Source organism: Onychomys torridus, chromosome 22 (assembly GCF_903995425.1).
Source record: "Onychomys torridus chromosome 22, mOncTor1.1, whole genome shotgun sequence".
NCBI classification, from domain to species: domain Eukaryota; kingdom Metazoa; phylum Chordata; class Mammalia; order Rodentia; family Cricetidae; genus Onychomys; species Onychomys torridus.
The window spans coordinates 8,326,064-8,398,152 of NC_050464.1; the positions used below are offsets into that span (position 1 = coordinate 8,326,064).

Consider the following 72,089-nt stretch of genomic DNA (forward strand, 5'->3'; position numbering starts at 1 on the left):
CATCAGTCTTGAGTGAACATAGTACTTTACTTCCTTCGAGGCTATGATGAAAAATAAATGAAACATGATTTCTTTTCCCTTGAAGCTGAAAACAATTGTGATGTCTAAAGTCTTTACTAAGTCATTTATGTGAACAGGGTTTTTCTGTTGTATGAGTTTGTCCCTATTTCCTGACTTCAAAATAATACAAATAGGCTTTAAAATATTTACAGCACTAGAGACATGGCTTGGCAGTTAAGAAATGTTCACTCCCAGGACCTAGGTTCAATTTTTGACAACTTCCTGTAATTCCTGCTACAAGAAGATCCAAGGATCTAATGTTCACAGGAACGAGCATGCATATTCACATAACCACACAAATACACACTAATATCATATAATTAGAATTAGAATAATTCTTTAAACAAACAGTCTTTCATTTGTGAAAGATTTTCTCTTGTAAGCATTCATTCCTATAACACAGGTGTTGAGGCATCTAATGGCTTAGAGTTTTTCCTTCACCATTAAGCAAGCACTTAGTCATGAAGTCTGAGAAATCAATTCTTCTAAGTTGGTGGTTTCATTTGGGAATATTTAGGAGATGCTGCCCTGCTGGAGGAATATGTCACTGGGGGTAGGCTTAGAAAATTTACATCTACAGACTATTTCCAGTTCCCACTCCCTGCTTCACGCTGCAGGTTAAGGATGTGGCTTCTTAGCTTCCTGCTTTAGCTGGCATGTCTGACACTTGTTACCATGCTACTTTCATGGTGACCTTGTATCCCTCTGGAAACAAGGGCCAAATTAAACTCATTTATAAGTTGACTTAGACATTATTATATCCCAACAATGGAAAAGGAACTAATACAAATCCATAAAGTTTTACACCTGAATTAGTTATCTTGTGTAATTGAAGAGAAGTATAAAATCTAAAAGGGTTACATTATCGTTTAAATTCATAGTGCATGTATTAAAGCTCTGGAGGGAAAGGTACTCTGACTGTCGGAATCAGGCTATACCTACAGCTATGAAAGGAGGCTATGCTGGATACCTACAGCTCTGAAAAGAATGGTACCCTGATGGTGGAAGTCAGGCTATACCTACTGCCATGAAGGGAAGATATTCTGAAACCAACAGCTGTGAGGAGAAAGATACCCTGACTGCTGGGAAGTCAGGATATACCTGAAGCTGTCTGTGTTCCAGTGGGGAATGGCCTCCCCACAGATGTAGTAATCCCACTCCTCTCCAAAAGAGAGGCATTACAGCTATGCTCCACTCCACTCTGCTAAGAGAGTTTCCCAGCAAGAGACGTCCATTGCTGCTCTTCTCCACTCCAATAAGGAAGTTTCTCAGCAGAGTTGTCAATTTCTTATCTGCTCTGCTCTACTAGGAAGTTTCCCATCAGAGATGTCAATTTCGTCTCAGCTCCAACCCTAATTATTACTTCTCTGCTTCACTCAAGTAAGGGGAAACTGCTGCAGAAATGTAGCAGTCCCCAGTGAAAAAGTGTTACTTCAGCTCCACTTCTTTAAAGGAGTTTGCCAACAGAAGTGTCTGCTGCTTCTCTGCTCTAATCCAATAGTGAGTTTCTGGTCTGCTTCATTGAAGAGTCTTCACCCAAAACTCATTCAAGAGATTTATTTGGGAGGAAAGAATCCAGGAGTAGATGCCTCTGCCAGGGTAGAGAAAGGCAGTTACCAACTGAACAGGGACAGAGCTTGAACAAGCACAAAGACTGGTTGAATTTCACGCTCAGGGACTGGCTTGTTTCAAGCTCAGGGACTGGTTGGTTTTGTACTTAGTTGGTCAAGGGTAGAGTTTTGGCTCTGATTTCAGAGCCAAAGTGTGTTGTTTTCACTGGCAGCTTTTAAACTTTGGGGTCTTTTTTTCAGGTTCAGTGTGTTTATTTCACTAGCTCTGGATGCAGGGACAAAGTGTGTTTGACTCTGGTTTCAGAATCAGGGTGTGCTTTCTGGCTCCGATTTCAGGGGCAAAGGGTGTGTGTGTGTCTTTCAATCTCTCTGGTTTCATGGTCAGGGTATGTTTCTTTGGCTGGACATTTTATCCTACACATAGGGCTTCATAAATTCATGAATTCATTTTTCCATGAGTTTTCTGGTTGCAAACAATATAAAAATGGACATCATAATGCTTGAACACATTGTTGACACTGTCAAATATTTTTCTATAGAATACATACTTTTATGTATCTGATTGCAAGTGTGTTGGCTAAAGATCTTACAAAATAATGTATAATAAGAAACCCTCATTATCTGTTTCAGATAGTCAAAGACTGCTGTAATATGGACAGACTTTAACAGATTGATTGCACACAAAAAGTTACGCTCTTGTACAAAGTGCAAAACTTTACCACACTGCCTATATTTATGGGGTTTCTCTGCAACATGATTTTTTCACATGGTTTTGAAGATAACTGTGCCATGCAAAGGCTTTACCACACTGATTGCATTCATAGGGTTTCTCTCCAGTATGTATTCTTTCATGCTTCTGAAGATAACTGTGCCATGCAAAGGCTTTACCACACTGATTACATTCATAGGGTTTCTCTCCAGTATGTGTTCTTTTATGCCTCCGAAAACCTTTGGGACATGCAAAGGCTTTACCACACTGATCACATTCATAGGGTTTCTCTCCTGTATGTGTTCTTTTATGCTTTTGAAGATAACTATGCCATGCAAAGGTTTTACCGCACTGATTACATTCATAGGGTTTCTCTCCAGTATGTGTTCTTTTATGCTTTATAAGCTTACTGTGCCATGTAAAGGCTTTACCACATTGGTTACATTCATAGGCTTTCTCTCCAGTATGAGTTTTATTGTGTATTAGAAGATGACCTTGTTGTGCAAAGTCTTTACCACATTGACTGCATTCATAGGGTTTCTCTCCAGTATGTGTTCTTTTATGCATTTGAAGACTTTTGTGATGTGCAAAGGCTTTACCACACTGATTACATTCATAGGGTTTCTCTCCAGTATGTGTTCTTTTATGTATTTGAAGATTACCATGCCATGCAAAGGCTTTACCACACTGATCACATTCATAGGGTTTCTCTCCAGTATGTGTTATTTTATGCCTTTGAAGATGACTGTCACATCCAAAGCCTTTACCACACTGATTACATTCATAGGGTTTCTCTCCAGTATGTGTTCTTTTATGCTTTTGAAGATAACTGTGCCATGCAAAAGCTTTACCACACTGATTACATTCATAAGGTTTCTCTCCTGTGTGTGTTATTTTATGCCTTTGAAGATGACTGTCACATCCAAAGCCTTTACCACACTGATTACATTCATAGGGTTTCTCTCCTGTATGTGTTCTTTTATGCTTTTGAAGATAATTGTGACATGCAAAGGCTTTACCACACTGATTACATTCATAGGGTTTCTCTCCAGTATGTGTTCTTCTATGTATTTGAAGATTTCTGTGATATGCAATGGCTTTACCATTTTGATTACATTCATAGGGTTTCTCTCTTGTATGTGCTCTTTCATGCATTTGAAGAGTACTGGAATACGCAAAGGCTTTAACCCATTGAGTATTTACTGAAGTTTTCTTTCCAATTTGACTTCTTTCATGCCTGCAGGGATAATGGCACATGAAAAGGGATTAGAATATTCAATATATTGTTGAATCTTTATATCTATATGAATTAATTTTACAATTTTGTCAAATTGTAATGAGAAATTAGATCTTAATGTTTTATCACTGTGTTTACACTTATGTTGTTCCCCTTCATTAAGGGTTGTTTTGCATATGTGAAGATATCCATAATGGTAAGATCCTTTATTACATGGTTCTGATTTTACAGAATCCTTTTTTTGGGGAGGTGGGGGGTTTGAGACAGGGTTTCTTCTGTGTAGCTTTGTGTCTTTCCTGGAACTCACTTGGTAGCCCAGGCTAGCCTCGAACTCACATAGATCCGCCTGGCTCTGCCTCCCGAGTGCTGGGATTAACAAAATCCTTTTTCTACATGGGATTATTCACATATTTGAAGAGAACTGGAAAAAAAGCAGAGCTTTAACACCCTTATTGTATTCACAAATATATCTGCATTGTGAGTTGTGCTACGTTTTCTAAAGTAACTATGACAAACAGAAGTTCTTACACAGTTCTAGAACTCAGGAATTTTTGGCAATGTGAGTTTGTTGATGTATTAACAATGAAACAGGAGAATTGATTACTTGTATACATGAATCAAATTCAACAAGTATACAATGTGGAGACTGTCACATATCTTCTAATTGTTCTGAGAGAGGAATGTTATATTTTTCCATAGCTCATATGACTTCTATCCATAGCGTATATGGATATACACTAGTAAAGGAAGAATAACCAATAGAAGGTTTCCACAGTTTGACTTTCTGTCCTCATAGATCTGTGGTATGGGGATTAAGGCTTCTCCACAAGAACTGTTCCATGACTCTTGACTCTTTCTACCCCCTTACTAAACAGCATAGTCACAATATATGAGTTACACTAGCTTTACTATGAATTATTTGTTCATTAGAAAGACTTGAAGATATACTTATCACCTCTTCACTGTGTTAACCTTTTGTAATGTGAGTGGTATCAAACTAAAGGGATTGGCCATTCTACAGCATAGCTCCCATGGAGCTATGATTCAAACTGTAATATCTGTTAAGGCATTGTTTCCTTGATTTATTTCTTAAAAGAATGCTTTGTAAATATAATTCACCTACCTGAAATTGAAGTATATGGCTTTGTGAGAACTTAATAGTTATTGATACACTTTAAGCTGTGCTTATTTACACTGTTGCTTTTGTTTAAAACTCTAGGACACATTACAATTTCCTTGGTGGCACATCTGTATCAACTTTCACATGGAAATTACCTTTTATGTCTCCTAGAACTTTGACAATGTTCTTCAATATTATGGTCTTCCCAACTGTATCCTAAAATATAGTACCATAAAATGTATGTTATATTATTGAAAACTGTGCAAAATTTTAGTTACTATCTTCAGTGAACCTTAGAAGCAAGCCTAGTTTGTTACCTCATTCTTGTTCTTTCTTAGTAAATTATAAAAGAGCATCAATAAGCCAAGGAACAGTTGTCCTCTTATTTTAAAACACAAAGAAAAATTCAGTGTTACCTATACTAGTGAGATTCCTGTAGGTCTCTAGCATCACATCTTTGTAGAGATTCTTCTGGGAAGGATCCAGCAATGTCCACTCTTCCCAAGTGAAGCTGATATGCACATCATCATAGGTCACTGCATTCTAAAATATTCCATATATATGTACAACATTATAAGTGTATACTTCTTTGACAACATAGTCATATAATTCTGGTGCTCCTTACTCTTATTCCATGACGTAGACATTATAATATAATCTCCAAGTCACTTTAGAAGGAAACTGAATATGAGAGTCACCTCTGTCATTTCTGTACCCTTTGAATGGGATATGACCTTGCAAGTGAAATGCCTATTAACAAACATAGAAAAACACATAAACAGATCAACAGCACAGAGTATACATGAGAGAAATTGTATAGACAATTACTAACCAAAAAAAAAGAAAGAAAGAAAAACAAAAGAAAGAAAAATAAGATGGACAAATTGGGTATATTCGCTTATGCATTTAACCCCAGCATTCAGAAGGCAGAGGTAGGTATGTCTGCCTCTGAGTTGAATACCAGCCTAGTCTATGTAATCAGGTCCAGGACAGCCAGAAGTACATATTAAGACCCTATCTCCCATGCAAAAATCCATCAAACAAATAAAATGATAGAAAGAACTCGGAGGTTTAAACTGAAGTTCCTCCAAAGACTTATGCATTTATACAGTTCTTTATTCACCTTCCAGAAACCTGAAGTGCCCCAATTTAAATGTTAACATCAATAAGGTTTTACTAAAAGGCCCTGTGTGTTTAAACAGTTATAAAAGGACAGATGAAAGCATTAGCAATATAAATGTTGATCACTGCAAGGACCAGGTACCCATGTGGTGTACCTCAATGCATATATGTAAAATATTCATATTCATTTAAAATTTCAAAACAAACACAACAGGCAGAAAGAAGGTCATGCACCTGCAATCCAATGCCTCAGAAGGCTCATGCACTATTAATGCCATAAATACATGCTATCCTGGGAAACAGAGAGATAATCTGCCAAATTTTAAAATTCAAAATATGGGTGAAGCTCAATACAACAGCATATGCTTGACATATGCTACATTGTCAAAAACTTATATTCCAGGCCCATCACCTAATAATATAAAAACAAAAAATCTAGGAATGTTGGCCCACCATTAATCCCAGGACTTGGGAACCAGAGTTAAGGGAATCTCTGAGTTCAAGGCCAACCTAGTGTACAGAAGTATACTTTCAGGACAGCCAAGGCTACACAGACAAACCTTGTCTTCAAAATCAAAGAAGCAAAATACTTAAAACAGCAGGCTAACAAACTGCTTTAGCACTGAAAAGCAATTGCTTCTACTGTATCTTATGTAATTTAGAGATAGTCTATAATGGTGGCGAACGCCTGACAGCACAAGAAGGAAGCTGGCTGATTAGTTTCAAATACAACACAGTATACACAAAGAACAGGAAATGGGTTGAGGCTATAGAGACTCATATCACACCCTGAATGAGAAATTTCATCCAGAAAGGCTCCCCCTACTAAAGGTTATACAAACAACCAACAGAAAGTCACCAAGGAAAAGATACAAGTTCAAATACATCATCCTATCAGGGAGGTTTATCAATCAGCTACATTCTAACCCAGGTCACTATAGGCTCATGGTCATTTATGAAGAAAATAAATTTATTCAGTCACTTCAAAGATCCTCATAGTCTTCAACAGACCTTACAGTGCTCAAGTGTCCAAAGTCTCTTCTGACACTCAGGACAATATCTTGACAGCGATATCTTGTAAAATCAGAAAACAAGTTACAAGTCTGTAGGTCATTAAAAGTTAAAACTGTCACTTTTCCCCTCTGCTGCCAGTTTCCTGCCAGAGGGGGACAGGGGAAGAGTACTGACAGCTAGTCAATCTGCGTCACAGCTTGAAACACCTGGTAAGAGGAAAGCCCTCTTTGATCTAAGAGGTTCTCCGGTGCTGTGGGATGTTTTGTTTGCTGTGAATGTGTTGCTTTAATTGGTCAACAAATAAAACGCTGATTGGCTAGTATCCAGGCAGGAAGTATAGGTGGGATAAACAAAGAAGGAGAATTCTGGGAAGTGGAAGGCTGAATCAGGAGATGCCAGCCTGTCGTCCAGAAAGCATCATGTAATGGCACACAGGTAAAGCTACGGAACATGTGGTGACATACAGATTAACAGAAATGGGCTGAGTTTAAGTGTAAGAGCCACTCAGTAGTAGGCCTGAGCTAATGGCTGAGCAGTTTTAATTAATATAAGTTTCTGAATGATTATTTTTATAAGTGGCTGCAGGGTCTGCAGGGCTGGGCAGGACCACAGAAAACTTTCCTTACACTGTCCTCTCTCCATCCCTCCACAAATTCTTCCCTTATAATTTCTTCCATGTTAAACACATGTATATATGTATGCACAAACATGTAAATGAAACCTTTTAAGTCCATTTGTGTTGGTTATGTGTATATGGTCAAGGTTGAACATATTGTATTGGATATGCAATTGGGGAGCTCATCCTTGCCTGAGGCTAATTCCCCTACCTACAGGAAAATTCCACTCTTTAAAAAGCAACAAGAATCTGATCCCAAAGTAAACTAGGCTGCCTTGGACAGGGAACATTATCAAGAATAGAAAATATTATCAAGAATAGAAAACTTGAGGTGGTAAATACCTCAGCTAACAATTGCAGGTGCCATGGCCATGAAGTTCTGGAGCTAGAGTAAAGACTATGAACACTGTCCTGAACCAATCATAGTCTCCCTTGGTTCTGTGGTCCTCTCACCATACCCCATTGACCATTCTCCTCTTGGATGATTCTGAAACCCTTAAATTCCTACATCTACTTATTAAGTACTATGTTCACAGGCCTGTGCCACCATGCCTGACTTAGGTGGCTTCAACTTCATTTAGTGAGGCATTAGATTGGTAAAATAAGTAACATAAGGAGTTATAATCAGCTATATTCAAAGACTATCTCTGTGAGCCTGGCTTTCACCATCTGCCAAATAAGAACAGAACTCTTCTCAGGTCCTTTGATGAATTATAAAAGACTCAATGATAAGGAAACATAATATTGCTCATAGTTGTAAGATAGTGGACTTTAAGGCAGAAAGGCTGCATTGGATGGGAGCCTTCTTCTGTTACTGGAGTTAGAACCAATGCCTGTGCACTGGCTACCCTACCACCCAAGCTCAACCACTCATCCTCTGTAAGCCAATTAAATGAACCAAGTTATCCGGTGAGTGACATGCCACCTATATTGCAGGCACTCTGGAGGCACTGAAGACAAATCTCTCTGATGTCGTAAAACAGCCTAGTCTATTAGTGGGTGTTCCAGGCCAGACAGGAATTCATAAAAGTAATATTCTTTAAAAAATAAGAAAAGAAAAAATAAATGAATAGAAAATGAAAAAAGCAAAATTACTAGTGAAAATTGAAAACATGATAATTATTCAGTTTGACTAATTTGGAACAGTCATGAAAATATAAGGTAAATAATCCATCCTAAGGGTCCTAACAGGTTTAGACAGAAAGCAAATATATGCAAAACTAAGTAATCTAATGAAGGAATATACTCAATTTTCCCGTCTCTAACCCCCCCCCCCATTCTCAGATCCTGTCTCCCCTGCAAGGCGGTCAGATAAGGAATGTTTTCAGCAGAGACTTTCTCATCTGGAGTACTCAGTCTTTTCTCTCAGGGAAATTTCATGGGGTCCACTGTTTCACTAGTTGTTAGCCAAAGGGAGAGATATAAACGTCTCTTTAGAACATCCCCATTCCTACCAGGAAGGCAGGTTACAGGGATTGACAGGGTGGGGACTGAGGAACTTTAAGGTCTAATTTGGGACCACAGAGTGAGGGCCCACAGGGAATTGTCACTGACAGCTACATGGAGTTGTCAAAAACAGGAAAGAGTGGGAGACCTGCATGGCAGTGATCCACCACAGCTGACTGGATACAGAGAACTCAATTAGGTGACAGCTTGTCCTCAGGTTCACCCCAAGCCTTGCTTTCTGGTCATGTGATCCTGGGTTTTCACAACCAAAGCTCCCTCCCTAACAATTCTTTCATACTCTACAGATCCTGATTGCCCTAGCCTTAGAGTGACTTGTGGATCTCCTGACATGTCATCTGGGGTCACCACAATTCTGGGCCCCAACTGAAAGTTTTACAGGTATCCCGGAAGCAGAATATGATCCCATTCAGAGAAATCAGTCTTATTCCTGCAAGATCCTCTTCTCTCCTTTCAAGAGGTAGAAACTCCAACATGGGTACACCTCACATATGCCCTTGTGGGTCTGCTGCTCATTTATGACATTGGAGATAAACTACTCAGTCTTGTGGCTTTGGTCCAGCGGTCAGACACTTTTGAAGACTTGTATTGTCAGTTACACTCGTGATCATTTTTTTTTTAACTCTTCCCACATTTTGTGGAGATTGGGCTTGTAAATTTCTTTAAGAACCATGTCTAAGTTAGTTTTGGATGCTATCAAACTTGTATTTCTTTTGAGTAATCAGGGCTGATGTAAAGATGGAATCAGAATCATTTATCCACACATCACTGCTTTAATGGCATGTTCATGGACCTGTTCAATACCTGAGAGCACTGGCTGATCATTCACAGGGCCTGACTTGGATTCCCAGCACAAAGAAGACAGCTCACAACTGTCTCTAACTACAGGCACTGAGGAACAGACTCTCTCTTATGACCTTCACTGGTACTTGGCAACCTCCTGATATACACATTGGCGAAACTTATACATCGAAATTAAACTTCATTCCTTTTGAAAATAACATCTACATGAAGAAAATGTTTTTAAATATGGAATCACACACACACACACACACACACACACACACACACACACACACACACACACATAAGCAAGAATCTTAAATGGTCTTATTAATAAAATCAAACCTGAGGCCAGTTATTGGGGTGAATGCTGGAAGATCAGAGAAGCAGAAGAAGCCACAGCTTCCTCAGTTCAGCAGTTCCTCAGCTGATCCTGTTTCCTCTGACTGGAAGCTTCTGAGTCCTCATCCAAATGGATCTTAGCTGAACTGTGCTGCTCCAAAGCCTAAAAGCTTAACCAGCCAAATGCTTCTAGTTTCTGGTCCTCATGCCTTATATATCTTTCTGCTTTCTGCTTTCTACCATCACTCCCTGGGATTAAAGGTGTGTCGCCATGCTTGGCTGTATCCTTGAACAGATAGATTTCTGCCTCTGGAATGCTAGGATTAAAGGCGTGTGCTACCACTGCCTAACCTCTATGTTTAATATTATGACTGTTCTGTCTCTGACCCCAGATAAGTTTATTAGGGTGTACAATATTTCGGGGAACACAATACCACCACATTTCCCCTTTTTTGTCTAAAATTTTAAAAAGCTTATAACTAATACAAGAAAAACTACCCAGTAAGTATATACAATATATATAGTCATGAATTACATTAACAATGTCTACTCCATTAACATTTTACAGATTCAGATAAAAACTCCATTATATATATTAACAATGTCCAGTCCAGTAACATTTGATAAACTCAGACAAAAAAAATTTCATTATTTATCCTATTTAAAACAAGTAGTTCCTTTTTAAAGGTATTTTTTCTTTTCATAATAGATTCAGTAATCTACCTTTTGTCATTTTATATCTTCCCCTTTTTCTTTTTAGAGTAGATTCAATTATCTATCCTTTTATCTTATTTCTTTATCTTTTTTCTCAGAATAGATTCAGTGATCTACCTCATATCTATATTTTTTTTTCTTTTTCTTTTTTTTAAACAAAAACTCTGAGGGCTGGGGAGATGGCTCAGAGGTTAAGCATACTGACTGGTCTTCCAGAGGTCCTGAGTTCAATTCCCAGCAACCACATGGTGGCTCACAACCATCTGTAATGAGATCTGGCGCCCTCTTCTGGCCTGCAGGGATACATGCAGGCAGAACACTGTATACATAATAAATAAATAAAACCTTTTAAAAAACACTGAATCTAATCTCCTTGTTCAGCTTTCTTCCTGACCATTAACAATTAACAGCTTGTAACCAACCATCATAAACAATAACAATTATCCATAAGCCATTATGTGTTTAATCTGCAGAATCAACTAACACAATCCAAACAAAAGGAAAAAGAAAACAAGAGATAGCAGAATATCATTTCCATTTGCAAATAGGATCTATTAATTCAAATTGTCCTGTTTTCCTCTATCATTAGATGACAATATATTTACAATCTGAAGAGAAGAAAAGGTATACGACACTGGTTTGGTCAGGTGGTGGCAGAAGAGTCACGAGCAGAAGAGTCATGAGCCATGGTTACCAGAGTTAGAATGCGCTTTACTAGAGAGAAGAGAGGATAGGAGAGTCAGAGAGGGACAGAGACAGAGACAGAGTGACAGAGAGAGACAGAGAGACAGAGACAGACCAAGAGCAGAGAGAGCATGAAGAGAGAGAGCGCAGAGAGGAAGCATGGGGGTGCATGTCCAGCTTTTAGGCTGGGATGCAGTCGCCTGCTGATGATGTAATAAGGCACCAGACAAGACCACCAAGCTGCATGTATACAGAATGCTTACAGATAATATTTTATTAATGTAATTTTCAACTAGTTTAATTGGTGGACCAGTGAGACAGCTAAGAAATGTCTGTGCAAGGCTGGGACCTGACCTTGATCACCATATGAAGAGGGGCAAAAGTAGACCCCACAAAGTTGTCTTCCAGTTTCCACAAACCCATAATCACATTACACACACGCACACACACACACACACACACACACACACACACACACACATACACACACACACCAGAAATGTTTTTGTTTGTTTTCTTTTGTTTTTAATAAATATCATTGCCATTACATTACCTGGCATCTCCAGATAATCCCCTGGAAGGCAGTACTTCAAGATGAATTGCCAAATGGAAATTAATGGGGACATGAAGAAGCATAGAACTTCAAATAATACATACTTATCCACAGCACAACAAGCTATGTTGTGAAGTATTGATGTGAATCAGAATCACATGGCAAACACTGATACTTGACAAATTTCCAGAATTTCAATAGCGTAGACTAAGCACACCTTTCCAGCAACTTTTTCATTTTATTTTTAGTGATTCTCACTATTACTGCCTTTCCCCTTGGGAAATTTTATGCAGGTTTTTGTAAAGAATAAAAATGTGTACAATGGTAAACTCTCTAAACAAAATAATTCTTTGGGAAAAAAAAAATCCCTGTCACCGTGGAACCAGGAATCCCATTGTGTCCTCCTAATTGCACCAAGAACAGGAAAGTTAGAGATTTACAAGACACATCTCATCCCAAGGATGAAATGCCAACTATTCAGATCCAGAGACTAACTCATTTAAGAGCAAGAGTTCACTTAATAAATATAGAGAAGTTAGAAGGGTGTGGTATAATGGGAAAAGAGTAAGACATAAGGACCTGCCCTTTGGGGAGCATTATGAGAGGAAGAGGCCCATATGGTAAAAATAAGGAATTGTAGTACAGAGTCTGCTCCCCAGAAGTCCTTTTCCCAAAGTCAGGCATTTGGATAATTATTCCATTATTCCCTCAAGGGCTTCAAGAAAGTTCCCAGTTGCTAAAGTACTCATTCTCCTTATCTGTGGCAGGAGGAACTTGTGGTGCTTTCATTAACATATGGCTGGTGCCTGTTATCAAGGTCAAGGGTAGGTTCCTTAACCCATAATTTCAAGCCAAACACCACTCACAAGCCCTGTTTTCTCCTGTTCAATCATATATGAATCTATAGAGCATAAAAGGGGTCTCTTTTCAATTAAACACTGCTGGTAGCCATTCAGTTCTCCCTCATATCATGTCAGTCTCTTTCTTTCTCACCCTGCTGACTCCACACATCTTTGTAACATAAGCCCCCTCCCAAGCAGATCTCCAGCAAAATATACAATTTATTACTGGTCATCCTACATTATTATATTTCTGCCAAATAGATGAAAATGATACTTTGGGTACACACATGGAGTATTTAATGTGTCTTATACTTTCTTCTATTAAGCATTTTAACACTAACATTGTTGAAACATGTTGACAAAACATGTTGACAAAACAAGGAACAATCTTTCACAGACATAGCAGTTTTTGGCTATTATGAATAAAGCCACTATGAATATAGTTGAGCAAGTATTCTTGTGGCAGGATGGAGGAGCATCTTTTGGGCATATGTCCAAGAGTGGTATAGCTGGACCTTGAGATAGATCAAATCCCAGTTCTCTGAGGAACAACCATATTGATTTCAAAGCTGTACAAGTTTGCACTCCCACAAGCAATGGAAGAGTGTTCCCCTTACTCCATATCCATGCCAGCATGAAATGTTTCTTGTGTTATTGATCTTCACTATTATACAGGTGTTAGATAAATCTCAAAATAGTTTTTATTCACACATCCTTGATGACTAAGGATGTTGAACATTTCTTTAAGTGTTTCTCAGTCATTTTTGATTTCTCTGTTAAGAATTCTGTGTTGATCAGCTAACTGCCTGTAACTCCAGGTCCAGGGGATCCAGTGCCCTCTTCCAGCCACCAAGGACACCTCACACACATGGCATACATACATACAGACACTCCCCCCACCACACACACATACATAAATTTAAAATAGAGTAACAAATTAAGGACAGCAGAGAGGGCTTAGGCGTTGAGAGAGTGTACTACTCTTACAGAGGACTTGAGGTAGGTTCTCAGAATACACCGAAAAAGGCTCACAACAGCCTGTATCTGACCCTCCAGTCTCCTCGGGTACAGGCACTCACATGTGCTCACGTGCGTGCATGCACACACACACACAAATTTAAAATATCTAAATTATGAAAAGCATTCTTTTAGAGCAAAAAATAAAGAAAAAAGACTGTCTGTCAAAAAAAATTCTGTGTTGAGATATGTACCTCATTTTATTGGATTATTTAATTTGTTCATCTCTAGTTTCCTGAATTCTTTATTTTCCTGAGTGAGGCAACTGAGAACCACATAGACAAACATGATATGTACTTAATTATAAGTGGATATTAGCTGTTAAGTATAGCCTATCACAGCACAATCCACAAACCCACAGGGGCTAAGTAACAAGGACAGCTATAGGGAGGGATGCACAGAGAAGAGGAAATATAATAGATTTTGTGGCTCTATTGTGGGCAGGACCAGGAGTCATCAGATGAGGAAGGAAAGAACAGAGGGAGAGTATACAGGGAAAGCTGGTTGGAATAGGGGAGATTTTACGGGGCAATATGGAAAACCAGTGTAGTGTCAACTTCCTGGAAGGTATGAGTGTGACCAAAGTGAGGACTCCAAGTAAGTAAGAGTACAGAACCTGAACTGGCCATCTTCTGTAACCACACAAGGATCCCAGTGGTGGGGATGGGACACCAACCCAGCCACAATATATTTGATCTTCACTGGTCCTGTCTGCAAGGTATGCTTGGGCAATGGCAGCTCAGAGCTTGTGTAATAGCCAACCAATAACTGGTGTACCTTGAGGCCCAGGCCACAAGAGGGAGCCCATGCCCAACACTGCCTGGATGAACAGGACCGGACGTTGAAAGGCTCTGAGAATTAGGGTAGATCCAAATACAATTGACCAAAAAGAAGGAAGTCTATGAAATAATTCCTAACTCTATTCTACTATAATCAGAGAACGGTGCCTAGACCAATTGTCATCAGAGGGGCTTCTTCCTGCAGCTCATTGGAGCATATGCAGAGGTCCTCATAAAACACTAGCTGGAGCTCTGGAAATCCTGCTGAAGATGGAAGGAGGAGGGATTGTAGGAGCCAAAAGGGTGAAGGACACAAGGGGAACATAGCCCACAGAATCAACCAAACAGGGATCATAGTGGCGCACAGAGCCTGAAGCAGCAATCATGGTGACACCATGGATCTGTTGCAGGTCCTATGCATATATGTTATGGTTATGTAGCTTGGTGTTTTTGTCGGACTCCTAACAGTGTGTGAGGGGGTGTCTCTGACTCTTGTCCTGATCTTGGTACACTTTTCCTCCTACTGCATTGCCTCATGCTGCCTTGATCATGAGGGTCTGGGACTAGACTTATTGTAAGTTGTTATGTTGTGTTTGGCTGATAGTACTGGAAGATCTGCACTTTTCTGAAGGGAAATAGAGAAGGAGTGGATCTGGTGGAGAGGGGATCCGTACAGGAAACTTGGGGGAGTAGAGGGAGGAGAAAATTTACTGTATGAAAGGATATATTGCATGAAAAAATAATAAATTTTAAGAAAGAAAAAGAAGAATGTGGAGACAAGAAGGGAAAATTGGTCCTAGGCAAGGAAAAACAAAAAACAAAAAAACAAGTCCTACAGCTCTGTCTCAGATACATGAGGTTTCATTTTCAAAAGCCTTAAAGAGCTCTATTCTTTCAAATTTTCATACATGTCTCTCCTTTGCTGCTTCCACTCCCTGTATCCAGCTGCCCATGGTGGATATCTCATAGCTTGTGTAACTCAGTATCAAATGGTCTCAAATAGCACAGTCCTCATCTTCACAGCTTCGTGCAGTGGACTCTCAGAGTCCATTTGACCCATGCCAAAGAACAGTGCTGAACTGAAACCACAGAGGAAGAACCCATGATCTTTACATTTTGCATCTTTCTTGTTTCCAGAATCAGTACAACATGAGTAATCTCCCTAAACTCCCTAAATTTGGATTCTAAGTTGTAATGGACCTTACCATACTTGAACCAGAGTTGCAGCAGGTTCTACAATGAGGTTCCTTTCTGAGAACAGGAGTCATTTTGCTTACTCCTTCTATAAATTGAAAGTTTACCTTAATGGAGTCTTACCCTTCAGATTCCTTTATAGGCTTCTACTGTAGAGCAAGTGCCTTCATTTTAATGGCTACAATCTCCTTAGAAGTTCCTGTTTCACCACTGGACTGCTATCTGAAACTACCTAATGTTTTTCTCTACAAAACACAAATTTTTCATTTCTTTGTTTGTTTGTTTGTTTGTTTCCTTTTCACTGGAGACCTTAATAAGTCACCATACTAACCATCCAACAAAATCAGCATGTTGTTGAAGAAATCAACCCATTACTTTATAATTCTGGTTTACTCAATTTATCTAGGAATGGAGAAAGTAAGAGTAATTTGAGGCCAAAATATTATACTGATGACTTCTGGCTAAGTTTTTCATGGAGTCTATTTCCCACTGAAATCCTACGACCTCAATCTTCACTGTCTGAATTGCTCTCAATATTCCCATCTTCTCAGTCCTACAAGAATAGCCAATTAATCTCTGTTTACAGCTTTCTATGGCTTTTGCCATCTAATGTCCTGATATCTTCAACATTCCTCCAAAAGTCATCAGTCCTGGGCCCTATGCAGCAACAAAATTACTTTCTGTGTCCCATGTCTTATTCTAACTTGTTTGTTTCTTGCTGTTATTAAATTTTTCAATGAAAAGCATCTTATGTAATGAACAGTTTTATCTGGCTGAAATTGCCAGATCACAACCCATCATTGTGGGAGCTTAGGATAGAAACTCAAGCTAGCAACTGCAGGCAAAATCCATGGGGAAACTTTTCTACCAGCTCTCTCTCATGTTTGGTCATTGTCTTGTGCTCAGCTTGCTCTCTTATCCATCCCAGGACCACTTATTATGTATATTGCCATGCTCAGTGGAAGAGTCTTCTGATATTAACTGTTAATCAACACAAATCTCTCACAGACATAGTAACTAGCGATTCTGTTCTGGACATACTCTCAATTAACGCTCCCTCAAATGAAACTAGGCCCCATCATATTGACAGCTGAACCTAATCAAGACAAAAAGACAATAACATCTCAGAAGGATTTTGAAACTGAAAACCAATGTTTTAACCATATCAATCATTTAATCAGAAAAAATAACCAAGTATAAAAATAGCAACAACGAGGAAACATAGATATGGCTAGAAATGAGGATAGGCAAGCCTCTAAGATAAAAAAAAAAAAACTAAAACTGTCTCTCCATAGAAAATTCACATACCAAAATAATAATGATAATAATAATAATAACTTAAGGAACTCATAACATAATACAGAAATTTTCCTGGATACAAAAATTGGTGAATGTCCATCATTTCCCAGAGAAAGAACAATATAATTAGATGGCAATAAAACTAACAATGTTGATGGAACCACTGAAAAAAACAAGACACAAAGACATACCTACAAATACATACCATGGTCCTTTAACAAGAACTACAAGATTATAATCTAAATCAAACTATAAGAAGTCTCTGGCCATCACTCATCCTGTGCACCCCAGTTCTCTCCTTTGCTAATAACAGAAAATGGGTTGGGTGCGGAGGGCGGTTCCACCAAAATTAGAGAGAGTCGCTTGAAGCCTTCTGATATTTTAACTTTGTAGAAAATAGTTTTGACTACTAAAAAGATCTCATTCTATTATGATAAAGAAAAGAATATTTGCTAGGAGACACCAATTTGTTTCCTATGATTGGATGAAAGTCTGAATCAGTGAGAAAATAAAAACAACTAAATAAATGCCTGTGTGCACACTGGACACATATATTACAAACATAATGCACTTCCATAGCCAGGGTGACAGAGTCCCCTCCTCCCTGGGGAATCCACATCTTGGGAGGCTCGGAAGAGGAGGGTCACTGCCTAGGTCACCAAATGAACCAAGAGAACCATAGTCTGGTTCAGGGTACATCCCAGTCACAGCATCTCTGGCAGCTCAGCAGAAGTGCTCCTCCAGATTTGCGGTCAGTGGCCCACACATTTCCCCGTGACATGGCTTATAGTCTCCCCCACTGCTCCCTACATCAGAACCAGAAGAGAATCCTGGAAAGAACCTGCAACCTCCCTCCCTCCCTCCTGATTTCTAAGCCTTCCCAGAACTCCACATTAGCTAAACTCACCCAGCTGGGCCTTAGGACATTAGCGGCTCCCCTACTGGGTGATCAACTGACCCAGACAGCACAGGCCTTCCCAGCTCTGCCCTTCCACCCTAGGGGAAGACAGGACTCTAATGGGGGAATTTACATTTTTAGGAGAAATTGTTCTAGTCTTCCAGAGAACTTTCTGTTCCTCTCCCAAGGAACAGGGTCTTTGGGTGAACACCCCATTACACACTCAATGTCCAGTGCAGCCTCACAGCTAGGAAGTCCTGCAGCCAAATATAGGTCACATTCAAACAGTAACTGTTGTTAAGGCAAAAAGAGGCCATCAATTAGAAAACAATTTGGGATCAAAAGAGGGTTTGCAGGCAGGAAAGAGACTGTGGACATGATGTAGTTATAATCTCAAAGAATCCTTTTGAAAAGTTGAAGCAGGCTTTGTGGCCATGTGCTCCATAGACTAGGGATTTGTATGAGAGCACACCAAGGATTACTCACACCTTTTCCCTCAGGCTGGACATCTGAAACCAGAAAAATCACAGTCCTGTTAGTCAGGGCCACATCTTACCCAGACCTTCTATTTTGGTTGAACTAGTGTAAGGGCAGTAATTTGATTTCATGATGAGGTCAATCCTTTATCCATATTCTTTATTGCCCTGGTCTATAGATCCCAACACATGACCAGGCAGGACAATTATGGATCACCTAACATTGATGACCTGACTCTACATGGCTAATCTCAACTGCTGTCGTATCAGGAACGCCCTCACCCTCTGGCCTACCCTCCCTGTCTGCACTGTCCCTGCCCCAGCTTCAGAGTTGGTGAGGGAACTCAATCCTTGCACAGGTCCCCCCTTCATCTGTAAGTGCCCAATAAAGGCCAGAGATATTGGAGGACACTCATCCACTGATCTAATTTTCCTTCTCACTGACTACTCAAGGACCAGCAGTAAAGCTTCTTTGGTGTTCTTTTCTGCCTCTCCACTTCTGCACTGTCAAACTACACCACATTCAAAGCTGTTCAATGAGCTGAATTTTTGAAAAGGACCCTCTCCTTTTGTATGTCCCCAGTAAAAGCCAGAGAGGTTGGAGGACACCCATTAACTTGTCTATTTTTCCTTCTCACAGCCAGTTAAAACCCTGCCTGGAACGAGATGCAGGACTGTCTTCCCAGCATTTGGCAGCAGAGGCAGGACTAGGTGTCCAAAGTATAAGTTTGTTTCTACACCATAATTTATTAGACTGTGAAATTGGGGTGGGACCCACCTAAGGCCCCATGAAGTATTCAGCTTCCATTTAGCCCAATGTGGAAATAATGACAAGGTTGCTCCTTGTCATCAAATTGGACACAAAGGCTAGTGAGGCACTTTATTATCAGGTGTAATTTTTGAAATGCCTGTTTTAAAAACTTTGCTTCCAATAACTTTTACAGGTTAAGCTTTTATTTTTCCTATTTTTCGGGTGCCTAATAAAAAGCCATATTATTATTAATTCCAAGGCTTCTTGGTATATTATTTGTTATTCGTGGTAAAATGTATAAGTGAATCAGAAGCCTAATTGTTATGAGCATAGTAAAAAATGTCTTGCCGGGTGGTGGTGGCGCACACCTTTAATCCCAGCACTCGGGAGGCAGAGGCAGGAGGATTTCTGTGAGTTCGAGGCCAGCCTGGTCTACAAAGTGAGATCCAGGAAAGGCTCCAAAGCTACACAGAGAAACCTTGTCTCAAAAAAGAAAAAAAAATTATCTTTTTTACTTTTATACATGAAAAATAGCTTAGTCAGTAACCCCACTACACCCAAGGCTGCACCTGATAAGCTGAAGCCAGCAACATCACTCACTCAAGCAGACACAGTTCTAGAACCCCATGACACCCACTGGACAGTATATAAACAGAAATCAAGAGGAATACACTGCTCTGTATATATGAAGAGACACTGCCTTGCTCTACCCTGCATCTGGAAAGTTTCCCCCAGGATCCTGACCCTTGAAACAAATTTCTGTTAGAGGCTGCATCTGATCTTCAGCTGACACACTTGGCACAGGTGAGCAGCCTTGGGGACCAAATCTTGTGACCTTAGTTAGGAATCGAGAGTGTGAGCCTTGTGGATAACGATCAGCATGATAAAATATAACCTTTGTCACACCAAATCCGCAGATCTACCCTCCAGCCCACTCTTCTCCGCCACTCCCTCTCCAGATGTTGTCAGCTGTTTGCCCATTCTTTGTCATTCTGACTGCAATTACCACAACCCTTTCCAGCAGGCCAAAACCACAATCTATAGAAACAGCAACAATTCATAAGAACAACAACAGTTCTGTGATAAAGCAAGGCACGGGGTGTCCCTACAAAGAGCACAACCTGTTCTCTGTGGCCTAGAAGAACATATTCTGGAACCGCAGGGAAACGTATTCCTTAATTTGTATTTGTTCGGACCTTCCTGGTACATTGTTACTGCTATAGAAAAGTAGAAAGAGCTTCACTGAAACACACATAATATCTCCATACTTCCATAGGCCTGAAAATGTATCCTGAATTTAAGTAATCTAAAGTAGAAAATCCTAACTTCCAACTAAAGAACAGGGAACATGCAGACCAATGATTGTCTATCTGTAAGAGCAACATTTGTTAGCGGATTTCATATTTGCTGCAATGCACAATCATTAATTTAGACATATATTGGGGTAGAAAATAACTGGGAGATAAATATTTTACTGGGCACACACCTGTAATCCCAGCTCTTCTGGTCCTTTAGAGGTATTTGCTGACCAGTGGTTTTTGAACTGACCAGAAGATGAACCTATGGGAAAGATAAGTATTTTTCTTTCTTACACCTAGTCTCAATACTATCCACAAGAAAAGAATGAGTCTTTGTTCAAAGATTGAATACATGAAACAAAAGATGCCTTAAAAATTTAGTCATCTAACAGCACAATTATCCTACTGTGAGAAAACCCACAGATGAAATAAAAACTAATATAAAAGATTTATTAGGTCTATTTATATACCTAGGAAAAAATATTTTCAAATATCAAACAACTGTCTAAGGAAAGACGCAGCTGGATAGTAGAGCAACTAACTGCCTAGAATGAACCCTGCCTGGGTTTCATTCCAAGATGAAAATTACTTAGAATAATGGGGAATATAAGATATGCAAAAAATCCTGATTTTAAAAGAAAATAAGCTTTTTAAAAGGAAAGCTGAGTAATAATGATGATTTAGAACTAATTTGTGTATACATGGGCCAAAAAGGGGAAAAAAAAAAAAAACAGAAATCACACAGATCTGAATGAAAAACAAGTTTATTCTTCAACTCTGAACCAAAACCTATGCAGTATGAAAAAAGGAGGAACATATTCCCAGTTTATATGTTTAAATCATAAGCTGGGCACTGACTTGTGTAGGGCTAAGAGCATCAAGACATGATCATCCTCAGGTGAATATGGAATTAAAAGCCACCTTAGCCTACTAAAGACCAGGTCATGAAATAAGTAAGTCTGGATCAAAATTTTTAGCCCACATGTATTATTCTACTTTCTCAAAGTACAACCAACATTGACATTTAGTGGTTGTATAAAAAAGATCTCAACCAGGTATGGCAGCATGTACTTTAATCCCCAGGCTCTGGAGTCAAAGACAAGCAGATCTCTGAGCTTGCAGCCAGCCTGCTCTACTCAACAATACCAGGCCCACCAACAATACATATTGAGACTATTTCAAAGAACCTAAAACAAGGGTAGGCATGCTGGTGTAAGTTTTCATCCCCAGCACTTGGGAGTCAAGGTCAGCCTGGTCTATGAAAGGGAGAAATTAGTAGCCTTCTTGAGAGCTGTTCCTTCCCCTTCCCCCTCTTCCTCTAGAGGTATTTGCTGACCAGTGGTTTTTGAACTGACCAGAAGTTGAACCTGTGGGAAAGATAAGGCTGGGGCAATAAATCTATGTATCCTCAACTTGGCAGAACAAGATATGAGGAGTAATGGGCTCAACTGATCAGAAGCTGAACTCAAGAGTAGGACTGCAAAAATAAATCTGAATGTGTCAACAACAGCAGGACATAGGGAGTAAAAATTTGTCTCTGTAGATATCCTGAATCCTGTTAGCCATTAGTAACCTTATGCTTACCTTACCCTAACCCCCTCTGCCCAATCCCGAAATATGTAACATTCTGCATGTGAACCTTTCCTATATAAACCCTTAAAGTGAGTGCTCAGGACCTCCCCTCTTTTCACCTACTGTAAAATGGTGTAGGGGTAACCAAATTTGGCTGCTTCTCAGGAATGCAAAAAGAGCTTATTCCAGCTTACTCAACGCCATGAGTTACTCTGAATTATAGCAGTTAGGAGATGTTGCCTAGAAAATGGAATTTTAAATAAAAATGATTTAATGTTGCTGTTTGTAATTTGTAGCTCTAGAGTTTCACCAAAGGAGGAAGTCTTCACACTAGAGGGGTTATTCGCTAGTACATGTGTTCTGTATTTTTTTAAAGTTCAAGGATTTCCCCATCACCTGCCTATCCTAATTGATGGTATTATAATTTGTATACATCTCAAATTGCCAACTATGTCCTGTGGCAACAGCATCTAGCTAATGCTTTTAAACTAGAGAAGTTTAAAACCGGTGTTAGCCACTGCATAGACTGGGGGATATAGTGAATTGGGTAATTGTAGCCACTATTTCTTTAGATAAAATTATTTTAAGCACTAAAATCTCCCCACTCATGAAGTTGACCTAAGATGTTTCAATAGTAAACCTGAGTCACTTCTTCTATGTTTGAAAAAATAATCACACACAACAGTACATCCACACTGACTGTACGTGTCAGCAATTACTTTATTAAGCTTATGTATATGTATTTGTAAGATCTTGAGGTGACCCCTCAAACCAAAGCACTTTGTTGTGCAAGTGCAATAAGACTGTTCCTGAGAACCCATGGTAGAGAGAACCAAGTCCTGAATACTGTTCATTGGCAACTACATATGAGGCCTAGCATGTATGTATACTCGCACATCAGATACCCACATCACACACCTCTCTCTCTCTCTCTTTTACACACACAAATATACACACAACATACGCATGTAACACACACACCACATATACACACTACTCACATACAAACACACAGACACAATAAAACCAATTACATGTACATACAAATATATGCAAAAACATAAAGACACAAACACACTCACAAAAACAAATAAACATACATCACCTAAACCACACACAAATATGCAAACATACACACACACACACACACACACACACTAAACTTTCAAGAACAGTACTAGTATTTAAAGAACACAGGATATGTGTTGAATAAATTTACACAAAACTGCGTTTTTCTTCAAGTTTTATTCTTTATTGTATGACATAGCAGCATATTTCAAAAAGTTCTGACTTCATAGAACAAGTTTTTCCTGGTAGCCATACAATATATTTTGGCAAAGTATGATACTTGGAATACTTTGGCTCCTCAGAGGAGAGGATGCATAAGTAGTTGAGTTTTTGTTTTGAAATCCCCCTCCAATTGTGTGAATGGCACAATGGAGGTGACCAAATGCCCTCAGGCTCTGCACACTCTGTTATATAGCTCTCATTGGCTGCACCACTTTCTATTCTAAATCTACAAGCAGCAGCAAACCTAGCTCTTCTGATCTAACATTAGCTGTTTACAACTGATAGGAAGGAGTACATGACATATAACCCCAGCACTCTGAACCTGGGAGGAGAGCTGCCACAAATCAGTGGCCTCCCTGGGCTAGACAGCAAAACAACAAAACAATGCCATTCAGCATAGTCAGGGCAGGCCTAAGAATTTCAAGTCCTTTACAGCAAGAAAATCACATTTGAGGTACCGTTTTTTTTGTTCCAACTTTCTTCTCTGTTGCTGTGATTCAATTCTCTCACCAAAAGCAACTCAGGTAATGAATAGATTTATTTGGTTGATACCCTAGGTCACAGTCCATCCTTGTGGGAGCTTAACACAGAAACTCAAGCTAAGAAATGAAAACAGAACATGAGGAAACATTGCTTCCTAGCTCGCTTGCTCTCTTGCTTTGTCACTGTCTTGTGCTAAGCTAACTCTCTTATCCAGCCCAAGCCCACTTGCTTAGAGATATGGCCAACTCAGTGGAAGAGACTTCAAGCATCAATCATAAACAACACGATCTCTCTCAGACACAGCAATCAGATATTCTGATCTAGTCACACCCTAAATTGATGGTCCCTCGGATGACTAGGCTATGCTGTCATGTTGACAGCTCATGCTAATTAGGAAAAAGAGACAATAATATATGAGGTTTTAAAGATCCAAAGCCAAGATATGAATTACATCCAATCACCAAAGTAGCAAAAACACAAACATAAAGATACCAAAAACTGGAAAACACAGATATGCCAGGAAATGGGACAAGGCCAGCCTCTAAGATCAAGAAAACTAAAACCGTCTCTCCACAGAAACTTTCCAAACCAACAAAAACCCAAAGAAATCATAACAAGAAATTTTCTGAATACAAAATTAGTGAAGGTCAATCATTTTCCAGTGAAACAATGTAAATAGATGAAAATAAAACTAACAACATGGAGGCACCACTACAAAAATATATCGTGGACCCTTAAATATGAACGACAAGATTCTAATCAAAATCAAACTATAAGAAATCACTGGCCATTACTCATCCTGTACACACTGTCTCTCCTTTGCCAATAATAGAAAGTGGGTTTGTGTGAAGAGGGTGTTCCACCAAAATTGGAGAGACTCACTTGAAGCTTTCTGAGGTTTTAACGTTGTAGAAAATAATTTTGGGGGCTGGAGAGATGGCTCAGAGGTTAAGAGCACCGACTGCTCTTCCAGAGGTCCTGAGTTCAATTCTCAGCAATCACATGGTGGCTCACAACCATTTGTAATGAGATCTAGCACCCTCTTCTGTATACATAATAAATAAATAAATCTTTTTTAAAAAAGAAAATAATTTTGACTACTAAAAGCATTTCACTCTCTTATGATAAAGAAAATGATGTCTGTTAGGATCACTTAGACACCATTTTGTTTCCTAAGATTGATGATTGACTCTTTTTAAAAAAAAAAAAAAAGATTTATTTATTTATTATGTATACAGAAGAGGGTGCCAGATCTCATTATAGATGGTTGTGAGCCACCATGTGGTTACTGAGAATTGAACTCAGGACCTCTGGAAGAGCAATTGGTGCTCTTAACCTCTGAGCCATCTCTCCAGCCCCGATGACTGACTCTTAAGTCTGCATCAGAGTGAGGAAACAAAATCTTTTTTGTTGTTGTTGTTTTGTTTTTTGGTTTTTCGAGACAGGGTTTCTCTGTAGCTTTGGACCCTTTCCTGGAACTCACTCTATAGCCCAGGCTGGCCTTAAACTCACAGAGATCTGCCTGCCTCTGCCTCCTGGGTGCTGAGATTAAAGGCATACACCACCACCCCCCAGCCAGGAAATGAAAACTTTAAAACAAAATGCAAGTTAACAGATTTTTAAAGAATCAGTATACACCTAAAGCAACTTGGTTTGCTCTAATTGCTTTACAAGTCACAAGCATTTTTGAAAACAAGTTGATTGCTATTTTTTGCATGTGTTTTTGCACATGAGAGAGTATGTTCTCCATATATACAGAATCTGGAATAGTAGATAGTTATGAGCATCTCAACTTGAATGTTGTTATCTGAACTCAGGTCATCCCCCAAAAGAATATGTGCTGAGGCACCTGCTAAGACTTTTTATCCAATAAACCAAAAGTCTATCACAGATGAATAACAGCAAGAACAACAAAACTTAAACAAATAAAGAAGCAAATAAATAATCCTTGGAAACAGGCAGCATCAAAATTAAAATGTTGTGTGTGGTAAATTTGCAGCATAAAGTGAATACAATCCAACAACAATGCCCAACAATTTATAAGAAGAATGCTGAATACAAAGCTACATTCACAGTGGAAACACTCAGAATAATCAATGAGATTATGAAAACTAATACACAGATGGATGTAATATTACTTCTATACTTAGCATAAAGCTACAACAATCAAGAATGTAAACAATGTTCCTCAAAGAATAATGGGGATAGGGAGAAAAAGCCAAGAACAAAGGAAGGAAATATAGTCAACTATCAATCCAAAGACCAAAGGAAACTTAGCAAGGAAAAGTGTGATCTTGACTAATGTTACCCAGCTATCTATGGTTCTATGTGTATAGAAATTATACAGACAGAGTTCACAACTTTCACAAAATTAACACAAAGTGACCCTCTTTAACTGTTGTTCCTGACTCTCCAGCTACTGATATTTCTTGGCCACAGTGAGGAGACCTACGATCTAGAGCTCTTTCTGCAAATGGAGGTGATCCTGATATGGCTCTGTAGCCCTTATGCCTTCTTGTTTGTTTGTTTGTTTGGTTGGTTGGTTGGTTGGTTGGTTGGTTGGTTGGTTGTTGGTTTGTGAGACAGGGTTTCTCTGTGTAGCTTTGTGCCTTTCCTGGAACTCACTTGGTAGCCCAGGCTGGCCTCGAACTCACAGAGATCCACCTGCCTCTGCCTCTTGAGTGGGATTAAAGGCATGCGCCGCCACCACCCAGCCCCTTATGACTTCTTGTGGTTTCAGGTAAAAACAGCCCCACTGATGCCCAATCTCAAAATGACATAGTAGAATAATTTTAAATCAGCTTCCTGTCACATGGATTATGGTAAAAGATGTGGATTCTGCCCTATTTACCTGCCCAATAAGATGCTACCTAAGAAACCTCTACAGCTCAGAAACTCCTTTTTTCCCCTGGCAGTAACACTGAAATACACCATTGCAGCTGATGGCTGCAGAAAGTTAGAAACATTCTAATCATGTATTGCTGAATGACAATCCACATCACCATCTTTCTACCAGTTTCTAAACTATTTGAAACGATTATAAGACAATCCTGAAAGTGCAATGTAATCTTCAGAACTTCTAGAAACCAGATTTTCAGTTTTCCAATCCGTCTTCTCATTGCACACCAAAAGCTTGCCTGTGTGTGCACACTGAACAGTGATATTACAAGCATCATATCCTAACATGCCAGGACTGCAGAGTCTCTTCCTCCCCCAGAAAATCCATACACAGGGAGGCTCAGAGGATAAGGACCACTCCCCAGGTCACGATATAGATGAACAGAACCAGTCTTGTTCATGGTCCATCAAAAATGACAAAGCCCAGCAAAAATGACAGCTCAGCAGACCTTCTCTGAACACCCTACACTCACCATAGTAGAGCTTGTCTTCTTCCTTACAACTCACTACAGCAGAAGTAGAGGAAAAGCCTGACAAGAACCTGCAACCTACCTGCCACTTGTACTCTCCATTGCTGAGCCTTCCCAAAGTTCCTCAAAGGCTAAGGCCACCCATCTGGACCTCGGAATATTAGCAGGTGCCCTGCTGGTTGATTAGAGATCAAATGATTCAGACAGGACAGTCCTTCCAGCTCTGCCCTTACACCCAATAGATAGGACACTAGTCTAAAAAGAATGTATTTTAGTAGACATTCTTCAGCTCTCCTAGAGCGCATCCTGTTCCTCATCCAAAGTGCCTTTTGTGTGCACATCCCATTACACACTCAATGTGGAGTGCAGCCAACCCATTGCCCCCTAGCTGGGAGTGCTGCAGCCAAACACAGGTCACATTCACATAGTAACTCTTGTACTGTGTAACTGCTGGTACAGAAAAACAGACCACGAATTAGAAAAAGAGGAGGGGTCATGGCAGGGCTTGGAGACAGGAAGAGAATGTGGATATGATGTAGTTATAATCTCAAAAAATTATTTTGAAAAGTTGAAACAGGCTTTATGGCTATGTTCTCCAGAGTCTAGTAATTTGTAATAGAGCACATCAAAGATTTTTCAAACCTTTTATCTAAGGGACAACATCTTAAACCAGAAAAAAAAAAAAACAGTCCTGTTAGGCAGGGCCACATTTTACCCAGATCTATTTTGGTTGAATTACTGTAACTATAGCAATTTGGTTTCATGATAAGGTCGGTCCTTTATCTAGATTTTTGATTGCCCTTGTCTGTGGACCCCAAGAAATGGTCAATCAGGACATTTATGGAGCATCTAAAATTGATGACCTAATTCCACATTGTTAATCTCAACTACTGTTGAAGTACGAAGGCTCTCAATGACCATCCTGACTCTCCCTTTCTGCACTGTGACACTACCAGCTTCAAAGTTGGTCTAGGAACTCAATTCATGCACAGGTCCCTCTTCATCTATAAGTCCCCACTAAAAGCCAGAGAGATTGGAGGTCACTCATTAACTGGTTTAGTTTTCCTTCTCACTGACCAGCCAAGGCCAAGATGAAAGATGCTGTGGGACTGTCTACCCAGCACTAGGCAGTAGAGGCAGGATTAGGTGTTCAAAGCAATTCTCAGTTATACAGCATGAGGCAAGCTTCAATTACATAGCATGAGGCAGTGATATTACAAGCTCATAGTCTCCCATGCCAAGATGGCAAAGCCTCCCACTCCCCAGGGAATCCACATTCAACAAAGCTCAGAGAGCAAGGGCCACTACCCAGGTCAACAAAGGGACAAACAGAACCTCAGTCAAGCTCATGGTCCATCCCAGACCAAGCAGCTCTGACAACTCAGCCAACTTTCTCTTCCTAGTCAGGGGACAGTGGCCCCCACACTCACCATGGCATGGCTTTTGGTCTTCCTTACAGCTCCCTACAGCAGAACAAGAGAAGAATCCTGAGAAGAACCTGTAAACTGCCTCCAATTGGTAATCCTGACTGCTAAGCCTTCCCAGAGTCCCCATTTGCTAGGACCACCCAGCTGGGCTTCAGGACATTAGCAGTTACCCTACTGGATAAACAGAGATCAAACAACTCAGAGAACAAAAACCCTCCCAGGTTGGTCTTTCCACACTATGGCAGGCTGGACAGGGCCCAAATCTGAGAAATTTGTAGTTTAGTAAGATCTTCCACTCTCCCAGAACACTTCCTGTTCCTCTTTCAAGGCACAGGGTCCTATGTGTGCACACTCCATGACACACTCAATGTCCAGTGTCGCCAGTCCTGGATTTCAAAGCTGGGAGGTCCTGCAACCAAACACAGGTTACAATCAAACCATATCTGTTGTTCAACAAGAAGAGGCCATGGATTAAAACACAAGGGTCTATGGGAGGGGTTGGAGGCAGGAAATAATGCAGTGGAAATAATATAATTATAATCCCAAAAAATTCTGTTAAAAAAAAGTTGAAACAGGCTTCATGGCCATGTGCTCCAGAGAGCACACTAGGGATTTGTATTAGAGCGCACCAAGTACTACTCACATCATTTCTCTCTAGGTATACATCTTAAACCTGGAAAACATAGTCATGTTAGGCAGGGCCACACCATTTTATTCAGTTCTACTACTTAGTTTGAACTGGTGTAACTACAGTCATTTGGTTTCATGAAAATTCAATTCTTTATCCAGATTCTAGATAGCCTGGTCTGTGGACACAAGAAATGGCTGGTCAGAACATTTATTGATCATCTAAAATGGATTACCTAACTACGCATTGCTAATGTCAACTACAGTCACAACAAGAATGCTTTCATGAACTTCCTTGCCCATCCCTTTCTCTGCTGTGACTACACCTGCTTTCCAGTTGGCCAGTGAATTCAATTCTTACACAGGTCCCACCTCATTTGTAAATTCACAATAAAATGTAGAGAAGTTGGAGGATACTCATTCACTGGTCTATTTTTGCCTTCCCACAGACCAGTCAAGGTTCAGCCTGGAAGGAGTTTCAGGACTGTCTTTCCAGCACTGGGCAGCAGAAGCAAGAGTAGGTATAATGCAGTTCTCTAGTATATAGTGTGAGGCAAGCCTGAGCTACAAGAGACACTGATCTAAACCTGGGGTTCTCACTGATCTAAACCTAATGCCGTGACCCTTTAATATAGTTCCTATTTTCACTGCTAGTTCATAACTATATTTTTGCTACTGTTAGGAATTATAGTATAAATATCTATCTGTGATTTCTGATGGTCTTTGGCCAGTTGTCCTGTGATAGGGTCATTTGATCTCCCCCAAGGGAGCCATGACCCCCAATGTTAAGAACCATTGCTCTAAGCTGATATAAATAAATAAATAGCATTAAGAAAAAATGGAATGAAATTCTGACACTTGGAAACATTGATAAATAGTAAAAAAAAAAAAATATATGATAATGCATCTAAAGAAAATGAATTTTAAAAATGATATCAATAATTGATGTTTTATGATAAAAAACAATTGGAAGGATTCTTTGGTATACTGATGATGAAATGGAGTAGGTAATACCCTGGTAGAGAGAATACCATTAATAAGAGACTGTATGACTTTGATCCAAGTAAAGTGTTGGCCACTGAGTGTTGTAAGCTAACACATGGAATTACAGCCAATGGCCTGTGTCTCAAACATCTAAGTGAACTATTGCACATATCTACACTGGAGAGTTCTCTAATTGGAAACTGAATACTTAGCAGTTCAAGCTATCTTCCCAAAACTGTACACCCACCAATTCTGTCTATCTTCATTCACATGGAAAGGATTAATACATGCAGGAAAACTACAAAGAAAGTCACTCACCATGCAGACCATGAGACTCCTGCAGCTCACTGCCTTCAACTTCAGTCTGTGATCAAGCTATTGTCTAGTCTGTTTCTCCCTGCAGTGTACACAGGACACTGCTCCTCCTCTTCTGGTCTGCAGGGAGAAGCCCTGCTCCACACACAAATCCTTTCCCTGTTCTGTAATGGACAGTCCACTATGTGACTCAATCTGGCAATTTTAGAACTCTGTGGTGCTGCAGATGTATAATCCCAGATTTAAGGTGGTCAGTCAGGAAGATAACAAGGGCAATGCCCTGTGCGGCTACAGACAAGGTTCAAGTCCACCTCAATCAACATAGAAGATATTGACTCAAAACTGTTTTTCAAAAAGACTGGAGAGGTCCCTATTCTAGAATTAATATACCTTTATGGCACACCAGGACTTAATGTTGCTTGTGACCCTGGAATGGTCCCTTGAGCAGCATGTAGAGGCTGGTTTTTTAATGGGTGGATGGGACTTTCTGCTGGTTGTATATCAGAGTTGTTCTCCTTGGTTATGGGAATGTGGCTGGTTGATCATGGGGAACAAACAATTACACCTTATCACACTAATTTCTAACCGGATTCTAACCAGCATAGTTAGCATATGACTTAGCTCTGGGGGTATTCGTGATGCAGCCCTCCCTTACCTAAATTCTACTTTGTGAATTAATGTCTCCTAACAACTGGCACTACCTTGTACCATCAATTCTACTTTTCTACATCACAGTTTAGCGACTGAGTGCCACTTTACACAGGAGAAACTGTTTATGAGCTCCACAGAAAGGATCCTAAACCTAATGTGATAAGTTCAAAGTACTGTACTTCTGGAAGATACGGAAGACATGGGACCACGACTCTCTGAATTCGGCAAATCTTTGTTCCACAACATAAACACTTGGGGCACCGGCATTTCACAGTGATGTCAACAACAAGATTATTTCAAAGCGCAGCCCCACTCCCAGCGCTCTGCACAGATGCAGCCTGCAGAGTGAAGTTACACAGAGGCTGCCAGCAGGCCCAGGAATTGCAAATACCATGCAGGACCACGCAAAACAACACTGGAGCATGCAGGACCACGCAAAACAACACTGGAGCATGCAGGACCAGCAGGATCATGCTGGACCATGCAAAACCAGGCAAAAACATGCTGAACTCTGCGTCCACCCACTGGCTCCCACCCAGCTGGCTCCCACGGCTCAACTGGCTGCTCCTCCCAGTCTGGGGATAGGCTCCTAACTCACCATGTCGTGGTTTTCCAGCTCTCCCGTTCTCTCTGCTCGGCTCCCTGAAGCAGCACTCACAGCAGAGCACACAAAACCACTGGCGCCAGCTTCTTTTCAAAGCCAAGCCTGACGCTGGTGACTGGAAGGACCTTGCACAATTTCTGACTGGCAGGTCGCCTGGAGGGCCTGATTGGCTAGTGAGGCCTGAGTGACAAGAGCACCTCCCATATGGTTACACTGTGCTTAAAGATACAGCACGAAGATTCCTGACCCAGCCATCCACCCCTTTTCTGAACCAGCAGAGAGATGTATTTCAATAGCACCTGCCCCTGGCTCTACTAGCAGACCCTGCTCTCTGCCTGCTCTCAGTAGGCGCTTCCCCTTAATCCTCCTGGACACAACACAGTACACTATACTACGTGCGGTGGAGTGATTCCCTGTCACACAAGTGGAAGGGTACCCAGAATATTAACAACTAAAGAGTTTTAAGCACACAAAAGGAGATGTTTGTTAAGTGGCTTCACGCTGAGGTCAGGTAAATTGAATGCACTTTTTACCTGCTTGTCACAGGGACTGCAGACGACCAGGAAAGAAAAGCAGGAACTAGATCAGAAACAAAATAACAAGTCTTCTCTCATTAGAGAGCTGGATGATGGCTCCATTGCTTAGGAGTTTTATTCCTGAAATTCAGAGCAGAGTGTTAGCAAATTAAATAATAATAAAGAGTTCATGGAAAGTTGAATACTTAGAGACTAATGGAACTAGGAAGAATAGTTATGAGCACCATTGTTAGCCAGCACATCTTCCTCCGTGGACAGATAAAAAAAAAAAAAAAAAAAATCACACACAACTGTATTATTCAAGGTTCTCAACATGAACAGCACTTGTAGAATGAATCTCTCCATGTATGTAGAAAGTTGATTTAATAGAGTGTCTTATAAGGTATCGTCCAGGTAGTCCAACAACGGCTGCCTACCAATGGAAATCTGAAAAGTCCAGTAGTTGTTCAGTTCATGAGGCTAGATATTTCATCTGGTTTTCAGTATACACCAAAACACCAAGGAAGTAGGCTCTAATGCTGGTAAAGGAATGAACTGGGTAGCCGGTGCCGGAGCAAGGAGGCACAGAGAGAGAGACAGAGAGAGAAAGACAGCTTCCTCCTTCAATAAACTTTATATATGTTGGCTGCTACCAGAGGTGCAATCTAGATTAAAGCTGCATCTTAAACTTCCCTTGATTTTTTTTTTTTTGTGTGTGTGTGTATGTGTGTTTTGAGACAGAGTTTATCTGTGTAGCCCTGAACTCATTCTGTAGACCAGATCAGTCTCAAACTCAGGAAAATCCAACTGTTTCTGCCTCCTGTGTGCTTGGGTGCCACCAAGCAGCTGAAGGTGGATTTCACCTCAAATGATCAAGATTAAAGATGGGTTTTTAATTTTTAAACATTAAAAAAAAAATCCCTCATAGGTATAGCAAACTCTTTGGGTTTTAGTTAATTCCAGAGGTAGTCAATTTGACTACCAAGAGTAACCATCACAACAGCCAAGAAAGAAGAAATGAGAAAATTTTCTTTCCTGCAGGAGGCAAGGAAAGCATGCTTTTCCTAAACAAAGGAAGTCTGTGGATTTTACTTAGGAAGTCCAGACATGTTCATGTAGAATCCCCCTATTCCTAAACAGGTGAGCAAACAAATCCACTTCAGAGCATGATCACAATGTAAAAGCAGAGACATTTAAGAGTATTCTTATTGCAATGTCATGCAGAAATATATATAAATTATAAAAAGTGATGGAAAGAAATGTGTCTAGCATGTTCATCTTGTACCACAAGGTCTTAGATGAAAATCAATAAATGACACAGTGGAAAAATATTGCTTTGGAGCCTCTGCAATCTGTCAAACTTGATGTTTGATCTAAAAGATAACTGTACCAATGCCATTCTCACAGATAGAAAAGATAGAGAACACAAATACAGAGAACTTCAAGGAAAAGTCACTCAACACCACTGTTTACTCTGCTCTTAGATGAATGATTATGATGAACTGTATTAACCTCAGAATGAAGCTGCTTTTGCCTCTGAGCAGGCTGGCTCAGTGGAAGGCCAGAGCTCCTTCCATACAAGAAATGATATGGGTGGCCCAGGTTCCATTTTTAGAATCCACATGGTAGTTAACAATTTGCTGTAACTCCCATCCCAGGCATCTCCTGCCTTCTTCTGGCCTCTGTAAGTACTGTGCACTGACAGATGCATGGAAAACACCCATATAATTTCATTTTTTAAAAATTAGAAAAAGAGGGCTGGAGAGATGGCTCAGAGGTTAAGAGCACTAACTGCTCTTCCAGAGGTCCTGAGTTCAATTCCCAGCACCCATGGGTGGCTCATAACCATCTGTAATGAGATCTGGCACCCTCTTCTGTGTACAAAATAAATAAATACATCTTTAGCCGGGCAGTGGTGGCGCACGCCTTTAATCCCAGTACTTGGGAGGCAGAGGCAGGCGGATCTTTGTGAGTTCAAGGCCAGCCTGGTCTACAAAGAGAGATCCAGGACAGGCGCAAAGCTACACAGAGAAACCCTGTCTCGGAAGAAAAAAAAAAAAATTAGAAAAAGCAAAGAATGGAATTTTCCACAGTGATGTCACATCCCTGAGACAGACAGCAGCCAGGGCTAGTTAAGATGACTTCCCTATCAAGATGTCAGCAATTACTTTATAAAGCTACAAAAAACAGGGGGCTGGAGAGATGGCTCAGAGGTAAAGAGCACTAACTGCTCTTCCAGGGGTCCTGAGTTCAATTCCCAGCAACCACATGGTGGCTCACAACCATCTGTAACAAGGTCTGGTGCCCTCTTCTGGTCATATATGCTGTATACATAATAAATAAATCTTTTAAAAAAATTAAATAAAAAAAAAGCTACAAAAAACAAAAAAACTCAGCGGGTTGTCTTCATCAATTTCAGCATACTCATTCATACATAACGTTCAGGGAAGAAGTTGGAAGGAAAGTATTTGAGAGGCGATGGAGTGGAGATAAAATAGGGTAATGTGGTATAATATATTTTAAATAAAATATATAAAGTAAATGTTAAATAAAAGAGGGGGCTAGAGAGATGGCTCTACAATGAATAGCCATGGGTATTGTGACAGAGGACCCAAGTTCTATTCTTAGAACCCACATGGTAGCTAACCATTTGCTGTACCTCCAGTCCCAGGCATCTCCTGCCTTTTTCTGGACTCTGTAGATACTATGCACAGACCCATGCAAGCAAAACATTCACATAACTACAATTAAAAACAGGTTAAAAAAAAGAAAAGAATAGAATTCTCTTTAGTGATGTCGCAGGCCTGAGGGAGACAGCAACCAGGGATAGTTAAAAGGAATTCCTTCTTGTTGTGCATTCAAGGAGCTGTGACCTTCATCGAGGCACGTTGAGTCTTGTTTTGAGCTCAAAATACCTCAGCAGAGCCATCCCAGGAAGAGCAGTGACCACAGTGCTGATGGGTGGCTTTTCCTTGATGTTTTCTGTATTTGTGTTCACTGTCTTTTTTTGAGAATTGTGGCATGGATACATCTATCTTTTAGGTGAAACATCAAGATTGACAGGTATCCTAGGCTCCAAAGCACTATAATTTCACAGTGCCATTTCCTTGATTTTAGGTAAGACTTTGTGGTTACAAGATGAACATGCCAGAGGCATTTCTTTCCATCATTATCATAATTTATATCTGTTCCTGCATGGCTTTGAGGTAAGAATGTCTCTTGACTAATCCTGCTGTGTTTTGTTGTTTTTCATCTGCCCACTGGGGACACTGTGCTACTTAACAATAGTGTTCATACATACATTCTTCTTTACACCATTTTCCCCAAGTATGCAACTTATTGTGAAGACTTCACTTCTTACTATTATTAATTGCCAAGAGATTGAAATGAATTTTAGAAAAAAAACTCCTGTTGGGTCCAGGGTCATGCAATAATGGGGGACACATCACCAAAGTCTATTAAACCAGAAGCAAACTTTATTCCAGAAAAATAAAAATGAAAAATGAAATTTAAAATAAAACACCACTGGGTACAAAAGCTTTATCAGCTAGCAGAGACCACAGCCAGTGTTGGAATTCTGGGGCTGTGGCAATGGAGGCAGGTACTGAAGGAGTTACATAGAAACAACTATTTAAAGTTAACTTTGGGGGGTTGGGGAATTAGCTCAGTGGTAGAGCACTTGCCTAGCAAGTGCAAGGCCCTGGGTTCCATCCTCAGCTCAAAAAAAAAAAAAAAAAAAACAAAAAAAAAAAAAACAGTTAACTTTGGTCCAGGCAGCTGTTGGCTATAAGGGGCAAGGAGGTTAAAAGTTAACCCTAGTTGTTGACAGAGGAGCTGGCTGTAAAGCAGACAGCCATTGTGAACAGTTAACCTTTAGAGCTGATTGTTATGCCAAAAACACCCCCAGAGAGACCACCAAAGACCAAGGATGTCCAGAATGCAAAAGCAAGATTTATTTCCACTACAAGTCTCACAACAGGAACTCATGTCAAGCACTCACTCGACTTAGTGCAGGGAGGCAGGAAGGAGTTGCTCTTTGTGAGGCTGGCTTTTTAAAGGCAAAAACCAAGAGTCCCTCCAGGTTGGGGGTGGGGGTTAGTACGGGTACAATTCTAATTGGCTAAATCTTTCCGGGCCTCCCTGTTTTCTTATTTTAGTTTGTCCATTTGTTCTGTTAGAACTTTTACAGCCTGTCTTGAGAGTTGAGAAGTGCCATCTCCAGCATTGGGACATCCTGTGGTTAATCAGTCACTGCCAAGTGGCTTGGCTTTTGTCTGGCATTGGGGTACTCTTTTGTTAATTAGTTGCTATCAGATGGCTGTACTTTTAAGTTCCTGGGGCTGGCGCCCTCATTTCTGGGAGCTTGAAACTGGCCTGGGTCTATCTATATTACAATATCTTTGTCTAAGCCTCCATCTTTGTCTTAGAGAATACAGTGAGGGTCTCACACTGATGATTGTCAATTTTTATCTCTTAAGCTTATAGTTTTAGAGTTGTATATTCCTGGACCCTTCAGGTACATCCATAGAAGGCAGGTTACCAAATTCGGAGAGGCCTAGTTTCTCCAGTAGCTTTTAGGCATTCAGGGCTTTACATTTAACCTTTACATGTACATTAACTATACATTTATAGTTAATTTTGTGGATTAGTTGTAAAAAACATCTCATGTATTGGGTAGTACTCCATTACTAAGCTGTGATATAGAAGAGCAGAATTGGTGATATAGAGGATTTACCAAGCTTAGGAAATAATAAAGCTCACAAAGTACAATTTAGTTAAGCAAAAGCTCCCTATAAAATACCCCAAAGATAAATAGTATATTAACCAGCACTGTTAGAGATTAGGATGCTACAAGATAGATTTATTCACCAGGATTGTCTCGACACTCTTGATTTACAAGCAGCCACTAGGCCCATCCCTATTTCCAACAGCAGTCCTCAAACAAGCTGCTCTCGGAGGCACTACAGGGTCACAGCCAACCTTAGGCATGGTGAGTCACAAAGTTCCAGTTTTCTTCTTGGGAAAAAGATTCCTTCTGAGAGACGGGCAATGTGATACCATATCACAACTGTTTAGAAAGTCAAATGTTGTGGTAAGGACTGACCTGATCAGACAAGGTTTTCATTTAGGCCCTCAGGCATGGAGGAGGAACATTCTTGGGGGAGCAAGTAACAGGTTGGCTAGGCTTTGGGAGCTTTCCCTAAGGGCCTGAAGTATTGATGATAAAACAGAGCCCTTCTCTAAAGCCAGGAATATGCTTGGGTGAGCTGGTAATGGTCTGAAACTAGGGCCTTTCGGATGGGTTGAAGGCTTCAACAGATCTGCACTGGAGAGTTCCCTAATTGGAAATTAAATATTCTTTCACTCCAGTTAACAATCACAAACTGTACCCCACCTATCTGGTTGGTGTCCATTCACGTGACATTGATTAAAAGATGCTGGGAAATTATAAATTCACTCCTCCCACAATCAGGACCTTTTTCATAATGGTGATCCAGCAGTTGATCACCTGCCCTGTTTCCCCTGCAGGGTACAACATAAACTAACCCTCCTATTCAGATCTGGAGGCAGAAGCCTAGCTCCACATGCAAATCCTTTCCCTGTCACTGCAATGGAGAGTCGACTACATGACTCAAATGGATCATTTTTAAACTCTGAAGTGGTGCAGTCATTTAAGAATGTTGAAGGTGTAATGTAGAGGACAGCAAGGTCATTTCCCTGGAGAGCAACAGGCTGGAATCAAGGCCACCTGAGTCAACATAGGAGAGCCTATTTCAGAAACATTTTTCTAAAAGGCTGAAAATGTAGCTATTCTAAAATTAATATGTCAACCAAGGGAGACTTACTCCACACATTTACAACATTAATAAAGAATCAGTTTACTGGTACTGTTGTGCCCAGGTCTGAAGATCCCCAAACAAGACCACCCCAGAGCCAATATCCAATGCAAGCACCCAGAGGTTTTTAATGACAAAACAAGCAAGCTTGGTCTGCATCCAACATCCCACACAGCAGGTGGAGGAGACTGGCCTGAGCACTCACTTTAAGAGGTTTATATAAGAAAAGTTTACATGCAGAATGTTACATATCTAGGGGGCTAAGGATGAGGTAAGCCTAAGGTTACTAATTGCTAACAGGATTCAGGTTATCTATAGAGACATAAATTTCTATTCCCTATGCCCTGCTTTTGTGGACACATTCAGATTTATTGTTGCAGTCCTACACTCTCTTAAGTTCATCTTCTGGTCAATTGAACCCATTACTCTTCATATCTTGTTTTGCCAAGTCTAGGATACACAGATTTATTGTCCCAGCCTTAAAAGTTCAAATTCTGGTCACTTCTAAAACTGCTAGTCAGCAAATACCTTTGGAGGCTGGGAGGGGGAAGCATCTCTCAAGATCCCTACTGATTCTTCCCTTTCAATACTATGCATGGCTAACCCTCAAAGAGAAGACAGCCTAGAAAGATTTTGCATTCCACATATGCTGTCGTTCTTAACTTTCTTTTAGGTTCATGCTCACAGTTACACTTTGAACAATTTAATTGTGGAGAGGAGACTACAAGTCTAGCCACTTAGGCAGATGGGAGACTTAAACAAGCAAAGATATTCTCATAACTATTTAAGTACACTGGTGACCTGATACAACAGGTCATTTTTCAGTGACAGGGGCCTGAGGTGAAGGTGCCAGGGCATGAGAAAGATAGGAAAAGTAGACAGCAGAAAAGCCAAAAGGTCATTTGGGGAGGTCTTGCACAAGCCATATTGCATACCAAGTAAGCATCTTAAGAAGAATAGCATCTTGTAAACTACAGTAGGGGAGGGGGGCCAAAATGGAAGGAAATTGATGACTTCTATGAAGTTAGCAGAAACTATTATACAATGGGACAAATTCAGGAGGAGGTTAATTGAACAATGCCGCACAAGGAGATCACAGGGCATCTCAAGAACATAACTGACTAGGTCCAGAGTGGTCTTGGGACTCATAATCATATCCGTATATGGTGGGAAAAAATGGGTTCGCAGGATCTGAACCAACCCATCCAAAATCAACTTCTAGGTTCATTTATAGATCAGCAGATACCTCCAGATAGGGGTAGACTCTCAAGGGGGTGACTGATCTACTGATTATTTTCCCTTGAGGTTCAAGAATTTAGAAATATAAAATTATAAGCTTAATAATTGAAAACTGACTATCATTAACTGTAAAGGTTAACTCCTAACAACAGCTGTCAGCTTTACAGCCATCTTCTCTGGCAACAGCCAGGGGTTAACTTGCCCCTTATAGCCAACAACTGCCTGGACCAAAATTAACTTTTACTAGTTGTTTCTATTTAACTTCTAGCATGCATCCCATGCACAATGTTGGTACCAGACTCCTAGCATACAACGCCTACCTGACATTATAAAAGAGGGCCAGTACCCACCTCTATGGCCACATCCCAGAATTCCAACATTGGCTGTGGTCTCAGCCAGCTGATAAGCTTTTGTGCCCGATGATGGTTTGTGGTTTTTTTTTTTTTAATTTTTAATTTTATTTTTCTGGAATAGAGTTTGCTTATGGTTTAATAGACTTTGGTGGTCTATCCCCCAATATTGTGAGACCCCGAATCCAACATTGGTGCCAAAACCTGGGATCTCTCCAAATACTGGCTCTGGAAGGGCTCCCCAAGGCTCTGGCAAACATATATTCTACTGGTTTTGGCTGATCAGTCAGTTTCTGGTTCTGGTATCTGGTATCTGGACAGACTGGAGGAGCTCAATAATAGTAGGTGGATTCACCAATGACCTCTGAGCTGGAGGAGGTGGAGGATACTCAAACCCTCTTTTGGCCTTTGGGTTGCTTACCTGCAGCCTTTGGGGCTGTTCCTGGACTGGTTGGGATCCCGAGGTCCCTGTTTGCAGCATTCTTCCCTCTGAATGTCTGTCTGTTCTGGTTGTTGTGTTCCTTGTCAATCAGTCTCTTTGTGATGATTGCCAGTAAACTAATGTTTACCCTGGGCCAGGGCCCTCTAGCCTCAGGCTGCTTTCAGGTTTTGTTTTCTCTTTTCCAGGATTCCAGGAATGGAAAGTTAGTTTTTTGGACCCTTTGCCACTTCAGGAGTCCAGGCTTCCCAAGGCAGTGGAGCTCTCTCCAGTCTTTGGAGCAGCCTGCAGTCAGGGAGAGCACTGCCCTCCCCCCTGCAGATACTGCAGCCTCTGGGCATAGCCCAGCCCTGAATCCCAGCCTAGTGGCTCAGGAAATGTGGTGTACACAAGACCCACTCCTGCTCGTGGGGACCCACGTCCTTCTGATCGAGGACAAGCCTGTGGATGGAGTGAGGCCAGTAGATGCCCCTGGTATGCTGGCCTGGGTCTTCCTGGAGTTAGATTGCTTGAGAATACAGCCCAAAGCCAGACTGGCACTAGATAGTCAACAAGTACTGTAAGGGAAAGTTGGGAAGAACTTCAGAGAGAGTTCAAGGGAGTGTAAACTGTTAAGAGGTAAATGGGTGGGTTGGTGGGGGACTGGGAGGGTTGTCCCCTGCTGGTCATACTGTCACTGTGACTGAACACTGCAGCTGCCTTCTAAAGGGCAGAGCCACCAATAGAGCTGTGCCACCCTCCTCCCCAACTGTTACAGTTTCCTACCCATCCCCTCCCCCCACCAGCGGTTGCCAAATGATTCTAATGATTCTTCACTGGAAAAAGTTTATGTTAGATATATACACATACATGTATATGGACACATATATGATTTGGATTTAACACTGTATGTATGATTATAACTCGGATCCAAATGTGCATATATGAACATGTAATTGTTGTTTAGAAGAACATGTTTTAAACAAACCACATGACTTTGGGCAGCTATGGCAGGTTTTGGAAGGTTATGAATCTATTCAGATTAACAAAAGGTAATTTAGGGATTTACACCTAAGTACTTATGTCTTTGCAAGTGTTCAACAGCAAGCTTCTAGAGAATTTAAATGGATGGCTACATGTGTTTAATAAATAAGATACTCGATAAATATTAAAGCTGCACCTCAATGCTTTTATACACAAGAATGTACCTTGCTCTGGCAGCTAAACTTTGTAATTTGAGTCACCCAGATGATAAGATGATAATGATTTTAAAAATATAAAGATCATAAAAACAAGTGAAGATTACAGATGTATGACAGGGCTAGAGCTCCAAAGAGAGTCCAGTTGCAATGATGGATCTTAACGGTTTTAGAAATGCTAGGCCCAAAGACATGACCCAAGCCTCTAAATAAAAGAAAGTACTTTATTTTTTTTTTGATATTACAAAAAGATCTTTGAGAGATCTTAAGCCTTTTATGAACAGTTTTCAAAATACTTAAATTTATAAGGCTGTGGGACATTTTCAGTTAATAAAATGCTCTATATTGTTAATATTTGGACTTAAAATAAAAGGCTAAAAATTAGGGTTGAAACCATAAGCACCAAATACTAACCAGAAACTGGGGTGTTCATTTCTTAAGTTTGGTTGTGACCCTGTAATGCCTTCAGCAGCTTGTTTGAAGACTGTTGTTTGATATAGGGATGGGCCTAGTGGCTGGTTGTAAATCAAGAGTGTCTCTTTGTAATGGTTTGGAGCCAAATGTCAGGACAATCCTGATGAATAAATGTATATTGTAAAATCCTAATCTCTGACAGTCCTGGTTAATAAAAGGGAAAAACCAGCAGCCCTCTTGAGAGATGCTCCCTCCCCACTCCTCTAAAGCTATTTGCTGACCAGCAGTTTTAGAAACAACCAGAAGTTGAACTCATGGGAAGATAAGGCTGGAACAATAAATCTATATATCCTGAACTTGGTAAAACAGGATAGGGGAGGAATGGACTCAACTGACCAGAAATTGAACTCATGTGAAAATAGGACTGGAACAATAAATCTGAATGTCTATGTCCTGGGCTCAGCAAAAGCAGGACATAGGGAGTAAAAAATTATGTCTCTGTAGATATCCTGCATCCAGTTAGCTGTTAATAACCTCAAGCTTATAGTTCAGCCAGTAACTTCAAAGAACTACCTCACCACTAGCCCCTGAGACAGTTACAATCCCAAGATACATAAACATCTGCACATAAATCTTCCCTATATGAACCCCTTGAAGTGAGTGCTCAGGACTTTCCTTCTTTCAGTAAAGGTGGTGTCAGGAAAGGCTCCTACCTAAGCTGAAATTAATGAAACCTAGTGTTTTTGCATTCAAAGCTGGCTCCTTGGTGGTCTACTTAGGGGCTCATGCACAGGCATTACAGTTAACATACTACTTGTCTTGGGGGATTTTAGAGGTAGCTTTTGCTCAACTAAATCATACTTTGTGAGCCTTATTATCTTCTAAGCTTGGTGAATCCTTTATATCACCAATTTGACTCTTCTATATCACAGCTTAGTAGTGGAGTGCTACCCAAACATGAGATGTTTTCTTACAACAACCACAGAATTAACTATGAATGTATTTTACATGTAAAGATTAAATGCAAAGCCCTGGATGTCTAAAGCTACTGGAGAAACTAGGCCTCTCCAGATTTGGCAACCTGCCTTCCATGGATGCACCAAAAGCATGTTGACCTTGAGTACAAAGATGTTTCTCCAGGCAGCTCCCTGCTTCCAGTGCTCTGTACAGATGCAGCCCACCACAGAGTTATTCAGAGGCAGGCACCTGTGCCCAGGGAGGCGCAAAGACTGCATGGCACCTCACTGGACACTGACTCTGGCCACAGGATTCCACTAAGCCCCAGGGAAGACCAGCCACATCTGTCCACACCAGTTTCTCCTTCCCATCTGGGGATACAAGACCCTCCTTGTCTGTCTAATGGCTTCCCAGTTCACCTAGGCTCCCTTCAGGGCTCCCTGCAGCAGTGCTCACAGAACAGCATGCAGTACCATTGGTGCCTGTTCTGCTACAATGCCAAGCCTGCTGCTGCAGGGCAATCAGAAGAGCCCTGCACCACTTCTCACTAGCAGGTCACACTGGAGTCACTAATTGGCTTCTGAGGCCTAAATGACAAGAGCACCTCCCCAGCACACAGCAGAGTGGTTTCTGGCCCACTTCTGCAGAGATTTGCATTTCAAATAACTTTCCACCCCCACTTCCATAGCTGACCCTGTTACCTTCCTGTGGTCTATAGACACTTCCCCTTCTTCCTCCTAGACACACGTGGTTAGCTTGCAAAGCCCATGTCCAGTGTGGAGTGGGGTGAGTTCCCTCTCTCCCAAGTGGGAGAGTGTCCAGAATATTAACAATTAAAGAGACATTTCAGGACACAACAGATGGTGTTTGTTCTGTACCTTCACACTAAGGAGAGGTGAGCTGAAGCACTTTTTCCCTAGTGTCAGGGGGACTTCAGAAAAACAGAAAAGCAGAAACCAGATCATAAACAAGATGATCGGTCCTTCTCCCACCAGAAGGCTGGATGATGGCCCCACTGCTTTAGGAGTAAAGGGTCTGTTATGCCTGCATCGTGAATCCCCACAAGCAGACCTCCAAGGAGCTGAATTCTGATGCAAAAACAAAAGGTTTCTTTATCCAAGCCAAGCCTGGGCAGGAACTTCCTCTGACACTATCATCATGACTGAGGGAGGAGTGAGGACTAATTACAAGGGGTTCATATTAGGAAAAGTTAACATGCAGTGGGTACATATCATTGGAAAAGAGAGCTGGCTTGAGGTAGTTCTTTGAAGTTACTGGCTGAACTATAAGCATTGTAAGAGTTTTGTCTTTAATTATGTCATCATCCTGAGACAAGGGCCCTCTCAGTGTCCCCTGCCCCCTTCTCTCTTCCCTGGGCATGGTCTCTCTCTGTCTCTCTGTCTCTGTCTCTGTCTCTCTTACTCTCTTTCTCTCCCTCTCTCCCTCTCTCCTCTATCCCAATAAAGCTCTAAAAAGGTAACCATGGCTCGCGATTCATCCGCCTGAATGCTCACCAGCAGCACCAGTTATACCAACAAGCATGAAATTACTAATGGATGACAGGATGCAGGGTATCTACAGAAACATTAATTTTTACTCCTGTTTTGCTCAGTCCAGGATATCTATATTGAGGTTTACTTTTCCAGCCCTATTACACATGAGTTCAATCTCTGGTAGGCTCCAAATTACTGGTCAGCTTCAAGGATCATTTATAGACCAGCAGGGACCTCGAGATAGCGGGTGGACTCTCAAGAGGGCTACTGATTATTCCCCTTCAGGTCCAGGAATATAGAAATATAAAATTATAGGCTTCAGAGATGAAAACTGACAGTCATCAGGTCTAAAGGTTAACTCCTCACAATGGCTGTCAGCTTTGCAGCAGCTCCTCTGTCAACAGCCAAGGGTTTAACTTTGAAACTCTTGGCCCTTATAGCCAACAACTGCCTGGACCAAAGTTGACTTTGAATAGTTGTTTCTACTTGACTTCTAGCATGCATCCCATGCCCGATGTTTGTAAGGGACTCCTAGCATGCAACGCCTACCTGACATTATAAAAGAGGGCCAGTGCCCAGCTCCATGGCCACAACCCAGAATTCCAACATTGCCTGTGGTCTCAGCCAGCTGATAAGCTTTTGTGCCCGATGATAGTTTGTTTGGTTTTTTTTAATTTTTAATTTTATTTTTCTGGAATAAAGTTTGCTTATGGTTTAATAGACTTTGGTGGTCTGTCTTCCATTATTGTGAGACCCCGGATCCAACATTGGTGCCAAAACCTGGGATCTCTCCAAATACTGGCTCTGGAGGGGCTCCCCAAGTCTCTGGCAAACATATATTCTACTGGTTTTGGCTGATCAGTCAGTTTCTGGTATCTGGTATTTGGACAGACTGGAGGAGCTCAATAATAGTAGGTGGATGCACCAATGACCTCTGAGCTGGAGGAGGTGGAGGATCCTCAAACCCTCTTTTGGCCTTTGGGTTGCTTACCTGCAGCCTTTGGGGCTGTTCCTGGACTGGTTGGGGTCCCGAGGTTCCTGTGTACAGCATTCTTCCCTCTGAATGTCTGTCTGTTCTGGTTGTTGTGTTCCTTGTCAATCAGTCCCTTTGTGATGATTGTCAGTAAACTAATGTTTACCCTGGGCCAGGGCCCTCTAGCCTCAGGCCGCTTTCAGGTTTTGTTTTCTCTTTTCCAGGATTCCAGGAACGGAAAGTTAGTTTTTTGGACCCTTTGCCACTTCAGGAGTCCAGGCTTCCCAAGGCAGTGGAGCTCTCTCCAGTCTTTGGAGCAGCCTGCAGGCAGGGAGAGCACTGCCCTCCCCCCTGCAGATACTGCAGCCTCTGGGCATAGCCCAGCCCTGAATCCCAGCCTAGTGGCTCAGGAAATGTGGTGTACACAAGACCCACTCCTGCTCGTGGGGACCCACGTCCTTTCTGATCGAGGACAAGCCTGTGGATGGTGTGAGGCCAGTAGATGCCCCGGTATGCTGGCCTGGGTCTTCCTGGAGTTAGATTGCTTGAGAATACAGCCCAAAGCCAGACTGGCACTAGATAGTCAACAAGTACTGTAAGGGAGAGTTAGGAAGAGTTTCAGAGAGAATTCAAGGGAGTGTAAAACTGTTAAGAGGTAAAGGGGTGGGTTGGTGGGGGACTGGGAGGGTTGTCCCCTGCTGGTCTCACTTCCACTGTGACTGAACACTGCAGCTGGCTTCTAAAGGGCGGAGCCACCAATGGAGCTGTACCACCCCTCCCCAAGCAGCTTTCCCCCCATCCCCTCCCCCCCACCAGTGGTTCCCAAATCCTGGAGCCTCAGGAACTGCTCCATCAGGAAAGCAGGAACAGCCTGCCACTCCTCCCCCACCTAAAAATTCAGCTGAGGAAAGTGAGAAAAGTTTTGTCTGGTCTGAAGGCATGAAGCTGGCCACTAAATGCTTATTTCTGAATGTACAAGTCGAGTATGTTCAATATATACTGGCTGCAGCCCTTATCTACTGCCCAAACTTAAAATGTACCTCTGGATGCTCTGGTCATTGGGTCTGATATAATAAAGGTCAGTAATAATATTAATAATCGTATCTTAAATTTATACTACAAGCTCATATCTCAAGATTTATAAGTTGCTTATGAGATATGGTTTAAAGCTATAATTAAAGTTCCATACGTGTGTGTGTGTGTGTGTGTGTGTGTGTGTGTGTGTGTATGTGTGTGTGTGTGTTTGTGTGTGTGTGTGTGTGTTGCTATGATACACCTCCTGTTTAAGATAAATATACATATATATGGCTTAAACTTAACTCTTTCTCTCTACATATATATGTATGAGCTGGATTTAATTATGCATATATATGCTTATAATTTATCTCCAATTATTATTATTTTAAAAAACTACTGCTACTTTCAGACGCTTCACGTTCGTACAAGGTTGAGACAATTTAGAATTATTCTTAATATTTTTTTTGGTTTTTCGAGACAGCATTTTCTCTGGGTAGTTTTGCTGCTTATCTTAGATCTCACAGGCTGGCCTTGAACTCACAGATATCACCTGGCTCTGCCTCCTGAGTGCTGGGATTAAAGGTATGCACCACCACTGTCCTGCTAGAATTATTCTTGTTGTGGTATACTCATGTATTTTTATTCTTGGTTAAGATATTGTAACCATAAAATCTGTTCTAGACTACTGAGGGAAACCACAAGAAAGATTTTGGTAAAAATTTCTATGTTGTCTGGGAACAAACAAATAAAAAATTTTAAAAAAAGGAGCCAGAGGGGCTATAAACTGTGTTGGTTATGGTTTCTCATAACTACAAATACTGGATGTAAATTTTGAATTTTAAATTATTAATTTTCTTCATTTTAAAAATAGCTAATGATCCTTCACTGCAAAATGTTTATGTTAAATATGGAGATATATACACATATATGTATATGGACACATATATGATTTGGATTTAACCCTGTATGTGTGATTATAACTCGGATCCAACTGTGCATATATGAACAAGTAATTGTTGTTTAGAAGAACATGTTTTAAACAAACCACATGACTTTGGGCAGCTATGGCAGGTTTTGGAAGGTTATGAATCTATTCAGATTAACAAAAGGTAATTTAGGGATTTACACCTAAGTACTTATGTCTTTGCCAAGTGTTCAACAGCAAGCTTCTAGAGAATTTAAATGCATGGCTACATGTGTTTAATAAATAAGATACTCGATAAATATTAAAGCTGCACATCAATGCTTTTATACACAAGAATGTAACTTGCTCTGGCAGCTAAACTTTGTAATTTGAGTCACCCAGATGATAAGAAGATAATGGTTTTAAAAATATAAAGATCATAAAAACAAGTGAAGATTACAGATGTATGACAGGGCTAGAGCTCCAAAGAGAGTCCAGTTGCAATGATGGATCTTAACGGTTTTAGAAATGCTAGGCCCAAAGACGTGACCCAAGCCTCTAAATAAAAGAAAGTACTTTATTTTTTTGATATTACAAAAAGATCTTTGACAGATCTTAAGCCTTTTATGAACAGTTTTCAAAATATTTAAATTTATAAGACTGTGGGACATTTTCAGTTAATAAAATGCTCTGTATTGTTAATATTTGGACTTAAAATAAAAGGCTAAAAATTAGGGTTTCAACCATAAGCACCAAATACTAACCAGAAACTGGGGTGTTCATTTCTTAACTTTGGTTGTGACCCTGTAATGCCTTCAGCAGCTTGTTTGAAGACTGTTGTTTGATATAGGGATGGGCCTAATGGCTGGTTGTAAATCAAGAGTGTCTCTTTGTAATGGTTTGGAGCCAAATGTCGGGACAATCCTGATGAATGAATGTATATTGTAACATCCTAATCTCTGACAGTCCTGGTTAATAAAAGGGAAAAAACAGCAGCCCTCTTGAGAGATGCTCCCTCCCCACTCCTTTAAAGCTATTTGCTGACCAGCAGTTTTAGAACTGACCAGAAGTTGAACTCATGGGAAGATAAGGCTGGAACAATAAATCTATATATCCTGAACTTGGTAAAACAGGATCGGGGAGGAATGGACTCAACTGACCAGAAATTGAACTCATGTGAAAATAGGACTGGAACAATAAATCTGAATGTCAATGTCCTGGGCTCAGCAGAAGCAGGACATAGGGAGGAAAAATGTATGTCTCTGTAGATATCCTGCATCCAGTTAGCTGTTAATAACCTCAAGCTTATAGTTCAGCCAGTAACTTCAAAGAACTACCTCACCACTAGCCCCTGAGACAGTTACAATCCCAAGATAGATAAACCTCTGCACATGAATCTTCCCTATATGAACCCTTTGAAGAGAGTGCTCAGGACTTTCCTTCTTTCAGTAAAGGTGGTGTCAGGAAAGGCTCCTACCTAAACTGAAATACATGAAACCTAGTGTTTTTGCATTGAAAGCTGGCTCCTTGGTGGTAAAGTTAGGGGCTCATGCACAGGCATTACAGTTAACATACTACTTGTCTTGGGGGTTTTAGAGGTAGCTTCTCCCACCAGAAGGCTGGATGATGGCCCCACTGCTTTAGGAGTAAAGGGTCTGTTATGCCTGCATTGTGAATCCCCACAAACCGACCTCCAAAGAGCTGAATTCTGATGCAAAAACGAAAGGTTTCTTTAGTGAAGCCAAGCCTGGGCAGGGACTTCCTCTGACACTATCATCATGACTGAGAGAGGAGTGAGGACTAATTACGAGGGGTTTATATTAGGAAATGTTAGTGTGCAGTGGGTTACATATCATTGGAAAAGAGAGCTGGCTTGAGGTAGTTCTCTGAAGTTACTGGCTGAACTATAAGCATTGTAAGAGTTTTGTCTTTAATTATGTCATCATGCTGAGACAAGGGCCCTCTCTGTGTCCTCTGCCCCCTTCTCTCTTCCCTCTGCATGGTCTCTCTCTGTGTCTCTGTCTCTGTCTCTGTCTCTCTTTCTCTCTCTCCCTCCCTCTCTCCCCCTCTCCCAATAAAGCTCTAAAAAGGTAACCATGGCTCGTGATTAATCCTCCAGAATGCTCACCAGCAGCGCCAGTTTTACCATTAAGCATGAAATTACTAATGGATGACAGGATGCAGGGTATCTACAGAAACATTAATTTTTACTCCTGTTTTGCTCAGTCCAGGATATCTACATTGAGGTTTACTTTTCCAGCCCTGTTTCACATGAGTTCAATCTCTGGTAGGCTCCAAATTACTGGTCAGCTTCCAGGCTCATTTATAGATCAGCAGATACCTCGAGATAGCGGGTGGACTCTCAAGAGGGCTACTGATTTTTCCCCTTCAGGTCCAGGAATATAGAAATATAAAATTATAAGCTTAAGAGATGAGAACTGACAGTCATCAGCTCCAAAGGTTAACTCCTCACAATGGCTGTCAGCTTTGCAGCAGCTCCTCTGTCAACAGCCAAGGGGTTAACTTTTAATCTCTTGGCCCCTTATAGCCAACAACTGCCTGGACCAAAGTTGACTTTGAATAGTTGTTTCTACGTGACTTCTAGCATGCATCCCATGCCAGATGTTTGAACGGGACTCCTAGCATGCAACGCCTACATGACATTATAAAAGGGGGCCAGTGCCCAGCTCCATGGCCACAACCCAGAATTCCAACATTGGCTGTGGTCTCAGCCAGCTGATAAGCTTTTGTGCCCGATGATAGTTTGTTTGGTTTTTTTTAATTTTTAATTTTATTTTTCTGGAATAAAGTTTGCTTATGGTTTAATAGACTTTGGTGGTCTATCCCCCAATATTGTGAGACCCCGGATCCAACATTGGTGCCAAAACCTGGGATCTCTCCAAATACTGGCTCTGGAGGGGCTCCCCAAGTCTCTGGCAAACATATATTCTACTGGTTTTGGCTGATCAGTCAGTTTCTGGTTCTGGTATCTGGTATTTGGACAGTCTGGAGGAGCTCAATAATAGTAGGTGGATGCCCCAATGACCTTGAGCTGGAGGAGGTGGAGGATACTCAAACCCTCTTTTGGCCTTTGGGTTGCTTACCTGCAGCCTTTGGGGCTGTTCCTGGACTGGTTGGGATCCCGAGGTCCCTGTGTACAGCATTCTTCCCTCTGAATGTCTGTCTTTTCTGGTTGTTGTGTTCCTTGTGTCAATCAGTCTCTTTGTGATGATTGTCAGTAAACTAATGTTTACCCAGGGCCAGGGCCCTCTAGCCTCAGGCCGCTTTCAGGTTTTGTTTTCTCTTTTCCAGGATTCCAGGAACGGAAAGTTAGTTTTTTGGACCCTTTGCCACTTCAGGAGTCCAGGCTTCCCAAGGCAGTGGAGCTCTCTCCAGTCTTTGGAGCAGCCTGCAGGCAGGGAGAGCACTGCCCTCCCCCCTTGCAGATACTGCAGCCTCTGGCCAGAGCCCAGCCCTGAATCCGAGCCTAGTGGCTCAGGAAATGTGGTATACACAAGACCCACTCCTGCTTGTGGGGACCCACGTCTTTTCTGATCGAGGACCGGCCTGTGGATGGCGTGAGGCCAGTAGATGCCCCGGTATGCTGGCCTGGGTCTTCCTGGAGTTAGATTGCTTGAGAATACAGCCCAAAGCCAGACTGGCACTAGATAGTCAACAAGTACTGTAAGGGAAAGTTAGGAAGAGCTTCAGAGAGAGTTCAAGGGAGTGTAATACTGTTAAGAGGTAAATGGGTGGGTTGGTGGGGGACTGGGAGGGTTGTCCCCTGCTGGTCACACTTCCACTGTGACTGAACACTGCAGCTGGCTTCTAAAGGGCGGAGCCACCAATGGAGCTGTACCACCCCTCCCCAAGCAGCTTCGCCCCCATTCCCTCCCTCTCACCAGTGGTTGCCAAATCCTGGAGCCTCAGGAACTGCTCCATCAGGAAAGCAGGAACAGCCTGCCACTCCTCCCCCACCTAAAAATTCAGCTGAGGAAAGTGAGAAAAGTTTTGTCTGGTCTGAAGGCATGAAGCTGGCCACTAAATGCTTATTTCTGAATGTACAAGTCGAGTATGTTCAATATATACTGGCTGCAGCCCTTATCTACTGCCCAAACTTAAAATATACCTCTGGATGCTCTGGTCATTGGGTCTGATATAATAAAGGTCAGTAATAATATTAATAATCGTATCTTAAATTTATACTACAAGCTCATATCTCAAGATTAATAAGTTGTTTATGAGATATGGTTTAAAGCTATAGAATTGATAACAAAATTTGGCTTTCAGTTTATGTCAAAGGGCTTATAATTAAAGTTCCATACGTGTGTGTGTGTGTGTGTGTGTGTGTGTGTGTGTGTGTGTATGGTGCTATGGTACACCTCCTGTTTAAGATAAATATACATATATATGGCTTAAATGTAACTCTTTCTCTCTACATATATATATGTATGTATATGTATATACATATATGTATGAGCTGGATTTAATTATGCATATATATGCTTATAATTTATCTCCAATTATTATTATTTTAAAAAACTACTGCTACTTTCAGACGCTTCACGTTCATACAAGGTTGAGACAATTTAGAATTATTCTTAATATTTTTTTTGGTTTTTCGAGACAGCATTTCCTTTGGGTACTAATGCTGCTTGTCCTAGATGTCACTCTGTAGATAGGCTGGCCTTGAACTCTCAGGTATCACCTGGCTCTGCCTCCTGAGTGCTGGGATTAAAGGTATGCACCACCACTGTCCTGCTAGAATTATTCTTGTTGTGGTATACTCATGTATTTTTATTCTTGGTTAAGATATTGTAACCATACAGCATATATTATTCTAGACTACTGAGGGAAACCATAAGAAAGATCTTGGTAAAACTTTCTCTGTTGTCTGGGAACAAATAAATAAAAAAAATTTATTAAAAGGAGCCAGAGGGGCTATAAACTGTGTTGGTTATGGTTTCTCATAACTACAAATACTGGATGTAAATTTTGAATTTTAAATTATTAGGTTAATTCTAGTTGATTTTCTTCATTTTAAAAATAGCTAATGATTCTTCACTGCAAAATGTTTATGTTAAATATGGAGATATATACACATATATGTATATGGACACATATATGATTTGGATTTAACCCTGTATGTGTGATTATAACTCAGGTCCAACTGTGCATATATGAACATGTAATTGTTGTTTAGAAGAACATGTTTTAAACAAACCACATGACTTTGGGCAGCTATGGCAGGTTTTGGCAGGTTATGAATCTATTCAGATTAACAAAAGGTAATTTAGGGATTTACACCTAAGTACTTATGTCTTTGCCAAGTGTTCAACAGCAAGCTTCTAGAGAATTTAAATGCATGGCTACATGTGTTTAATAAATAAGATACTCGATAAATATTAAAGCTGCACCTCAATGCTTTTATACACAAGAATGTACCTTGCTCTGGCAGCTAAACTTTGTAATTTGAATCACCCAGATGATAAGAAGATAATGATTTTAAAAATATAAAGATCATAAAAACAAGTGAGGATTACAGAAGTATGACAGGGCTAGAGCTCCAAAGAGAGTCCAGTTGCAATGATGGATCTTAACGGTTTTACAAATGCTAGGCCCAAAGACATGACCCAAGCCTCTAAATAAAAGAAAGTACTTTATTTTTTTGATATTACAAAAAGACCTTTGAGAGATCTTAAGCCTTTTATGAACAGTTTTCAAACTATTTAAATCTATAAGACTGTTGGACATTTTCAGTTAATAAAATGCTCTATATTGTTAATATTTGGACTTAAAATAAAAGGCTAAAAATTAGGGTTGAAACCATAAGCACCAAATACTAACCAGAAATTGGGGTGTTCATTTCTTAAGTTTGGTTGTGACCCTGTAATGCCTTCAGCAGCTTGTTTGAAGACTGTTGTTTGATATAGGGATGGGCCTAATGGCTGGTTGTAAATCAAGAGTGTCTCTTTGTAATGGTTTGGAGCCAAATGTCGGGACAATCCTGATGAACAAATGTATATTGTAACATCCTAATCTCTGACAGTCCTGGTTAATAAAAGGGAAAAACCAGCAGCCCTCTTGAGAGATGCTCCCTCCCCACTCCTTTAAAGCTATTTGCTGACCAGCAGTTTTAGAAACGACCAGAAGTTGAACTCATGGGAAGATAAGGCTGGAACAATAAATCTATATATCCTGAACTTGGTAAAACAGGATAGGGGAGGAATGGACTCAACTGACCAGAAATTGAACTCATGTGAAAATAGGACTGGAACAATAAATCTGAATGTCTATGTCCTGGGCTCAGCAAAAGCAGGACATAGGGAGTAAAAAATTATGTCTCTGTAGATATCCTGCATCCTGTTAGTTATTAATAACCTCAAGCTTATAGTTCAGCCAGTAACTTCAAAGAACTACCTCACCACTAGCCCCTGAGACAGTTACAATCCCAAGATAGATAAACCTCTGCACATGAATCTTCCCTATATGAACCCTTTGAAGAGAGTGCTCAGGACTTTCCTTCTTTCAGTAAAGGTGGTGTCAGGAAAGGCTCCTACCTAAACTGAAATTAATGAAACCTAGTGTTTTTGCATTGAAAGCTGGCTCCTTGGTGGTCAAGTTAGGGGCTCATGCACAGGCATTACAGTTAACATGCTACTTGTCTTGGGGGATTTTAGAGGTAGCTTTTGCTCAACTAAATCATACTTTGTGAGCCTTATTATCTCCTAAGCTTGGTGAATCCTTTATATCACCAATTTGACTCTTCTATATCACAGCTTAGTAGTGGAGTGCTACCCAGCACATGAGATGTTTTTTTAACAACATCCACAGAATTAACTATAAACGTATTTTACATGTAAAGATTTAATGCAAAGCCCTGGATGTCTAAAACCTACTGGAGAAACTAGGTCTCTCCAGATTTGGCAACCTGCCTTCCATGGATGCACCAAAAGCATGTTGACCTTGAGTACAAAGATGTTTCTCCAGGCAGCTCCCTGCTTCCAGTGCTCTGTACAGATGCAGCCCACCACAGAGTTGTTCAGAGGCAGGCACCTGTGACAAGGGAGGCGCTAAGGCTGCATGGCACCTCCTTGGACACTGACTCTGGCCACAGGATTCCACTAAGCCCCAGGGAAGACCAGCCACATCTGTCCACGCCAGTTTCTCCTTCCCATCTGGGGATACAAGACCCTCCTTGTCTGTCTAATGGCTTCCCAGTTCACCTAGGCTCCCTTCAGGGCTCCCTGCAGCAGTGCTCACAGAACAGCACCTGCAGTACCATTGGTGCCTGTTCTGCTACAATGCCAAGCCTGCTGCTGCAGGGCAATCAGAAGAGCCCTGCACCACTTCTCACTAGCAGGTCACACTGGAGTCACTAATTGGCTTCTGAGGCCTAAATGGCAAGAGCACCTCCCCAGCACACAGCAGAGTGGTTTCTGGCCCACTTCTGCAGAGATTTGCATTTCAATAACTTTCCACCCCCACTTCCATAGCTGACCCTGTTACCTTCCTGTGGTCTATTTCTCCCACCAGAAGGCTGGATGATGGCCCCACTGCTTTAGGAGTAAAGGGTCTGTTATGCCTGCATTGTGAATCCCCACAAACCGACCTCCAAGGAGCTGAATTCTGATGCAAAAACGAAAGGTTTCTTTATCCAAGCCAAGCCTGGGCAGGGACTTCCTCTGACACTATCATCATGACTGAGAGAGGAGTGAGGACTAATTACGAGGGGTTTATATTAGGAAAAGTTAGCGTGCAGTGGCTACATATCATTGGAAAAGAGAGCTGGCTTGAGGTAGTTCTTTGAAGTTACTGGCTGAACTATAAGCATTGTAAGAGTTTTGTCTTTAATTACGTCATCATCCTGAGACAAGGGCCCTCTCAGTGTCCTCTGCCCATTTCTCTCTTCCCTGGGCATGGTCTTTCTCTGTCTCTCTGTCTCTGTCTCTGTCTCTCTTACTCTCTTTCTCTCCCTCCCTCCCTCTCTCCCTCTATCCCAATAAAGCTCTAAAAAGGTAACCATGGCTCGCGATTCATCCGCCTGAATGCTCACCAGCAGCACCAGTTATACCAACAAGCATGAAATTACTAATGGATGACAGGATGCAGGGTATCTACAGAAACATTAATTTTTACTCCTGTTTTGCTCAGTCCAGGATATCTATATTGAGGTTTACTTTTCCAGCCCTATTACACATGAGTTCAATCTCTGGTAGGCTCCAAATTACTGGTCAGCTTCCAGGCTCATTTATAGATCAGCAGATACCTCGAGATAGCGGGGTGGACTCTCAAGAGGGCTACTGATTATTCCCCTTCAGGTCCAGGAATATAGAAATATAAAATTATAGGCTTCAGAGATGAAAACTGACAGTCATCAGCTCCAAAGGTTAACTCCTCACAATGGCTGTCAGCTTTGCAGCAGCTCCTCTGTCAACAGCCAGGGGTTAACTTTTAATCTCTTGGCCCCTTATAGCCAACAACTGCCTGGACCAAAGTTGACTTTGAATAGTTGTTTCTACGTGACTTCTAGCATGCATCCCATGCCAAATGTTTGAACGGGACTCCTAGCATGCAACGCCTACATGACATTATAAAAGGGGGCCAGTGCCCAGCTCCATGGCCACAACCCAGAATTCCAACATTGGCTGTGGTCTCAGCCAGCTGATAAGCTTTTGTGCCCGATGATGGTTTGTTTCTTTTTTTTTTTTTTTAATTTTTAATTTTATTTTTCTGGAATAAAGTTTGCTTATGGTTTAATAGACTTTGGTGGTCTATCCCCCAATATTGTGAGACCCCGGATCTAACATTGGTGCCAAAACCTGGGATCTCTCCAAATACTGGCTCTGGAGGGGCTCCCCAAGTCTCTGGCAAACATATATTCTACTGCTTTTGGCTGATCAGTCAGTTTCTGGTTCTGGTATCTGGTATTTGGACAGACTGGAGGAGCTCAATAATAGTAGGTGGATGCACGAATGACCTTGAGCTGGAGGAGGTGGAGGATACTCAAACCCTCTTTTGGCCTTTGGGTTGCTCACCTGCAGCCTTTGGGGCTGTTCCTGGACTGGTTGGGATCCCGAGGTCCCTGTGTACAGCATTCTTCCCTCTGAATGTCTGTCTGTTCTGGTTGTTGTGTTCCTTGTCAATCAGTCCCTTTGTGATGATTGTCAGTAAACTAATGTTTACCCTGGGCCAGGGCCCTCTAGCCTCATGCCGCTTTCAGGTTTTGTTTTCTCTTTTCCAGGATTCCAGGAACGGAAAGTTAGTTTTTTGGACCCTTTGCCACTTCAGGAGTCCAGGCTTCCCAAGGCAGTGGAGCTCTCTCCAGTCTTTGGAGCAGCCTGCAGTCAGGGAGAGGACTGCCCTCCCCCATGCAGATGCTGCAGCCTCTGGCCAGAACCCAGCCCTGAATCACAGCCTAGTGGCTCAGGAAATGTGGTGTACACAAGACCCACTCCTGCTTGTGGGGACCCAAGTCCTTTCTGATCGAGGACCGGCCTGTGGATGGTGTGAAGCCAGTAGATTCCCCAGTATGCTGGCCTGGGTCTTCCTGGACTTAGATTGCTTGAGAATACAACCCAAAGCCAGACTGGCACAAGATAGTCAACAAGTACTGTAAGGGAAAGTTAGGAAGAGCTTCAGAGAGAGTTCAAGGGAGTGTAAAACTGTTAAGAGGTAAATGGGTGGGTTGGTGGGGGACTGGGAGGGTTGTCCTCTGGTCACACTTCCACTGTGACTGAACACTGCAGCTGGCTTCTAAAGGGCGGAGCCACCAATGGAGCTGTGCCACCCTTCCCCAAGCAGCTTCGCCCCCATTCCCTCCCCCCCACCAGTGGTTGCCAAATCCTGGAGCCTCAGGAACTGCTCCATCAGGAAAGCAGCAACAGCCTGCCACTCCTCCCCCACCTAAAAATTCAGCTGAAGAAAGTAAGAAAAGTTTTGTCTGGTCTGAAGGCATGAAGCTGGCCACTAAATGCTTATTTCTGAATGTACAAGTCGAGTATGTTCAATATATACTGGCTGCAGCCCTTATCTACTGCCCAAACTTAAAATGTACCTCTGGATTCTCTGGTCATTGGGTCTGATATAATAAAGGTCAGTAATAATATTAATAATCGTATCTTAAATTTATACTACAAGCTCATATCTCAGGATTTATAAATTGCTTATGAGATATGATTTAAAGCTATAGAATTGATAACAAAATTTGGCTTTTAGTTTATGTCAAAGGGCTTATAATTAAAGTTCCGTGTGTGTATGTGTGTGTGTGTGTGTGTGTGTGTGTGTGTGTGTTGCTATGGTACACTTCCTGTTTAAGATAAATATACATATATATGGCTTAAACGTAACTCTTTCTCTCTAAATGTATATATATATATATATATATATATATATATATATGTATATGTATATACATATATGTAAGGGCTGGATTTAATTATGCATATATATGCTTATAATTTATCTCCAATTATTATTATTTTAAAAAACTACTGCTAGTTTCAGATGCTTCGCGTTCGTACAAGGTTGAGACCATTTAGAATTATTCTTAATATTTTTTTTGGTTTTTGAAGACAGGATTTTCTCTGAGTAGTTTTGCTGCTTGTCCTAATGTCGCTCTGTAGATAGGCTGGCCTTGAACTCTCAGATATCAGCTGGCTTTGCCTCCTGAGTGCTGGGATTAAAGGTATGCACCACCACTGCCCGGCTAGAATTATTCTTGTTGTGGTATACTCATGTATTTTTATTATTGGTTAAGATATTGTAACCATACAATATGTTCTAGACTACTGAGGGAAACCACAAGAAAGATTTTGGTAAAATATTCTATGTTGTCTGGGAACAAATAAATAAAAAAATTTTAAAAAAGGAGCCAGAGGGGCTATAAACTGTGTTGGTTATAGTTTCTCATAACTACAAATACTGGATTTAAAATTTGAATTTTAAATTGTTAGGTTAATTCTAGTTGATTTTCTTCATTTTAAAAATAGCTAATGATTCTTCACTGCAAAACGTTTATGTTAAATATGGAGATATATACACATACAGGTATATGGATACATATATGATTTGGATTTAACCCTGTATGTGTGATTATAACTCGGATCCAACTGTGCATATATGAACATGTAATTGTTGTTTAGAAGAACATGTTTTAAACAAACCACATGACTTTGGGCAGCTATGGCAGTTTTGGCAAGTTATGAATCTATTCAGATTAACAAAAGGTAATTTAGGGATTTACACCTAAGTACTTATGTCTTTGCCAAGTGTTCAACAGCAAGCTTCTAGAGAATTTAAATGCATGGCTACATGTGTTTAATAAATAAGATACTCGATAAATATTAAAGCTGCACCTCAATGCTTTTATACACAAGAATGTACCTTGCTCTGGCAGCTAAACTTTGTAATTTGAGTCACTCAGATGATAAGAAGATAATGATTTTAAAAATATAAAGATCATAAAAACAAGTGAAGATTACAAATGTATGACAGGGCTAGAGCTCCAAAGAGAGTCCAGTTGCAATGATGGATCTTAACGGTTTTAGAAATGCTAGGCCCAAAGACATGACCCAAGCCTCTAAATAAAAGAAAGAAAGTACTTTATTTTTTTTGATATTACAAAAAGACCTTTGAGAGATCTTAAGCCTTTATGAACAGTTTTCAAAATATTTAAATTTATAAGACTGTGGGACATTTTCAGTTTATAAAATGCTCTGTATTGTTAATATTTAGACTTAAAATAAAAGGCTAAAAATTGGGTTTCAATCATAAGCACCAAATACTAACCAGAAACTGGGGTGTTCATTTCTTTTGATGCAGCAAAACAACGATCTAGGCAAAGGGCTTGGAACAGCTTCTGACTCCATGAGTCTCGACCCTTTGGGGGTTGAAAAGAACCTTTCTACAGGGGTAGCCTAGCACCACCTGTATGTCAGATGTTTACATTGAGATTCAACAATGGCAAAATTACAGTTTTAAAGTAACATTGAAAAAGTTCAGAACTAGTGACTTGGAGAAAGTTTCTTCTTCTGCTTCTTCTTTTTTTTTTTTTTTTTGGTTTTCGGTAGCTTTGCACTTTTCCTGGAACTCACTTGGTAGCCCAGGCTGGCCTCGAACTCACAGAGATGCTCCTGGCTCTGCCTCCCGAATTCTGGGATTAAAGGCATGCGCCACCAACGCCCAGCTGAGAATGTTTCTTCTTAGTCAAGATCTATTCAGACTTAAGAATGTTGTCTAGCCTCCTTTTCTTTGCTAAATATGTTAAGCTTAAGCTATTTATATAAACTGAGCCATAATACTTTATCTAGATATTTTGTTTTTGTTTCTTTACTAAACCTATATTTGATACTAGAAGAAATTCGATTCAAACATCATTGTTTTTAAGGCTACTTACTGTAGACTGTTAGAGAACATAAATAGTCAATCATAAATAATCAATTTTGTTAATTGTAGTCATACTAAGTACTGATGAATGTAATTAATTACAAGGATAAGCTTTATTAGGTCCTTTGTATATTTTCAGGATAGAAACAAAGTTTATCTGTTCAGATATACCTGGACAACCCTTATACTTCGGAGATCTGCAGAATATGGCATTTAAAATATTGATCTAAAAGCTTATTGTATCAGACAGACTCCCAGATCCTAGCAGTGACCCAAGGTCTCCAAAGAAGATTACATATGGGACACCATAATGTCTCTGCCTGGATTATGGCAATGCTGACCACAAGGAAAGATGCCCCCAGTGCATTCATTGCCTGATTCCAGGACCTGGCCCAAACTGTGGACAAGCAACAGGACACTGGAATTGATTGCACATCTTTTGCCTAGACAAAGTAAGAACAGTCTTCCTGTGTCTGTCTTCCATAAAAACAAAACAAAACAAAACTCTGCTTTGTGGGCCTGGTTGCCAAGAAGATGATGTTGTCTGATACTTGTGCCTCCAATGCTATGGAGAACTGAGTATTGGATTGGTCTCAGTGGTAATATATTGTGTCCCCCAATATATTGTGCATCCTAATAAACTTATCTGGGGTCAGAGAACAGAACAGCCACTTTGTATAGAGGCCAGAAAATGGTGGCAAACACGCTTTTAATCCTATCACTTGGGAGGCAGAGATCCAGGAAGGATCTCTGTGAATTAAAGCTACACTGGAAACAGCCAGGCATGGTGACTCACACCTTTAATCCCAGGAAGTGATGGCAGAAAGCAGAAAGGTATATAAGGCATGAAGACCAGGAACTAGAACTGGTTAAGCTTTTAGGCTTTTGAGCAGCAGTTCAGCTAAGAGGCATTCAGTCTGAGGAAACAGGATCAGCTCAGGAATTAGCAAGATAAGGTGGCTGTGGCTTGTTCTGCCTCTCTGATCTTCCAGCATTCACCCCAATAACTGGCTCTGGATTTGCTTTTATTAATAAGAATCTTTAAGATTCATGCTACAGGTCTCTGTCATTTTTTTTTATATAGATTCAAAAACTGATTGGTCTGCATTCAGGTATAATTTATTCTTCTCAAATCTCTGACAGTAATTGATGGCTACAAATAACTATAACTTTGTCAGCTTAGTAGCATCAGACAACCAGATTTCTTCCACAAGGCTATAGCCAGCTTGTTAACTCATTTCATATACACATAACCAAGCCTTGCTTTTTCCAGAACTACTAGGTCTCATTATTACAACAAAGAAACAGGTTTGCCTTATTCCCAGACTTCCTATCAAGGGACAAACAGGTTTCAAATATGATTTGAAATGACTGCTCTCAATAATAACTGCTTATATCCCTGATAAACAATTAAAAATAAACCAAAAAATGCTTCACATCAGGCCAAAGAAATCTCTGTCCAATTTATACCTGGATCTTTGGACAGGAAGAAAATGTACATGCTTTTAACACAAATCTCTAGTTCTTGCTAGGACTCAAAGGTATGAGTCCACCATTACCCACTTTGTCTACAATTTGGATTTCAATACAGATTGGTAATACTAATATATCTAAAACTTTTATGTCATTTTATGAGATAATTCATATAGGTCTCAAGGGGTTAAAAGAGTCATAAAACTTGGATCCACTTCACAGAGGTCAAAAGGACTCCAGATTAGTACAGCTTCAATTTTCCCCACTTGTCTATCCTAAGGATGGTATCTTTCTCTCTCCTGGTCTGGGACTCCTGCCCTTCCCAATTACTAAGACTATGGACCTAAAAGTTGCAAGTAAGTTCATAAATTAAAATTTCTGTTCCTACTTTAAAATTGTCTCAACGGGTTTCCACTTGCCTGACAGACACCTTCAATCTTCAATTGCTGACTACACTGCTCTGGATAAGCTAAAAGCTGATGTGGACCAGCTCTGCCAGTATGATCGGATCAGATGCTTCTGATAAGTGCCACATGGCCTAAATTCGCTCTTTACCTTTGACTATCCTTGTTAGCCTTCCTGAGCCCTGACTATGTCCTGATTCAGCTTAAAGCAGCTATAAAATAGAATACAACATCCCTGCTTCCAAAACAGGCTAAAAAGGTCAAGTCAAAGGAAAACTCCCTGACATGGGGTATCAAATTGGCTAACTATAATGCCCATTAATATACCAAAAAAATAGGCCCAAGGGCTGTCAATTGATAGATTCATTAACTAAAATGATTCTACAATAAGATAAGAAATTAGCCTTCTTTATACAAAACCAAAGAGATTATTATATGGCTTAAAATTATTTTTTATATATAAATCATTTAAGATTATAATCTGACCTTAAAATTTGTAAGCCTGAATGTAGCCATTATGAGACCATTAGTTCTGCTCCTTGTGAACTGCCTGTTTTTTCTTTATAGTTCTTAGTTGTTCTTTTGCAGAGCTGCAAGTTTAAGTCATGCTCAGATCAAGAAAAATGGGCCTCAGTAGTTCATGTTCCTGGAGTTGTGTCCATGCCAGTGGATGCCCACACACTCCAGAAAAGAATTTGACATCACTGCTGCCATTGTTGCTGTTATAACAGTGACGACCACCACTACTACTGTTTCTGGGATTGCCATTTCATAACTGGTTACTACAGCTAGCACAGTGGAGACCCTGGCAGCAAAAGTAGCTACCACAGTTAATTAATCTTTCATTCTATTGGGCATGACAAATTTAAATCAATAGTTATATACATTTCAATTGGCTTTGAAAGTTATAAATTTACAAACTCAAGTTCCATTTGCTTTTGGGATACCATCTTACAAGGACTCCAATTTGCAGTAAGGCTCATTAAGGAAGGGAATGGCTCAGTTGCCTTTAGCCTACTGGCTATGGGTGGGTTAAGACTTCTGTTGGTCTTTTCTGTGTCAAACACACAGATTGCAAGCCCAGAGCCACTTAGAGATCTTTGGCAACAGTTAACTCTGCAGCTAAACAAATACAGTTAAAGGTGGTGGTGCATGCCTTTAATCCCAGCACTGGGGAGGCAGAGCCAGGAGGATCTTTGTGAGTTCAAGGCCAGCCTGGGCTACCAAGTGAGTTTCAGGAAAAGCACAAAGCTACACAGAGAAATCCTGTCTCAAAAAACCAAAAAAAAAAAAAAAAAAAAAAAACTCTGCAGCTCTCACACAATTGAGCATGTATGATAATGAGTATTCAGAGATGGGTAATTCCTGGGGGATGCTCACCAACCTAAGACAGAGCACTGTGTGGCCTAGACAGGTGTCTTCATGACAGGTAAGGTGATCTGCTGACGTCCCATGCAACCTAAGTCAGAAGCTCATTTTTAGTAAAAGGGGTGGGGGTGCCTGTAGGGCCCTGGCCCCCATTTTGGGTAACTGTTGCCTTGCTTGCTGACCTGGACCTTAATACCATCTCTATGCTAATTCCCTGTGAGATTCCACCCTCCTGAATGCTTAAGGGAAGCTCCTTGTCTGTGCATCCTGCATATTGGGCGTTAAATACTTAGATGCAAGATTGTAAAACATCGGAAGCAAACTTCTGCCCTCAGGGGTTCTCCCATTGTGCTGTAAGCCTGTATATTTAAGACCTTCTCCCTCCTTCAATAAATCGTATTCAGCATTCAATATATATATATATAAAAATTGGACCGAGTTAAAAAAAAAAAGATTATAATCTAGATCATATTTAGACCTAAAAGAATCAAATGTTTGATTCTGGTTTTAACTCAAGGGAGAAATTAAGGATTCAGGAATGTAGAAATATAAAATTATAAACTTAAGAGATGAAAACTGATCATCATCAACTCTAAAGATGAACTGCTAACAACGGCTCTTGGCTTCACAGCCAGCTCCTCTGTCAACAACCAGGGGTTAACTTTTAAACCCCTGGCCCCTAATACCCAACAAGTGCCTGGACCAGATTTAACTTTTAATAGTTGTTTCTACGTGACTTCTTAGCATACATCCCAAGCCTGATGTTCTTATGTGACTTGTAGCATGCACCCCATACCTGATACTGTGAAAGGGGGCCATACCTACCTCCATGGCCACAGCCTCAGAATTCCAACATTGGCTGTGGTCTCTACGAGCTGATAAGCTTTGTGCCCCATAGTGTTTTATCTTTTTTTTTTCCTTTTGGTTTCTCAAAACAGGGTTTCTCTGTGTAGCTTTGCGCCTTTCCTGAAATTCACTTGGTAGCCCAGGCTGGCCTCAAACTCACAGAGATCTACCCGGCTCTGCCTTCCAAGTGCTGGGATTAAAGGCGTGCGCAACCACCGCTGCCCAGCTGTTTTATCTTTTATAAATTTTTTATTTTCATTTTTCTGGAATAAAGTTTGATTCTGTTTTAATAGACTTTGGTGGTCTGCCCCCATTATAAGACCTTGGACCAACAAATCTAAAAGAACATTAGGGATGACAGCATATGTGGAATGCAAAATCTGTCTAAGCTGTCTTCTCTTTGAGTGTTAGCCATGTACAGTATCAGTAAAGTGATTATTTTATTTTATTTTATTATTTGTTTTTTAGATTTATTTATTTATTATGTACACAGAAGAAGGTGACAGATCTCATTACAGATGGTTGTAAGCCACCATGTGGTTGCTGGGAATTGAACTCAGGACCTCTGGAAGTGCAGTTGGTGCTCTTAACCTCTGAGCCATCTCTCCAGCCAAGTGATTTTTTTTTATTAATATTGTAAGTGTGTGGAGTAATTTCTCTCTTGGTTGGCATATTAATTTTAGAATAGCTACATTTTCAGCCTTTTAGAAAAATGTTTCTGAAATAAGCTCTCCTATGTTGACTCAGGTGGCCTTGATTCCAGCCTGTTGCTCTCCAGGGAAATGACCTTGCTGTCCTCTACATTACACCTTCAACATTCTTAAATGACTGCACCACTTCAGAGTTTAAAAATGATCCATTTGAGTCATGTAGTCGACTCTCCATTGCAGTGACAGGGAAAGGATTTGCATGTGGAGCTAGGCTTCTGCCTCCAGATCTGAATAGGAGGGTTAGTTTATGTTGTACCCTGCAGGGGAAACAGGACAGGCAATTCCCTAATTTCCAATTAGGGAATGCTCCAATGCAGATAGATTCAATTCTGCTTGACACAGTTAAGTCAGCAAAAAAGGACTGAGAAACAGGACATTTGTTTGTAACTTCTTCTGTGTGTCTGGTTACTGATCTCAGCAACCAACCTGCACCTATGGGAAAGGTCAATCTGTCTCTTATTAATGGCAGTCCCTCTATTCTGATAGGGCCTAGTCTTTTCCAATGTCAATATAGTTAAGTTTTTATCTTAAGAATAAATTATTTTTATCATTTTATAAAGTCAGTTATTGGTATCATTTGTTAAAATTTTATTTTCTTTAAATGCATTGCTACTCTATTTTCTATTTGTTTCTGTTCTCCAATGTTTCTCAGTCATTAATAATATCATTGCTTTTTAAAAATTTTTGAGACAGGGTTTCTCTGTGTAGCTTTGGAGCCTTTCCTGGAACTCACTATAGCCCCGGCTGGTCTTGAACTCACAGAGATCTGCCTGCCTCTGCCTCCCAAGTGCTGGGATTAAAGGTGGGTGCCACCACCACCTGGCTCACTGCGTTTTTTTTTGTTGTTGTTGTTGTTGTTGCTCAAATAGTAAATGGTCTCTTAATAAAAAAATAAAAATAAAAAAATCTGCAGCCAGACATTGTGGTAAATGCTGAAAGATCAGAGAGATGAAGGAACAAGCCACTGCCACGTCTCACCTCGCCAAATCTCACCTCCACAAATTGTCTGTTGAAAGCCTCTCAGTCCATAGCCAAAAAAGCCCTTATTTCCTGTCTCCTCATGCCTTATATATTTCTCTCTGTCCCACCATATTAGTTCATTCATTTTGCTGGGATTAAAGGTGTGTGGTTCCCAAGTACTGGCATTAAAGATGTATGCCACTACTGTCTAGCTCTGTTTCTCTCCTAGACTGAATCAATCTCATGTAGTCCAGGGTGGCTTGAAATTCACAGAGATCTAGACAGATCTCTGCCTCCTGAGTGCTAAGATTAAAGGCATGTGCCACTGCTGCCTGACCTCTATGTTTAATCTAGTGACTTGTTCTGTTCACTGATATTCAGGTAAATTTTATTAGGGTACACAATATACCATCACATTTCCCCTTTTTTGTCTAAAACAATAAAAAGGTTATAACTATACATACAATAAGTATATGCAATATATACAGTCAATAATTATATTAACAATGTCCAATCCATTAACATTTGACAGATTCAGAGAAAACACTCCATTATTTATCCCATTTTGGTGAGTCCAAAATGTTGTACCTAATTCACATTCTATCCTAACTTGTACTACTAACCAAAAACAATGTTTTGATGTCTTTCAAACTTATACACTTTACATCTCTTTAATGAGTTTCTTTTCTGAATTTATTAACAAGGAAAACTGTTGCTGTCACTATCTAGTCTTCAACTCCCTCAGAGATCCAAGAAGGAAATATTACCTAAGTAAGCAAGATGTGCAAACAAGTGACTTCCAAAAATTGTTAGAAATGGGTCCCTCTGCAATGTTGGGGCATCCATCTTCAGCCTACAGGCCTAGCACATCACAGAGACTTATGTATAAAGCAGGAAATTCTGGGTCTTTTGTTTTTTCCATATGAAGTTGAGTATTTTTCTTTCCAAGTCTGTGAAGAATTGTGTTGGGGTTTTGATGGGGATTGCATTGAATCTATAGATTGCTTTTGGTAAGATTGCCATTTTTACTATGTTAATCTTACCTATCCATGAGCATGGGAGAGCCTTCCATTTTCTGATATCTTCTTCAATTTCTTTCTTTAGAGATTTAAAGTTCTTATCAAAAAGGTCCTTCACTTGTTTAGTTAGTGTTATCCCAAAGTATTTTATATTATTTGTCATTTTTATCATTTGTGTATAGGAGGGCTACTGATTTTTTTGAGTTGATCTTGTATCCTGCCACATTATTGAAGGTATTTATCAGCTGTAGGAGTTCCCTGGTAGAATTTTTGGGGTCACTTATGTATATTATCATATCATCTGCAAATAGTGAAAGTTTTACCTCTTCCTTTCCAATTTGTATCCCTTTGATCTCTTTTTGTTGTCTTATTGCTCTAGCTAGAACTTCTAGTACTATATTGAATAAATACAGGAAGAGTAGACAGCCTTGTCTTGTTCCTGATTTCAGTGGTATGGCTTTGAGTTTCTCTGTTTAATTTGATGGTGGCTGCTGGCTTGCTGTAAATTGCCTTTATTAGATTTAGGAATGTTCCTTGTATTCCTGATCTCTTTAAGACCTTTATCATGAAGGGGTGATGGATTTTGTCAAAGGCTTTTTCAGCATCTAATGAGATGATCATATGTTTTTTTTTCTTTCTTTCAGATTGTTTATATGGTGTGTTGCATTGATGGATTTTTATATGTTGAACCATCCTTGCATCCCTGGGATGAAACCTACTTGGTCATGGTGGATAATTTTTGTATGTGTTCTTGGATTTGGTTTGCCAATATTTTGTTGAGTATTTTTGCATCAATGTTCATGAGGGAGATTGGTCTGTAATTCTCTTTCTTTGTTGCATCTTTGTATGGTTTGGGTATTAGGGTAATTGTAGCCTTATAAAAGGAGTTTGGTAATGTTCCTTCTGTTTCTATTGTGTGGAACAATTGAAAGAGTATTGGTATTAGTTCTTCTTTGAAAATCTGGTAGAATTCTGCACTGAAACCATCTAGTTTATTTGGTTGGGAGACTTTTGATGACTCTTTCTATTTCTTTAGGGGTTATTGGTCTATTTAAATAGTTTATCTGGTCTTGGTTTAACTTTGGTATGTGCTATCTATCCAGAAAATTGTTCATTTATTTCAGATTTTCCAATTTTGTGGAATACAGATGTTTGAAGTATGACCTGATGACTCTCTGGATTTCCTTGTTGTCTGTTGTTATGTCTCCCTTTTCATTTCTGATTTTGTTAATTTGGGTGCTCTCTCTTTGCCTTTTGGTTAATTTACCTAGGGATTTGTCTATCTTGTTGATTTTTTCAAAGAACAAACTCTTTGTTTCATTGATTTTTTTTGTATTGTTCTCTTGGTTTCTATTTTATTGATTTCAGCCCTCAATTTGATTATTTCCTGGCATCTCTTTCTCCTGGGTGAGCTTGTTTATTTTTGTTCTAGCACTTTCAGTTGTGCTGTTAATTCATTGGTATGAGATTTCTCTATCTTCTTTATGTGTGCATTCAGAGCCATGAATTTTCCTCTTAGTACTGCTTTCATAGTGTCCCATAAGTTTGGGTATGTTGTACTTTCATTTTCATTGAATTCTAGGAAATCTTTTATTTCTTTCTTTATTTCTTCCTTGATCCATTGATGTTTCAGGTGGGCACTATTCAGTTTCCATGAGAGTGTAGGCTTTCTATAAATTTTGTTGTTGTTGTAATCTAACTTTAAGGCATGATGGTCTGATAAGACACAGGGGGTTATTCCAATGCTTTTGTATCTGTTGAGCTTTGTTTTGTGACCAAGCATGTGGTCAATTTTTGAGAAGGTTCCATGGGGTGCTGAGAAGAGGTATATTCTTTTGTGTTAGGATGGAATGTTCTGTAGGTATCAATTAAGTCCATTTGAGTCATAACATCAGTTAGGCCCTTTATTTCTTTGTTGAGTTTCAGTCTATAGATCTGTCTTTTGGTGAGAGTGGTGTGTTGAAATCCCCCACTACTAATGTGTGGGGTTTGATGTGCAATTTAAGCTTTAGAAATGTTTCTTTTATGAATGTGGGTGCCTTTGTATTTGGGGCATAAATGTTCAGAATTGAGACTTCATTTTGGTGGATTTTTCCTGTGATAAATGTGTAATGTCCATCCCGATCTCTTTCGATTGATTTTAGTTTGAAGTCTATTTTATTAGATGTTAGGATAGCTACACCAGCTCGCTTCTTAGGTTTGTTTGATTGGAAAGCCTTTCCCAGCCCTTTACTCTGAGGTAGTGTCTGTCTTTGAAATTAAGGTGTATTTCTTGTATGCAGCAGAAGGATGGATCCTGTTTTCTCATCCATTCTGTTAGTCAAAGCAGGATATTCTGAAGGCCCTTCCTACCTTGTCTTAGCAAGGTGCCTCAGTCCTTTCTTTGGTTTCCTGCTTGTCCATTTTGGACAACATACTGTCAGCATTTGGGGTAAGGGTATTTTCTTATCAAATGGCTAACTTTTGCAACAAAGAAAGTAAACTCCATTTGGAGTTTCTTCAATCCCAATCATATTCTCTGAAGTAGATTGGTGCTGCCAAGAGCAGACGTGTCTCATTGTCATAAAAAAAAAAAAACTATGTTATTAAAACATCTTAGATCTCTCAAGTGATTGAAGATGACTTGTCTATATAAAATATATCTGTTTGACCTTGAAAACATATCTAACCAGACTACAAGTTGTAATAGATGTCTAATTACTAACTTGCATTCCTTTATTATCCTAAATAGTTGGTAATAATAACTTTTAAGGACTAGCAGTTTGCATTACATCGTTAAATGAATTGTATAGTACAATACCTTGAACAAGATTAGAAGTATATGTAGTAGAAGTGTATATACATATATGTGTATATATGTACACAGTGTATGTACAAATATTCTGTACTTTGGGAACTGAAGGAATGGGGAAGTATTAGCCTACTTATACTTCTTCTGGTGTGGCCTGCTTAAGAGCATGGGAAGTCTGTCCAAGTTGGATGCCGGAACATGGCCACATTCCTCTTTTTCTGAATGGGTACATATATTGTGCCATTGTTATTTGGAAAGGTTTAATTTATTTCTTGATTTTACAAAATGTCACAGTCAAGAGCTTGTCTTGAGTACCAGAAAACTTTTGTACAATGTGGTTTTTACAGACTATGAGGATCATTGAAATTAGACTAAATGCATTTTCATCTATGTTTTCTTTTTATTTATTCTTTTTTTTTTTTTTTTTTTTTTTTTGGTTTTTCGAGACAGGGTTTCTCTGTGCAGCTTTGTGCCTTTCCTGGATCTCGCTCTGTAGACCAGGCTGGCCTCAAACTCACAAAGATCTGCCTGGCTCTGCCTCCTGAGTGTTGGGATTAAAGGCATGCGCCACCACCGCCTGGCTATTCTTTCATACAATACATCCTGACCACAGACTCCCCCTCTCTATTCCTCCCAGTTTCCACCCCACAACTCTCCCACTCACCCAGACCCACTGCTCCTTTGTTTGCCTTCAGAAAAGTGTAGGATTCCCAGGGATATCAACTGAATACATCGTAACAAGATGCAGTAAGACTAGACACAAACCCTCATATTAAGGCTGGATAAGGCAACACAGTAGAAGGAAAAGTATCCCAAGAGCAAGGAAAAGAGTCAGAGACACCCCCTTACACACTGTTAGGAGTCCCACAAAAACAGCAAGCTAAACAACCATAACATATATGCATAGGACCTGCAACAGATCCATGGTGTCAACATGATTGCTGCTTCAGGCTCTGTGCACCACTATGATGCCTGCTGAGTTGATTCTGTGGGCAATGCTCTTTGTGTCCTTGCCCTTTCTGTCTCCTACAATCCCTCCTCCTTCCATCTTCAGAGGGTTTCCAGAGCTCCAGCTCGTGTTTTATGAGGACCTCTGCATATGCTCCAATCAGCTGCTGGAAGAAGCCCTTCTGATGACAATTGGTCTAGGCACCGTTCTCTGATTATAGTAGAATAGAGTTAAGAATTATTTCATAGACTTTATTCTTTTTGGTCAATTGTATTTGGATCTACCCTAATTCTCAGAGCCTTTCAACGTCCAGGTCCTGTTCATCCAGGCAGTGTTGGGCATGGGCTCCCTCTTGTGGCCAAGGCCTCAAATTACATCAGCCATTGGTTGGCTATTACACAAGCTCTGAGCTGCCATTGCCCAAGCATATCTTGAAGACAGGACCGCGTCCCATCCCCACCACTGGGATCCTTGTGTGGTTACAGAAGATGGCCAGTTCAGGTTCTGTACTCTTACTTACTTGGAGTCCTCACTTTGGTCACTCTCATACCTTCCAGGAAGTTGACACTACACTAGTTTTTCACTTTGCCCCCAAATCTCCCCTATTGTAATCATATCTCCCTGTATTCTCTCCCTCTGTTCTTCACTTCCTCACCTGACCATTCCTGGTCATACCACACATCCACCCACAAAATCCCTACAGCTGTCCTTGCCTCTGTGGGTTTGTGAATTGTACTGTGATAGGCTGTACTTAACAGCTAATATCCACTTGTAATTGAGTATATATCATGTTTGGTTGCCTTGTTCAGGAAAATAAAGAATTCAGGAAACTAGAGATAAACAAATCAAGTAACATCATAAAAATAGAACACAGATCTCAACACAGAATTCTTAACAGAGGAATCTAAAATAGCTGAGAAACACTTAAAGAAATGTTCAACATCCTTAGCTATCAATGATGGGCAAATAAAAACTACTTTGAGATTTATCTTACACCTGTCATAATGGCTAAAATCAATAACACAAGAAGCATCTCATGCTGGCATGGATGTGGAGTAAGGGGAACACTCATTTGAGTACAAACTTGTACAGCTTTGAAATCAACATGGTGGTTCCTGAAAGAACTGGGAAGTGATCTACCTCAAGACTCAGCTATACCACTCTTAGGCACATACTCAAAAGATGCTCCTCCATTCTTCTCCAAGAACACTTGCTCAACTATGTTCCTATCATCTTTATTCATAATAGTCAAAAACTGCTATGTCTGTGAGAGATTGTTCCTGATTTTGGTTTTCATAATTTCACAATATCACTTGAGATGTTGTTTTTCAGCCTGGCTTGGATATTTATATTTAGTCACAGATACATTTGAACCCATGATCCATATGTGTCAGCTTCCTGGGTACAAGTCCAAGGGTAGATGATGTACCCCCAATGTGTGCTGTTTTTGTTGTTGTTGTTGTTGTTGTTGTTTTGGTGTTTTTTTGTTTGATTGGTTTTTGGTTGTTTGTTTGTTTGGTTGTTTGGTTGGTTTGGTTTGGTTTGGTTTGGTTTGGTTTGGTTTTTCGAGACAGGGTTTCTCTGTGCAGCTTTGTATCTTTCCTGGAACTCACTCTGTAACCTAGGTTGGCCTCGCACTCATAGAGATCCCCCTGGCTCTGCCTCCCCAGTGCTGGGATTAAAGGCATGCACCACCACCGCCCGGCTATAATGTGTGCTGTTTTGTCAACGTGTTTTAACTATGTTAGTGTTAAGATGCTTAATAGAAGAAAATATAAGAAACATTAAATATCCCATGTATGTATCCAAAGCATCATTATGATCTTTCTTGTATAGATGTAATAATGTAGGATAACAAGAAATGAATTGTATATTTTGCTAGAGACCTGCTTGGGGAGGGGGTCCCAAAGAAGATGTGTAGAGTCAGCAGGGGTGAGAGAGAAGGGGGAAACTGACATGGTGAGGGTGAACCAGATGGCTGCCAGCAGCCTTTAATTAAAAA

At 40.4% G+C, this 72,089-nt stretch overlaps 1 protein-coding gene across 1 annotated transcript; it reads right to left on the minus strand.

Annotated features, from left to right (window-relative positions):
- Positions 1–220: 220 nt before the first annotated feature.
- On the minus strand, positions 221–31,984 carry LOC118572388 (zinc finger protein 431-like). Its single transcript, XM_036171985.1, has 4 exons — positions 31,859–31,984; positions 5,114–5,240; positions 4,853–4,913; positions 221–3,577 (listed from the first exon to the last, which is right to left on the minus strand). The coding sequence occupies exons 1-4, from the start codon at positions 31,859–31,861 to the stop codon at positions 2,365–2,367; spliced, it is 1,404 nt and encodes a 467-aa protein (XP_036027878.1). The 5' UTR covers positions 31,862–31,984; the 3' UTR covers positions 221–2,364.
- Between the last annotated feature and the right edge of the window lie 40,105 nt (positions 31,985–72,089).

Bases quoted from the DNA above. Each gene is read 5' to 3' on its own strand.
- LOC118572388 (XM_036171985.1), bottom strand. The intron at 4,914-5,113 runs GTAACACTGAAT...ACTATATTTTAG, and splicing joins CAGGAATCTCACTAGTATAG to GATACAGTTGGGAAGACCAT. The intron at 3,578-4,852 runs GTAATTTCCATG...TTATCCCTGCAG, and splicing joins AGTTCTAGGAGACATAAAAG to GCATGAAAGAAGTCAAATTG.